This window comes from Coffea arabica, chromosome 3e (genome assembly GCF_036785885.1).
Source record: "Coffea arabica cultivar ET-39 chromosome 3e, Coffea Arabica ET-39 HiFi, whole genome shotgun sequence".
NCBI classification, from domain to species: Eukaryota; Viridiplantae; Streptophyta; class Magnoliopsida; order Gentianales; family Rubiaceae; genus Coffea; species Coffea arabica.
The window spans coordinates 7,404,213-7,456,815 of record NC_092315.1 but is presented as its reverse complement, the minus strand read 5'-3'; the positions used below and the strand labels follow the sequence as shown (position 1 = coordinate 7,456,815).

General features: G+C 34.5%; 6 protein-coding genes across 9 annotated transcripts; 2 read left to right on the top strand and 4 right to left on the bottom strand.

Moving 5' to 3' along the window:
• Positions 1-13,100: 13,100 nt before the first annotated feature.
• LOC140038946 (small ubiquitin-related modifier 2-like) lies at positions 13,101-17,395 on the top strand. 2 transcript variants are annotated; one of them, XM_072084623.1, is made up of 4 exons: positions 13,101-13,230; positions 14,779-14,895; positions 16,841-16,990; positions 17,155-17,395. In XM_072084623.1, exons 2-4 carry the CDS (start codon positions 14,806-14,808, stop codon positions 17,245-17,247), a joined length of 333 nt encoding a protein of 110 aa, XP_071940724.1. In that variant the 5' UTR covers positions 13,101-13,230; positions 14,779-14,805; the 3' UTR covers positions 17,248-17,395. The 2 variants fall into 2 exon arrangements, with proteins under 2 accessions (XP_071940724.1, XP_071940726.1); XM_072084625.1 differs by lacking the exon at positions 13,101-13,230 and adding an exon at positions 13,470-13,797.
• A 6,663-nt stretch (positions 17,396-24,058) lies between these two features.
• Positions 24,059-26,289, top strand: LOC113736956 (small ubiquitin-related modifier 1). 2 transcript variants are annotated; one of them, XM_027264183.2, is made up of 4 exons: positions 24,059-24,140; positions 24,261-24,357; positions 25,074-25,223; positions 26,001-26,289. In XM_027264183.2, exons 2-4 carry the CDS (start codon positions 24,265-24,267, stop codon positions 26,088-26,090), a joined length of 333 nt encoding a protein of 110 aa, XP_027119984.1. In that variant the 5' UTR covers positions 24,059-24,140; positions 24,261-24,264; the 3' UTR covers positions 26,091-26,289. The 2 variants fall into 2 exon arrangements, with proteins under 2 accessions (XP_027119984.1, XP_071940093.1); XM_072083992.1 differs by lacking the exon at positions 24,059-24,140 and adding an exon at positions 25,334-25,381 and having other exon boundaries at positions 24,147-24,357.
• A 1,303-nt stretch (positions 26,290-27,592) lies between these two features.
• On the bottom strand, positions 27,593-33,134 carry LOC113736318 (uncharacterized). Its single transcript, XM_027263226.2, has 5 exons — positions 32,994-33,134; positions 31,901-32,086; positions 30,176-30,735; positions 28,228-29,139; positions 27,593-27,985 (listed from the first exon to the last, which is right to left on the bottom strand). The coding sequence occupies exons 2-5, from the start codon at positions 32,078-32,080 to the stop codon at positions 27,718-27,720; spliced, it is 1,920 nt and encodes a 639-aa protein (XP_027119027.1). The 5' UTR covers positions 32,081-32,086; positions 32,994-33,134; the 3' UTR covers positions 27,593-27,717.
• Positions 33,135-33,825: 691 nt separating this feature from the next.
• On the bottom strand, positions 33,826-36,929 carry LOC113736317 (protein SICKLE). Of its 2 annotated transcripts, none has more exons than XM_027263223.2 (3): positions 36,734-36,929; positions 35,165-35,469; positions 33,826-34,906 (listed from the first exon to the last, which is right to left on the bottom strand). In XM_027263223.2, the coding sequence occupies exons 2-3, from the start codon at positions 35,445-35,447 to the stop codon at positions 34,131-34,133; spliced, it is 1,059 nt and encodes a 352-aa protein (XP_027119024.1). In that variant the 5' UTR covers positions 35,448-35,469; positions 36,734-36,929; the 3' UTR covers positions 33,826-34,130. The 2 variants fall into 2 exon arrangements, with proteins under 2 accessions (XP_027119024.1, XP_027119025.1); XM_027263224.2 differs by having other exon boundaries at positions 35,165-35,440; positions 36,734-36,916.
• Positions 36,930-39,220: 2,291 nt separating this feature from the next.
• On the bottom strand, positions 39,221-41,599 carry LOC113737252 (ATP-dependent Clp protease ATP-binding subunit ClpA homolog CD4B, chloroplastic-like). Its single transcript, XM_027264506.2, has 5 exons — positions 41,522-41,599; positions 41,231-41,416; positions 40,925-41,143; positions 40,618-40,835; positions 39,221-40,519 (listed from the first exon to the last, which is right to left on the bottom strand). The coding sequence occupies exons 1-5, from the start codon at positions 41,597-41,599 to the stop codon at positions 39,406-39,408; spliced, it is 1,815 nt and encodes a 604-aa protein (XP_027120307.2). The 3' UTR covers positions 39,221-39,405.
• Positions 41,600-44,041: 2,442 nt separating this feature from the next.
• Positions 44,042-46,414, bottom strand: LOC113736316 (small ribosomal subunit protein eS24z). The gene is made up of 5 exons (XM_027263222.2): positions 46,222-46,414; positions 46,066-46,107; positions 45,380-45,550; positions 44,689-44,775; positions 44,042-44,364 (listed from the first exon to the last, which is right to left on the bottom strand). Exons 1-5 carry the CDS (start codon positions 46,291-46,293, stop codon positions 44,323-44,325), a joined length of 414 nt encoding a protein of 137 aa, XP_027119023.1. The 5' UTR covers positions 46,294-46,414; the 3' UTR covers positions 44,042-44,322.
• Between the last annotated feature and the right edge of the window lie 6,189 nt (positions 46,415-52,603).

The following is a 52,603-nucleotide window of genomic DNA, read 5'->3' as shown; positions in this document are numbered from 1 at the left end:
GAGTGTTTTATCATTCATGAGTAGCTAATTTTCTTTATCTAGGGAGTAGATGAAGCTTATGGCCAAATGATATGAAGTGATTGTTATTCATTCTTGTTATGTCTTGTATTAACTTATCTACTTGTGTATGTTGGATTACTTGTTGTTGCTTGATCACCAATAGCAGGTTTATAGTTATTTTTATTCATTGAGAAATGGTAAAAATAATGGAATGACACAAGTAGAGCTTGAGTAGTATATTCATGAGAATAGAAATACATTCAAGTGGATGAAATCTGCATTTCATGTGTGAATAAGAACAGATTTAGTATTTACCAAGAGATTAGGACAAACTAATCTGTTTTAACCCATTATTATCATGAGAATGTGATTTTGGTATTTCTGGAAATGAATCCTTGGTTAAACAAGAGCAGTAACAAGTGTTGAATTAATTCATTTTAGATCTTTTGTGTCATAAGTGGAATCTACATCCCTAGATCTTAATATTTAGTGAATTCTACTCCCCTTGAGATATTGCATTTATCTATTTAAGAATTTTTGTAGTTGAATTAAAATCTGAAGTTTCTGCTCAAATTAATTGTGAGTCTAAATAATAGAGTAAATTAGTATCTAATAATTATTTTAAATTGCTCCTCGTGGGATCGACCCGATACACATCTCGTACTACAATTGCGACCTGTATACTTGCAGTCCAACGGGTGTAAATTCGGAATTAAACTTGCACTTAAAGTAAAAACCCGTCAAGAGGATGAAACAATAGGCATCATAGTCTTTACTTTTGCCTACATGAATTTGAAGTTATAGAGAAAAATTATCATAGCCCACAACTTTTGCATTTATTTGCCTGGGAGATTTTAAAAGTGATCACAGCCCAAGACCTAGAACCTCAATTTGGCATTGAATTAAATGCCAGACAAATGAAAGAGCACCTTCTCTTTTTTTTTTTTTTTCAGAAACGATAGAAATTTTATTGCAAATAAAAGGATAGTACAATATATGAGCAAGGGCTCAATTTGGACTTTACAAAAGTGTACTAAGACACAGAGGGTCTAGAATCTCCTCATCAAAGTGAAAGTGCATTGCTAGCTTACTTAATCTCTTACTTATGCTATTACCTTCAACAGGTAGGCTATCAAATGAGCATCTCCTAAACAAAGAACTGATGTGTCTTATGTCCTCCAGGTGGCCTGCCATACACATGTCCCTTGAAGCTTGACATTTTATCAATTGTAAAACCTGAGAGCATGATAGTAGAATCTTAATGTACTGCCAACCTTGTGCCATTATCTTGCATAGAGCTAGTTGTAGCGCCACAAAATAATCCAACGTAACAGAACCAGTGCTCCTCTCCTTCAATGCCCAGGCCGCACATATCTGGCTTTGAGTGTTTTGTACTGTGATGCCAATTCCCATATTCTGCCCTTCAGTATGTTGGCCAACTGCAATAGATATGGTCCGCATATTGTCACTCTCCCCCACCATTTCATCCTGGACTTCTGTTGTCTCTGTTTCTGAGATGCTCAGCTGCTGCTCTATCTGTTGGGCTTTTTGGAATTCCTCCCACTCCTTTACAGCTTTGGTAATTACTGTCATGGGATGCTTATGTTTCTCTTCAAATTCAACTTCATTCCTTGCTTTCCAGATTTGCCACAAAATTTCCACAGTCAATGCTATATGTTGCATTCCATCCTTACGGCTCTTCACCTCCATCAGCATGGTCCACCACCTTCTGAAATCACTTGTATATTCCGTCAGTCCATCCCACTGTAATGGAGCCATTTGCCATATCAGTGTTGCCTTTCTGCAATGGAAGAAAATGTGTTCTATTGTCTCACTGTTGTCCCCACATGTTTTGCATATCAGGTCACCTTTTCCAATTCTTCTAAAAATGGTTTCTCTTCCTGGTAATGTTTGGTGTAAGCACCTCCATAAAAACAACTTTTGCTTATGCTTAATCCTCATTTTCCATAGCTGGTTCCATACCTTTTCACAGCCACCTGCCCAACTTGTTTCTCCCCCTACCCGCACTTGAGGTATGCCCTGCAGATTCTCTCTTGCCAGATTCTCACAGCACCTTCTCACACATTGAAATTTTAATACTAAACAGATTTGCTGCTTTTCAAGAGATGGTCTGATCATGAAAGATATATGATATAGGATTATGGGTTAATGGATATTGTGCCCAATAAAAATTTAACTATGGGTAATGAACATTGGAATGTATTAGTGCAACAACTTGAGAATTCTTCATTTATCGATTTTGGACAACTAGTTGATATTGAAAGTGTGACACAAATAGTTTTTTTATCAATCAATAGATTTACCTAAACTATGTTTTGACCATAGGCTAATATGCAACTAGCAGAAATATTATTCTATAATGAATTATCTAATGAGTTGTATGAAAAAATTGTGAAATGTCTAAGTTCCTATTTTTATATTCATTTATTTGTCATGATACTGCTACTGAATGTTAACTAGAAAACCATAGATTTGCTTGAATCACAATATTCATAGTCAACATTATTATTAGCTTGAGCTTTTAAGAATTCTCATTGATTCTTCAAGTATTGTTACCATATGTGCTCTCTGGTGACAAAAAGCTTATTAATCTACTATAGTATAAATTGTCAATATTTGCTGCATGAAACAATTTGAGTTGTATTCGTTGTACTTTAGTTCATTGACCATCTACCTAGTAATGCAAAATTTTTTATCACTTACAAAAGATAGATATTCTTGTCCCAAATTTTATTAAGCAAAAAAAAAGTGACAACATATAGAATGGAATAGAAATGTTAACTTAGTCTACTTTTGAATTATTTCAAATATCATCATAATAATTTTTGTACAATATATTCTACTCAAAGTGCAAAAAAGAGGGTATCTATTGTAGAAAAGTAAAGCAAATGAATTTTAAAATGAATAATCCAAAATTATAATCTTTTCCTAAATTATATAGATATACACACATAGATATATATATATATATATATTCAAGAAAACCCAGTTCATAAATTTTTAAAACGAAGAACTATAATTTATAAATCGTAATGTTTTCTATCTATTATCTTTGATACTTGGAAAAAGACGACTAATTAGGAAATATGTCATGGATCCAGCACTATCTATCATATCCTGGCTTTTCAAAGAGATGACTCATTAGCAAAATTAAGTTAATATTTCAAAAAATTAGATGAACAAGATTTTGTTTTTCCCAATCTTATTTTCCTTGCAATTTAATTAAAGATGCACTGATGTAATCAATTTCAAATTCATATATTGAAAAATGGTTAGCTATGATGAAAAATCCTTGATTAATTGTTTTCCATTTCATACAAAGTTAGAAATGTAATGTATGTCCCCAGATGACACAAGCAAAAGGATGTCACAGTCAAAAGTAATATAACAATAAAATGAATAGCTCTTTATCTTTTTAGATTCCAAACTTATTTTCTTATCCATCTCTCTCTAGTATAAAACTCACTTCCAGTCTTCTTACTTGCATTTGTATAAATTCTAATTATTGGTTTAATTTTGGCCGTAGAGGATAAAGGTGTGGGAAATGGAGAACGAAAGGAGAAAAGGGAAGAACGCGGCGGGAAGTGTTATTAAACTTTGGACAGTTTGACTTATTTGACCAATTTAATCAACAATTGACAAGGCTACTATCTGAGTTAATACTAGAACAAGGCAAGGAATATGTTAATCTTTTGTATTGATCAAGGATAAGATATATAAGATCACATTCACATGATTTGATCAAAACCCTGGTTGAACGAAGAACTGATGAAAATAGCAAAAGATGGTTATATAGACTTTTCTTTTACTTTTTTTATGTTAATTATATATATATTTTTTGTGATTTTTACCACCTTGCCGACATAGGATTTGCATTATAGATGCACTTGTTTAAATGGAAAAAATTAAATTTATAGTAAATTAAATTTTCTTTATGTGTTTTCCAGTATTATATATAGTAAAAAATTGAATCATGTAATTAGATATTTTATTTTATTTATAATTTTAACACCTTTCATCATGCTTGTTTATTTAAGTTGTATCTTTGATTAAAAATTACTTCAAAACTTTTTTTGTAATATTACTTGTGAACTTATTCTAATGTAATATAAAAAATTAATTGAAAAATGTATTTAGGTTCTCAAATCAAATTGAAAGTTCAATTCTAATTAGCCCCTCCCTTTTTTTGCTTGTGCTTCTCTCTTTCTGGGCATTGCAAAACCAACAAAATTTATTATTACATTTCCATTAGTCATCAAAGTTGTTAAAATTTAGATAGCTGTTACAATGGTGTATTTTTGGAATTGCTTTAATCTAGAAATATGAACAATCTCTTTGTTTCACTTTAAAACTATAATGCATGACCAAGCGATATAGGGTTAATTTCAGAAAGCTCCCTTGAGGTTTATCCTAATATCACCTAGCATTTTAGAAATCTCACATGTCTCTCGTTGAATGACAATTTATGTAATATTGTCACCCTTTATATGTAAAAGTAATATTCAAAAATATATTCAAAGAAAGATATTATATTATCTTTCCATTGTTACCCTTGTACAATTTTATTTATTAATTTTAAAACAAGGAAAAAAAAGACAAATAAGGTGGAATATTAAATTTCTAATATGAGAAGGTGCAAGTGCAATAAGTAATAAATTTAGTCGTTTCATAATGTTGGAGAGGTAAAAAGAGTAGAAAGGAAATGGATAAATAGAAGGAGTTGAAATTCAAAATTCAGTTAACTATACAATAAATTGTTCTTTATCTTCCAAACTCTAAATTTTCGTCGTTAATTCTATTTGTCCTGGGATAAACATACAACCCATACCCTATCTCAACTATTATTCTCAATAACAATGTTAGTTCAAATAATAATTTTTACACATAAACACAAAAGCTTTTAGGGAGTTCTCATAATACTCTATGATACTTACAAGAGCATGACCTAGGTTTCGTTTGATAAAACTGAATCTGAATATTAAAACAATTAATTTGCTGAATTTTAAGCACTAAAATGAAATATATGAATGTCTGAATTTTAATACTAAACCTATTTATACTATTTGATAAACATTTATAACTGAATGCTTAATAAGCTAAATTGTACAATTTTGCCCTTCTATATTTTCATCCAAAAAAGAAATAGAACCTATGATTTAATTAGCTTAAAATTGCTAGGTATGAAAATGACAATATTTATTTTTAAATCAAATTATTATAAAAGATGAAATATATTATATGAGGAGTATAAAGTCGTTAGTTAGAGAATATCATATTGTTTAATTAGATAAGAACTTTGAACGTAATTAACAAACAAGGATAGCTTTGGTAGATAAGATAAGGTAGTTGAAGTAAAATCTATTTGTTCTTATCAAAATGAAGCATTTAGTTACGATTCTTGTGCCGAAAAAAATACACACAAATTCAGCAGATGAATCTTTATTTATCAAACACCCAAAACATTTGAATGTATGAAAAAATTCAGTTTCAACACTTTTTTTATGTTATCAAACAGACCCTAGTCTTGAAACAGCCAATAAATTCATATATGTTTTATTTGGAAACATGTTGGCTCACAAAAATTATGGCAAGATGACAACTAAGAAAAGGAAAAATAAATGGGATGTATTGGGATAAAATCTCATCAACCCTTCAATTTTCCATTTTCAATCATATCTGGTACTAAATTATATGATCAAGCTTTACTTTCTAGTTTGAGTTTTAATAGCTTCTATAATATATCAAGCATGCAAGTATACAATTTCATGATTTTTCTTTCATTTTTCCCGCTACTAGTGTGTCCAAGTAAACCTAGGACTATAGTCCAATAATGTAGATCAATTGTCTTCAATATATGGCAAAGAAATTAATCTAAATGCAAATAGTATTCTTATATGTCGTCACATTAAAGCATATTCATCTGACTAGGTAGATTGAACTTGAACAATTTGGGATATTATTACATAAAGTGATTACAGGCTTTGACAAAGGCAAGATTTCTCGTTTTTAGTCCGTTTAATAAAATGAATAGAAATAACTAAAATTTTTCATATGCAAGATTGGTAGACACTCCCAAATAGGGTTTTTTTTTTCTTTTTTTTTCAAGATTGGAGCATGGCTTAAGATCCTTTCAGTTATGTCAAGTTTAGCAAGTGTCATATGTAACTCGAAATATTAATTATTGATTTGGAAAAGTTAGTCAAATTTTGTTTGGATTATTCATTCGACAAATCCACGTATTAAAATTAGAAACTTTAAAGAGCAAGTATATTTAAAGCTTGTTTAGTAGATAAGCCGGAGAACTATAATTGGGGCATGTACAAGTGCAAGTGACCCAAAAAAGGAACCTACTTTAAGGTGTTCAAGTTTGGGTTTATTTTCCAATCAAGTTCATTATTGAGTTTTAGTTTTGGTAGATCAATTCTCAAGTCAATTCGAGCATTTTATCGAAAGATAATTTTATATTGAATTCAAACAGGTTAATTTATTAACTAGATGTATATTTCAAAATATTATGTTTGTAAAGTTAACTGGACTATGTCTTTTTCAGATTAATTTGATTTGATAAGTTGATAACTTAACTTTAAATGAATTTTGATCTAGCCAAACTTCGTTTATGTTTTGGCCAGCTATAATTAATTAGGATTAATCTTTTATACACTGACGGTGTATACACGGTCATACTTAGATGACTGTCACATATGCTAAATTTGAATTTTAAATCTAAATTTCACTTATATGGCATTCATCTAACGATGACAGTGTATGCACTGTCAGTGTATACAAGATTTACTTATAATTGTTTCCTAGAATATTTAAGATTCCTTTCCTAACCTCTTAATTCAGCAAAAAAGGTTTATCCATTTAGAGTGAATTTAAATATTTGCGTAATAATTTATTTCACTTTTAGAAATAAATCATACTACCACGAAGATTTCACCTTTATTAACAGCACTTGATATTAATCCAAGAACTTCATTATACTTATCGACTTTTGCTTGTTTCATAAGCTTTGCTTTTACGCACATTAATTGTTTATGCTAATATTACCAAATAACAAAATATTGGAAAAATAAAGAGAAACCAATGGTTATCATGATGGCCAAGAAAGAATAAACAAAGAAAAATTTTAGCAAAATATAGAAAAATTAGCAACAAAACAAACTATTATAGATCATTCACTTATCACTTTATTAATATCAACGTACTTGGGTGGTTGCATAATCTAATTATATGTTAGTTTTGAAATAATTTATTTCTAGAACTTCTTCTTGCTCATTTAAAATGGCTTTTTTCCCTCGCTTATCTGTCTTTGGATGCTCTTCAATAATTAAATGTTAATCTAACTTGTGGATCTAAAAGGACATCTTTGTTTACCTTTGTCATTTGTGTTATTTTAAATCTTTATGATGCTACTTGATCTCATATCATTGCTTGAGAATTTCTACAATTATTACCATGAGTAGGACCATGAAAATAATCAATTGTGGGTTGCACAATTAAACTTTTAATTTTTTTTTTTTTTTTGGCTAATCCCCATACCCGTGGTTGGGCTGCTAGTCCCTAATTTATTAAGGCCACAAAAACATTTAGAAAGATAAACCGAGAGCAAGCAAAAATTAAATGAGTACTACTCTCCTACAACCTTGGATCGCACATAAGGATAAGAAACGGACTCCAAGTGTAAGATTGCCCGCACCTCCGGCGGAAGTTGATGCATGGCAGTAAAAACCCTATCGCAGCCTAAGCCCAAACCCGCAATTTCATCCGCTGTAGCATTCGCCTCCCTATATACACGATGACAGGGACCGGGGGCTGCAACCGTTCTTGAAGGTTATGTGCATTTTGTACACGGCGTAATTCTATTTATACATGGTGTAATTTACTTTCAATAACGTATAATTTTAGAACAAAATTGTGTAGGTCCCACAAATATTGTTAAAAACAAGGTACAAGATGATATCTGAACCGTACAATTTTTTTTTGTCAAATCTTGGCTGTGAACTGCTCAGGACGACTGTCCCTGCCCCAAATCCATGATGACGGGTTGGGGCAGACACCCCTGCCAAAAGTCTACGAATAAGTCCGAGTATATTGCATAAAGGCCATTTCCCAATATCAGAACCCGTGATCAACTGATCTAAAGTAGCAGAATCCATTTCGACCACCAACGACGAAAGCTTGAAATCCATGCACTGCTGGAGACCCCTTAAAACGGATAACCCTTCAGCCATTAAAACATCAGACTCCCCAAATTCTTTATAGAATGCAAAAATGAGCTTACCAGTGTGATCCCTTACTACACCACCACCACAAGCTTTGCCGAAGGCTACACTTGCATCAGTGTTAAGCTTGAAACTTCCCATAATCGGTTTCTCCCAGCGAAGTACTAAACACTGAACTTGGGAAACTTTTAATGATTGAATATAAACATTTGTGTAGACTTAGAAAATTATATTAACATCTCTCTCACAAAGCAGCAATTCCTCAGCAAATTAAATTAATTATAATGGTTGTAGTTGTTTTTTTTTTTTCCCATAGGAAGGAATTCTTTCTACTTCTTCTTTATTAATTTTTTTAAAAAAGTAACAAATTAACATTAGAAAGGCCTATAAGATTGTGTGAAATGTATTTTCTGTTAAAGGAAAATGCTCAATATCCTAGCCTTTTACTCAAAATTCATCTTGTCAATTGTGAGTATTTTCAAATAGAATAATATTACCCAAAGTAATATTAGGATGACCCCAACTAACAACTTTAAATTAAATCCTTTACCAAACCACTCTCCTTATTTAGTTAAGTGCATTGTACTGTACAGATATTAGTATTATTCAATACCAAATAGGCAAATACCATCAATACTTTCCTATGTAAGTATCCAACCAAATAATAGAGCTTTAAAGGTCCTTGGACAAGATCTTGATATGTTCAATTGTCCAAACAATACTCATTAACATACTCACAAAATCATAGAAAATCCTAAATTTTCCAATTAAGTTTGAAGAAGAGGAACCCCCTTAGGATAGGTGACAAGGTAGGTTTTATTCGTTCTGCTTCTTGGTTTGTTTTTCTTTTTCTTTTCTTTTTTTTCTATGTTTTATGCGTAGATGGCTCTTTCAATTAGTCTGCTCAGATTTTAAAATCTAATATTTGTTTCAAGTGGACTGAGATATACAATCCAATTGCCCTGATACCATATAGAGTAAGATTCACCAATATTATATGCTTGGCATATGGAAAAAATGCTTGACTTTCACCTTGTTGATAAGTCCTAACAAAAGAATAGATAATTTTGATGTCTAAAATTTCATTTTCATTTATTACCATTTTCGTTTTCATGAAACTCAATGCTTATAAGTTACTACTAGTATTGCTTCCCGGTCGTGAATGTTATATTTTTTGTATAAAGGACTTTTAGGCATGCAATCTTCAAGATCTTAGTTAGTGTTTTTTTTACATTTACTTAGGATGGAATGGATGAGAAGATTGTTGTTATTCTAAGATTTTACATATTGTAAGTACTTTTCACTTGTCTTATACCTTTTAAAACAACATTTGATCCCCAAAAATTTGAAAGCATGTAAGCACTTTTTTTCTCTTGAAATATAGCAAGGTAGTATTGTTTATTCTTAAGCCAGACAGGATATGCCAATGAGAAAGGTCTTTTTGGCATATTCTGAGAACAAAATTTTGGAGTACCAGCTTATAAAATGACTCTTTACGAGCTTAGAAATTAATATAGTTATATGGAAGCTCCAATATGTAATTTTTGTGCATTGTCAACATCTTTTTGGATGTCAATTTATAGGATCTGATGATGTTCATCTTTCAATATTGATAGTTAATGTAGGGCCATTAATGGGGTTGAGCCTTCCAAGATAATAGATCAGGCAAAGTTTGGTCTTAGAATTAAGGTCTGATTAAAATGTGAGTTGAGTTTGGGCCTCTATAGACTCAATCCAATTAAAGTCCGGGTCATGACTACACACATACGTATAAAATATATTTATATTTTGATATACAATCACACCCTGCTGCTCATATACTGAATGTATTATTTTTATATGAAATGCATAATTAGTAATTATTATCAATTCTCAAACTTTCATAAAAAAAGAGACTACTTTTCATGTACCTTGAGAGAATTAGATAAAATTATTGTTGGAAAATTTTTTATTTATGTGCTTTTTGATGAACTTTTATTTGTTTATGTGTAGGTTTAATGTTGTAGACTTTGAATAAGTTTTACTACTTGATGGTTATAGGGATTATGATAAGGAAATTAAGGAGTGATAGGTGAGCTTAGGTTGAGTCTGAATTAGACCCAAAGTTCGAAATTATTTGTAAGCTATATATAAGCCTCATATTTATTAGCTCGAAACTCATGACCTCAAGCACAAAACTTGGGGACAGGAAGGGAGCCTTGTCCTCCCAAACTTCCAAATATTCATATTTTTCTCCTCTTAAAATTTTAAAAATTTTGAAAAACTCTTATGTATTAAACCTATTTGCCTCACCCCTTCCCCAAAAAATTTTCAAAAAACCTTTTGTTGATTCGAAAGTTTATATGCATATGTATTTCGCCTCCTCAAAAAAAGATTTCTGGTTTCGTCCCTAATTCAGTGCACAACTGAAAACCCAAATGTCTTACCATTTTGGTTAGTTGAATGTGAACTAACAAAATGTCTTTTACTCATTTTGTTATGCATGAAACTTGTTTTGTATCAAATATTAGAATGTCTTATAAGATTACATGGTGAATTTTTTTTTTTATTTAACATAAAAACGTCAAACTTTACAAAAAGAAAATGGAAAGAGAATAAGAATGTTTGAAGGTCGAACCAAGAATTCCACTATTACCTAACTAGTATCCTAACTAATGTCTTCAATAGGAAAATAAACTGAGTTACGTACTTTTTTGTTTCCAATAGAATGGAGACCATGGGCTCATGGCTAGATATTAACCATGGGCCAATTACACCTCGGCTGGTTTTTCTCTTTGGAACAATTGGGGAAGCTTGATTCGTAGAAAAAAAAAATCCAAAGCAGACTTCAAGCCCACATTTGCCAAATCATCCACAGACATATTTCCTTGCCACCAGCAAACCATCAACTTTATGACTAAAGATTCTCCATTAATTTTTATTGGGGCTAAAAAAAGATTTTCCTTTAACTTGTCTTTGTATTTGGAGTTTTGGACTAAATGGAAATCTTTGTTGTGTTTTGTTACTCAATTTACCAAATTTTGGTGTATCATCTTTCTTCATATTATGATGCTCCTTTCTACCCGAGAGGAAGAAGAAAAAATCGATAATTGGAATTTGTGTTTACATGCATCTTATATATACCTTAACTTTTTCATTTTTTTACTTTAATAATTTTATTGTCAATTCTTACTCAATGAATCACTAGTTGATAGAGGATTTCTGACTTTAACATGAAAAAGACTATAAGTAGTACTCTGTAGATGAGTTAATCCATAGTTGTGCACTTATGCTCTTACAATCATTTTTGAAAAATATATTAAGAATTATCTTAGCCCCTACTCCTAACTAAAGTTTCCAAAAAAGACTCAATCCAATTCTGGAACAAATTAAATTTGATTTTATTTGACTAATAATCCATGGCTTACTCAATCCAATTCTGGAACAAATTAAATTTGATTTTATTTGACTAATAATCCATGGCTTACTTTCTTTCAGTATTTGAATACAAAGAAAGAAAATCGAGCATCCAACCTTTTTTTTTTTGGTCGATAACGATAATATTTGCAAGTCTAATATTGGGAAATGGCTTTAATTTAAACCCTCGACCAACAACCCTCGTACTACAATTTTATTGCCAAAAAATTAAAATAAAAAGGAATAAGAAGGAAAAAGGATGAAAAAATAAGTTTAAAGTCATTTTAAGTATAAGCATACCAAAAAAGGGAATTTCATTAAAATATTTAAGGGTAGTATTGTCATTTTAAATGGCAAGGGAAGCATGTATAATTTTTCAAATTTCAGGGAAGCTCAATGAAATTGTTAGAAACCTCAAGGGAGGTTTCTGAAATTATCCCTAGTTATAAAAACATTTGTTGACATTATTACTTTCCTTTTTCAGCTACGTGCATTTAAGGATAAATATCAAATAATATCTCCCATCAATAGATTCTTTCACAGCGGGATAATAGATGAAATCAGGTTGGATGGTTTTGGTACATTTACTTGTCCAAATGATTTTAGCACCTTTTGGGAATCCTTGCAGGAAATTAGATTCTGAGATCCCTTAAGCTGGCATTGAAATGACAGTTTTAACGGGTCTCGTGAAAATACAAGGAGAAACTTTATCCGGTCTAAACTAATTATAATCAATCAATTGATGAGTTGATAGTTGATTTTGGACTAATAAAAAAACTTTAATTGGACAAATAAAGTCCCACAATCTTATTTTGATTGTATGTAATGTAAAATTAATTAGTTCCGTTATTTTATGTGGAGCATTTTTCATTAGTCCAAGACCAACTACTAGAATTGCTAAATAGTTGGTCTTGGACTAACAAGCTTTTCCCAACTAGGAGTATGAAGAAATTCGAAAATAGTTAGTCCACACTAAGGTACCAAAACTAGTGAGTAAATACTATAATTTGTAGCAATTAATTTCATGGCTACACGATTAATATTTTTTCAACCTGCACTGTGATTCCATGTTATTTATTCCCGTTTTCGACCTCAAAAATTTGGAAGGTACTTATTCCTATTAACTTGTAAAATTTATAGGTTTAAATTCAGGATGGCGAATTTCTTCAATCATAACAAAAAAAAAAAAAAAAACAAGAAAGAGCATTGGCCAAAAGGGAAGAATCTTTGGACTATCTAGCAACAATAAGGATAGTATTCCAAAATGAGATCATTAAAATGATCATATTTCACCCATATAACCTCCTTTTTTCATGTAAAAAATAAAAATTTTAAGTTTGACGTGGTCACATTCCTGCTTAAAGATAATGTTCTAACTAATAATAATAATCGCCTAAAAGGACCACATTTTGAGAACACGCGGTGAATTTAAATATAAAAAAATAAAAAAAAACTTCAGTTTAAATATAAATATGTTTTCTTATCATGAACTTTGCATCGAGAAACTTAGAATCGCCGCTCATCCTACCTCACAACCCTCTCTTTGCACCAGTGGTTCCACCACCAGCAACGCCGCCTCCAACACCAAGTTAGTCTATAACTCCTCTAGTTTTCTATCTCTTTATTGGTAGATTTGAATGAGTAATTTTGATTGCATATGGTTGAATAAAAAATAATGATTCACACACATAAATGTATGGATGAAGTTTTTTTTTTTTTTTTGATTGTTTTGTCTAAAATTGCTCTAGATTACTATAGTTATTTTATGGCATTTTTTGATATTTAAAAGTGTTTTAAAAATATTTTTTAGGGTGCTTTTGCATTATGGTGGTAAAACTTCTTCGTTCCGCCGCCAAACCCTACAATCACCTCCCTTCTCTTCTTCCCACTCCGCTCTATCTTCATTCCCTCTCCTCCTACTCTCTCCCCGCCCCACCACCTGCCAATCTCCTCTTGTCCCATCTTTCCACCCCTCATCCCTTCCTTTTTCCACGAACTTGCGACCCCTTATCTATCTATACCACGAACTTGCGACCCCTTCCTTTCTTATCCTTCTCCCACTTACTCCTTTCCCATCTAGACCAAATTGAGCAAGGGCGATGGCCTCAGAGAAAAGATAAGAGATATAGAGGAATAGATGATAAAAAGAAAAAAGGTAGCAAGAAGCGTTGTTAAATTTTGAACGGTCTAACTGATTCGATCGATTTAATAAAAAATCAACAAGATCACTGTCTGAGTTAATACTAGAATAAGGCGGGGAAAAAATAAATCTTTTATATTCATCAAGGATAAAATATATAAGACTGCATTATGTGATTCCATCACAACCCTAGCTGAACCAAGTTTCAATGAAAACCCTAGCTAGTTTTATAAACTTTTTTATTTTTTATTAGTTTTATCTCTTTTTTTTGTGATTTCCACCACCTTGCCAACATATGATATGCATTTTAGACGTGTTTGTTTAAATGGAAAAAATATAATTTCTACTAAATTAAATTTACTTTATGTGTTTTCCAGTATTATATATAGTAAAAATTGAATCATGTCATTGGACACTTTAGTTTATTTATAATTTTGACATTCTTTCATCATGCTAATTTATCCAAGTTGTATCCTTGATTAAAAATTGTTTGAAATTTTTCTTTGAAATATTACTTGCACACTTATTATGATGTAATATGGGTAAAATAAAAAAATTAATTGAAAAATGTATTTAAATCTATTCACCTTCCTTTCATCACGTGATATGATTTACATGAGATAAAATTTAAAAAATAAAACAAAAATATTTATGGTACAATTAGAATAATTTTTGTAAAAAAAATCACTATCCAAATAAGGTAAGTTGAAAACATAATAAATTAATTGCTTTTCCAATTCCTCTTTTCTTATGGTACTAGAGACTACTGCTATACAACCGTGTCAGCGTCACTATTGATCATGAACAGAGGAACTATAATTACTTGGCCTCAGTTCGGACTACAGGCTTTACATATCTAACTTAGACAACCAGACCTATCTTGCCATGCTTAAAACTTTTGCAGTTGGTACTTTATACTTGCAGGTAATATTTAAATACTCTCTCCTATCAGTATTAGATACTCTTTTTATTGCTCTGCTATTTTTGTTTGTTCAGGAGCAACTGGAATTCTGCTAGCTGAAAATGGCAAGACGTTGCAGCGGCAGGAAGAGGCCACTGGAAATGAGTTATGAGCCATGCGATGAGAGGGTCCTCCTTAGGATGCTTGGCCAGGTTGGTTTCCATCAATTTGTTAGCTATGGTTCAATTACTTTTTCTAACTCTGGGGCAAGATTGCAGGGATGGGTTGTGGGAGGGATTTTTTTTTGGGGTTAATGCAATATTTCTTTCTTTAGGTTTTTTTTTTGGCCTAGCACTGATCTATAATGCATCGCTGTGTCAAAATTTGTGACAATAATGGCTGGTGGTTGCTTTTATTTGCTTGAAAATTTTGCATTTTGAAAGGGTTAATGTCGTTATTGGAAATAGAAAATATTGTTTTCAGGTGATTAATTTTGGTTTATACAAATATTTTCTGGAGTAGTTGTAAAATCTTGACAAAGAATCCTAAGATTTAAGAAAGAATTGAGCTATTTGGTACTGTACAGTTTACATGGATATTTGGTTTTCCATTGGACAAATGTGTCCATGTCAATGATGTAATTTCGTTTTAACTTAATCCATGGAAGTCTCGCAAACTTTAGGTTCCCCTAATTATCCACCGCTGAGGATAATACCTGAAATCTTTTTAATAGGTCACCTATGCTATTTTATTTTTAGCTTCATTCCCTCTCAATTGCAAACTTTTAGCATTGTGCCCACTAATATACTTCAAAAAGAATATTTTCTGTGACTGGTGCAAGTTGCTTCTATTTCTTCTTCTTCTTCTTCTTCTTTTTTTTTTTTGGGTGGGGTTGGGGGAGGGAGGTTTCTCTTCCTTCCTCATATGATCATTACTGGTAACTCAAAAATGTTCATGATTAGTAGGAAGTATATGCTTGTTACTTGTCTCATTTATCAAATATTTCACATTAGCTGCTGTATGTGATCTTACAAGATAGCACTACCAATGGTCTATTTTTTGCTACCTTTTACATACAACATACCGAACATCATATTCTTATCATCTTTGATAAGTGATTAGACCAGAGTGTGAAGTGAAGCCCATTATCTTGTGATAAATTGAAACTAAGGGGAAAATCAGAGGATTCTCAAGCAGAACACAATGATCTTGAGCACATAGAACACCAAGGAACTAGAGGGTTCCTTTCAAAATTAAAGTAATTAAGAAAGACTTAATCTTGAAAACAATATTATTCAATTTGCTAATATGATAACTGTTGGCATTATCAAAATGTTTAGTGATTAAGACTTGTTGACTAACTACAAGCATTGCACAACACAGTGTATGCAAGTTTATATTATGAATAGAAAGTAATTGAAAATTAAATTGGAACTTTGTCTCTGAGTTCAGAAAATTTGTACGAATATAGTAGCTTTCATGCAAAATAATCGAAGATCCAACCAAGTAGTGTAATAAACAGATTCAAGTTCTTGATTACGAACATCCAGTCATGATCCGTATACATGTAGTTGTATGACATACTTTCTGATCAGCACTCGACAAAATAACTAATTACTATTGTTGGAAACTTGCAATAGATCAGAAATGCTTCGCAATTATGATATAAACCTTGACAATTTCACAATATCTCCATTCCATTGACACCGACCACATGAAAATTTGGGGGAGAGGGTGGGGTGGGGAATTGGTTGGGTGGTAAGGTGGGAAAAAATTGTAAGTAGAAGATCCTGAATTCAAGACCTCCGACTTAAAAAAAAATGTTCACGTGAAATCTTAAACGATTTAACATTACTAGTTCGAATTTGTTTATCCTTGTTTTTTCTCTATACTATTTCAATTCTTGAGACTGTGCAATTTTATTTTTTTTGGGGTCCAAAATTCTTCCTTTATGCAATCGTCATTTTTTCGAATAATCAAACATTCTTTTTAGTTATTATTGAATTTTCCTTGAAAGTTTACATCTGCAGTGGTATAAAGGTTACTAGTGTTAGTTTTGCAAAAATATTTAGGAGAGAATGGATGAGAAAATCGTTGTTCTTATGCATTCTGTCTTTTCTCCATGACCTCTGAGACTGCTTTTCTATTGCAATATAGGATGGTAAGATGATGCTTTTCAAAGTCAAACGAAACAAACCATTGAAGACCCTTTTGATGAAGTACTGTGACTACAAAAAATTCGATTACAGTACTGTGAACTTCTTGCACCTTGGACGCAGAGTTCTTGTGAGAAGCACCCCAGAGGAGGTAATGGCTCTGAACATAGATTTAGTAACTATGGTAATATGGAATAACAGATAGGATATGCATTTTCATTGTGAAGTTCTTTAGCTGGAAATTGTTTGCGTTTTCGATTTTAAAAATCTCGTTGCAGTTACAAACTGGCTTTGATTTTTGCTAACTATGTGTAGCTTGGCATGCGAGATGGAGATATTATTGAAGCTATGGTGCATGTGGACGGAGGAGGTGATGTTAAGGATATCCAAAAGATGTGGCCTGCTTAGATCATGAAAGAAACCAGGACATTGTTCTGGAAAATTTGCATTTTGAGTTGTAAACAGGAGACTGGTTCAGGGTTCATCCAACAGATTTATTTAAATTAAGACCATTTCTGAATATTTCATCTTCAAGTCAAAAGTTCTTTTAGACTTATTCTCTAGCTTTTTTCTTGTCTCGTTATGAGTTTACCTTGGTTTTGATTACCTTTGCTTGTCTTCCGATATCAAAAAGCTTGAATTTTTGCTGAAAATTTGGAGCAGCATGCCAAGTTTCTTCATGAAAGTTAGGCGAAAGCTTAGTTCTTTTCATCATGGATTTCTATTTGTTTGTGGCATTATCACATGAATTTTCTTGGCTATATTTGTCAGGATACTCTGCTTTTTTAATAGATTTCAAGAGTGCTTTTACTAATTGCTTTAGCTTTTATTTTGACTATGTTTTTTCAGGATGTTTTGCTTTTCAATAGATTTCAAAAGCGCTTTGAGTCTTGCACATTATTAAACTTTCTTCAGGCTGCATGGTGCCCCCTGATTATTAATTTCAGTCTTACACATTCTTGAATTATCAACTTTTTACAAAATGCTCCAATCAACTCCCGGTCAAAAGAATTTACTGAGTAAAAAGTTATAAGGGAAAATACCAGTTTTCATCTCTAAATTTTGATCCATGGACATATTCCATCTTCAAACTTTCTGGTATAACACATTTAGTATTTGAATTATCAATTTTTTATCAATTTCATCCTCAAATGGGAAATGAATCAATTTGAACGGAAATTAAAGGTGGGAAGAAAGGTATTGGAGTCGAGAGAGTGAAGATAATTATTCTATTTTGTTGATTTTAAGTTGTGTAAGACTTTTTACTTAACGAACTCATGCTCATTAGGTGTCCAATTTCTATTCAAATTAATTAATTTATCATTTGAGGATAAAATTAGTCAAAAATTTATAGTTTAGATACTAAATGTATTATATCAGAAAGTCTGAGAACAAAATGTGTCCATAACTCAAAGTTTAGTGATGGAAATTGGCATATTCCCAAAGTTCTAATTGTCCTTGAATTTAGTTCAACAGTCAAAATGTCTTCTTTCTCTACGAGTAACATACCATATATGGATCTCTCTTACTCTTTCCTTCTCTCTTTCTTTCGTACATATAAGAAGGAAATCCTCGATCTGCATATATAAGCCAGTTATAAAGAAAGAAAGAAGGATATTTGGGCCTCTTAAATAAGTCTAGGGGTAAACTTTTTATTGATTAAATTACCCGGCAGTGAGTAAATTGGAGTATATCACCAAAAATTGATAATTTGAGTGTGTTTCGTGGTGGAATTGATAGCTCAAGAGGTACTTTACAACTTGAAGAAAGTTTATGATATATTTCCAATTAACCCGTATGAGGTATGTAGTGAGAGATTCACTTAATGAACAGGGGTTAAAATGTTTATCTGTTTGATGAAATAATTCCTTTAATTAAAAAAAAAAATTCTTATAAGAGTTGCGAGCTGACTTGTTTGGATTGCTTGTTTTCGTCGGAAAATATTGTCGTTTTCCGTGATCACATTTCCCTATCACCTTGTTCCCTCACATATATCAAATCGCTACAGTAATTTTTCCATGAAAAATGACAGAAAATGCAATCCAAACACTAGTGTTTTTCACTTTCTAATGTAAATTTATTAACTAAGTCCAGTGTGTTAAATTTTTCATCCCTAAATAAGAAATGGAAGGCACATTTTGGTAATAGTAATATCAGTTACTTTTTCAACAGCTAATTGAATTTTAGAAGATTAGCTGTTTGTAATACTGAATCTTGATTTAGTTATGTTGGTTTCTAACTATATGTCAATACATACAATTATATGTAAATCGATCCAAGTATTTAGATCTAGGGGTGCCTACAACCAAATATGTCTATCCACGGTGTTGTTATTACTTATTATTCGTCGATGTAATTAGCTTCAATCTTCATTCCCAACATAAGATGCATGTGCCTTTTGATTTTTCATGGTTTGATTTTGTCCTTTTTGTGGAAATTTTTGAACAAAAAAAAAAAAAGAAAAAAACACTTGGACTAAGGCAAACTTAGCCTCACAAAAATAGGGGCAAAGGAGCCAGGCAAAAGTCAAAAAAAAAAAAAAGAATTTCTAATCTGCTATAGAAAAAAAAAAAACACTTAGACAATATAGTATTTTTTTTGTATTCATAGTTTTGGATGTATGCCACATGTGCATGATTTGAATTTCAAATTTGAATTCATGTTATGTGATATAATCTAAATCTGCTCGTGTAAAAAAAAATTATACACTAACAAAATATTAAAATGTTATCCTTATTGCTTATGACCTGTTTGGAAATTTCTTCAAAAAATTTCTACATTTTTCGTCAACATATTTTTCAGTTATCTTTTTACCTCTCACATATATCAAATCGCTATGGTACATTTTTTACAAAAAAATTGCAATCTAAACAAAAAAATATTTTTGAAAAATTGCATGGCATACCTTCCAAGTTCCAATTCCAAAGCCTTTTACTCGCATAGTATATTTTCTATTACGCTGTGAAAAAGACAAATCTTTTACTTTTTAATATGTACTTTCTTCTTAGCAAAATTAAAATGCACTTCAGTCTATACAGCACAAGTAACACAGCCCGAACAGAGGGTTCTTGAAGGACTTCTCATGAAAATTATTCATGGTTATTCAAGACAGTTAAGAAACCAAACTCTGCAAAGAAAAAGTTGAAAACAAAAAAGAAAAGGAATAAAACTTTGGGTATTGATTCCAATCGCTTTCCAGTTTCCAGTTATCATTTTCAGAAAGATTTCCAATTTGGTACAAAGACAGGTCAAAAGCTTTGCCAGACCAAAAACCTTCACAAACTGATGAAAGGGTCAGAAGCCCTTTCCCGAGGATGACTAAATCTATCGCGTGTCAAAGACGAAAATGGTTATTATAATTACTGTCTCGATCGCTGTTACATCATATTTCATTAACACTGAAAATCTTTTAGATTATACGGATGATATCTTTTTGCTTTAAGGAAAGAGAGCGTACATTGCCAGGCTGAAATTGTACGATACTGTGAGACATAAAATCAAGAGCCAACATTTAAGTTTTTAATCAATCTTACATACTGACAGTATATTTATAATCCGGCACGAATGCATGACAACTAATCACTCGATTTGAATTTGAATATTAAGTTTAACACATTATCTAAATCCATTTATATATAACACTTTCAGTGTATGAAAAATTAAGTCAATAATTATTAATGTCTTTAATCCCCATAATGAGCTAGAATGTAAGTTTTAAAATTCTTACATTTTTTTTGATTTGGATAGTACTATAATACGTTACATTTCAAAAGTGCAATTCTTTATACGTTGTCATACTATTTAAACAATTTCAAGGCCATGTATAAAGACAATTAAAGCTAAAAAAAAACATTTTAGTATTAATCAATCCTACATATTGACAATGTATTTATAGCCGGATACGAATGCGTGACAACTAATCACTCGGTTTGAATTTGATTGTCAAGTTTAACACATTATCTAAATCCACTTATATATAACACCTTCAATGCATGAAATATTAATTCAATAATTATTAATGTATTTAGTCCCATAACGATCTAGAATGTAAGTTTGAAAATTCTTACATTTTTTTATTTGGATAGTATTATAACACGTTACATTTCCAAAGTGCAATTCTTTATACATTGTCTTACTATTTAAAGAATTTTACTCGTATTGAATTATTTCGATAATAATTATTGCCATCTGTTTGCCACACAAGGCCATGTATAAAGACAATTAAAGCTAAAAAGACAATTAAGTATTAATCAATCTTACATATTGACAGTGGATTTATAACTCGATACTAATGCGTGATAACTGATCACTCAATTTGAATTTGAATGTCAAGTCTAACACATTATCTAAATCCACTTATATATAACACTTTCAGTGCATGAAAAATTAAATCAATAATTATTAATGTATTTAATCCCCATAACGAGCTAGAATGTAAGTTTGAAAAATTTTACATTTTTTTATTTGGATAGTACTATAATACGTTACATTTCAAAAGTGCAATTCTTTATACATTGTCATACTATTTAAAGAATTTTACTTGTACAACTGTTAACAAATTGTTTTGAACTATTTCGATAGTAATTATTGCCATCTAGTTGTCATGCAAGGCCATGTATAAAGACAATTAAAGCTAAAACGACATTTAAGTGTTAATCAATCTTACATATTGATAGTGTATTTATAACCTGATGAATTTGAATGTCAAATTTAACACATTATCTAAACCACTTATATATAACACTTTCAGTGCACGAAAAATTAATTCAATAATTATTAATGTATTTAATCCCCATAACAAGCTAGAATGTAAGTTTGAAAGTTCTTACATTTTTTTTTATTTGGATAGTACTACAATACGTAACATTTCAAAAGTGCAATTCTTTATACATTGTCTAACTATTTAAACAATTTTTACTTGTACAACTGTTTACAGTTGTTTTGAACTATTTGGATAATAATTATTGCCATCTGTTTGCCACGCAAGGCCATGGATAAAGACAATTAAAGCTAAAAAGACATTTTAGTATTATTCAATCCTACATATTGACAGTGTATTTATAGCCGGATACGAATGCGTGACAACTAATCACTCGATTTGAATTTGATTGTCAAGTTTAACACATTATCTAAATTCACTTATATATAACACCTTCAATGCACGAAATATTAATTCAATAATTATTAATGTATTTAGTCCCCATAATGATCTAGAATGTAAGTTTGAAAATTCTTACATTTTTTTATTTGGATAGTACTATAACACGTTACATTTCCAAAGTGCAATTCTTTATACATTGTCTTACTATTTAAAGAATTTTACTTGTACAACTGATTACAGTTATTGTGAACTATTTCGATAATAATTATTGCCATCTGTTTGCCACACGAGGCCATGTATCATGACAATTAAAGCTAAAAAGACATTTTAGTATTAATCAGTCTTACATATTGACAGTGTATCTATAACCCGATATGAATGCGTGACAATTAATCACTCGATTTGAATTTGAATGTCAAGTTTAACACATTATCTAAATCCACTAATATATAACACATTCAGTGCACGAAAAATTAATTCAATAATTATTAATGTATTTAATCCCCATAGCGAGGTAGAATATAACTTTGAAAAATCTTACATTTTTTTTATTTGGATAGCACTATAATACGTTACATTTCAAAAGTGTAATTCTTTATGCATTGTCTTACTATTTAAATAATTTTACTTGTACAACTGTTTACAGCATGTTTTGAACTATTTCAATAATAATTATTGCCATCTGTTTGCCACACAAGGCCATGTATAAAAGACAATTAAAGCTAAAAAGACATTTTAGTATTAATCAATCTTATATATTGACAGTGGGTTTATAACTCGATATGAATGCATGACAACTAATTATTCAATTTGAATTTAAATATCAAGTTGAGCACATTATCTAAATCCACTTATATATAACACTTTCAATGCACGAAAAATTAATTTAATAATTATTAATGTATTTAATCCCCATAACGAGCTAGAATGTAAGTTTGAAAAGTCTTACATTTTTTATTTGGATAGTACTATAATACATTACATTTCAAAAATGCAATTATTTATACATTGTCTTACTATTTAAAGAATTTTACTTGTACAACTGTTTACAACTGTTTTGAACTATTTCGATAATAATTATTGCCACTTGTTTGTCACGCAAGGCCATGTATAAATACAATTAAAGCTAAAAAGACATTTAAGTATTAATCAATATTACATATTGACAGTGTATTTACAGCCCGATGAATTTGAATGCCAAGTTTAACACATTATCTAAATCCACTTATATATAACACTTTTAGTGCACGAAAAATTAATTCAATAATTATTAATGCATTTAATCCCAATAATGTAGAATGCAAGTTAGAAAAATCTTACTTTTTTTTTATTTGGATAGTACTACAATACGCTATATTTCAAAAGTGCAATTTATTATGCATTGTCTTACTATTTTAAACAATTTTACTTGTACAACTCTTTATAACTGTTTTGAACTATTTCGAAAATAATTATTGCCATCTGTTTGCCCATGCAAGCCCATGCATAAAGACAATTAAAGCTAAAAATGGGGTTAGTTTAAATTAAACGGATGAAATTTATTATGGAACACAGCTTTCAAAAATTTGTCTTAATATTTCACCAGTTGTCATTGGACTATATTTGATATTTAACTATACACATTATAAACAATAAATTATAACATTGTGTCATGTAGGTGTGATTAATTGTTGCCTATGATCTATATTTCTTATCTTATTATCTACATTTGTTTTATTAATAACATATTGTATTGTGCCTAGATGTTATTAATAATTGCGAAAACTTACTCATTTCGAACCTATGATTGTCGTATAACACGTTGTGAGGCATCAAGGCTAACGCGATCTGAGCTTGAAAAATTGTGGAGCTATTGAGATTATCTATTTCTTACACTTGCAGAAAACTATCATGAATTATTTATTGATGAAGAAACTTAATAAATCTTTTTAATCGTAGACGCTTTGCATGTGCATCAGTGCCCCTGTATACAATTCAATTTCACCCAACAAAAAAATAGACAAAACTGTTGCAAGATTCACCTGTGGAAGTCTGCAAACAGATGCCACGTGTAGGGAAGCTAGCGAATAGCAGAACTGCTGCAGCTTTTTTATGGCAGTAGCTTTTAGTCTTGGACTCTTGGTCTTCTTAGTTATCAGTCTCCTTCAGTTTTTGTTTCTGAAGAATCAACCGTTGTGCTTTTAGTACATTGAGACCTCATGTACATTAGAAAACTCTCTTGTACCTCGCTTTCCAATTCTGCCACATAATATTAACAGTTAGTGTAATAAGTTCATGCCCCTGATCTCTACTTTTTGCTTTGTCTTTGCTTGGTGATTAGAAAGATGTCTGCAAACGGAGGAGAGAGCACTGCCAGTATAGAAATGGAGAAGTCCAAAGTTACTGAGAGCACTGTTGCCATCAAGGTGACAAGCCAGGTATCAATGTCAAAAGTGGTTTGATTTATTTTTCTACATCTTTTGCATCCGTGGATACAAAATTTGCAATAATAGAGATGAATGCAAGATGAAGTGAGGAAAAGAATAAAAGAAAATAAATTTCTGAAACTTTTTTTTTTTTTTTTTTTAAATTTTGGATGCAGGCTCTTTTCATACATGGTCAAGTACCTAACTTTTTTCAATTATGGAATTTTAATGTCTGATGGAACATTGGAGTAATGGAGGCTCCTCTGGTCTTTTGTGTGTGTGTGTGTGTTGATGAAGGATATAAACATCTTTGAAAAGGAAAGATGCATGAGGTTCAAATAAAAGAAGGGGCAAAAATGAAAAATTTCCATCAAAAGTTCATGTCTTGGTAATGAAATGGAAATTTATGTGATCTTTTCAAAGATTACATCTTTAGTATGAGTAATTTGGTTACAAAACCATGTTCTTTGAATTGAAGATGATTGTGATTCTTTCTATTCCAAGTCTACTCTTACCAAAATGAGATCTGAAAGCTAAATGGAGTGTTAATAAAAAATATTGTGTGAATGTCTGCAGTTTTGCTAAATGTTCAGAACTTGATCCCAAAAGGGGCAATGATGGAAAAAAAAGGACCGACCTTGTAATGTCCCTATTTTCTTGGACAACCCCCCTGTTTTTTTGTCTAATTTTTCTTCTTCTCTTTGGGGGTCTGTTTAATTGATATAAAGGATGGAAAGGAGACCTTTTTCAGGATTAGACGTGAGAGCCAAATGAAGAAACTTCTGATTGCTTACTGCCAGAAGTTTTTTCTGAACTACCAAGCAACCCGCTTCTTTTATGAAGGAGATTACTTCAATCATAACAAAACTCCTAATGAGGTAATTTCTTTCTTGTCTTCATGACTTTTTTTTTTTTTTGGTGATATTTTCCTAAATAAAGTAAGTGGATTTAATGTGAATTATTTGCCGTTTGTTCTGTTTTTTCATAGTTATTAAAGGATGCATGATAAAGGGCTAGTCACGGGACTGCATTTCTGGTAAATCCTTGCACAACATTTCATATGTTGAGGTTAATAACTACATCTGTGAATAAATGAGGGAAAAAGAGCAACAACATTTGGCCCATTGCAGGATAAAAGGGGTAATGTTCTTTTGGGGACTGACTTGAATTGATCAATGCTAAACAAATTGTAGAACACCCAAGGCAAGCTTTTAGCTTAACTTTTACCCTTTCTTTTCTGTGATATATCTGTGAGTTGGTTTAGCTATTCTTCTCTAAAATTTTAACTTCGTAGAAATTCTTATCTGTAGGCCAGGACCATTAATTATTCTGCATTTTCAAGGTGTAATTTCTAAACGTTAACATGTTATAGGGATTTACTACAGCTGCTATGCTTCGATGGTTTGTAAAAATTATATTTGGTCTGTCCTTAATCTGATTTCTATGCAAGAAAACATGATGCCTAATGAAACATATGATGTTACTCAGAAGCAGTTGCATATATCAGACAATGGACATTCTTCTTAGGGAAATCTATACTTGCATTGCTGCACTGTACCTGTCTGCTCTATCTTGTGTCAGTTCTGAACGATTCAAAATGCATGATGACCCCCTTGATCTGGAATTCTTGTTTACCTACTTTTCTGAATTTGTAGCTCGGAATGGAAGATGATGTTGTGATTGAGTGCTTGGTCGAACAACTTGGAGGTGGTGGTATGAGTTCTTCATCAAAGATGGCAGATTAACCCAGTGTTTAGACACTAACATCTATCTTATACTGGCAGTTACCATGGACCTAGCTAGATCTGTACCTGATCTAATCAAATTTCACAAACTCATGTGGAAATCGAAAAAGATTAATTGGGTTTTCAAATTTCTGGTACTTATCTTATGGAGAAATGTACTGATTACCGCATTGACATCAAGTTCACTGTTTGGATCTTTTGTCTAAAATGTTGAATCTTGATATGCTTTTAGCCTTCCTGAAATACATGCCACCTTAAGTAATTAATGAGTAAAGAAAAGTAACTTGGGGTTAATGAACTCTTTTTCTTTAAGTTCAAACCACGCTATCAAGTTAGCTTCCAAAGGGCAGATGCGGAGGATAACTCATCTTATTGGCCTTCTTGGTTCTTTGAACAAATGCTTTAGTGAATGTTTGTTTAGCAACTGAGCTGATTATGTATAGCTTAGCCCTGTGTGCTTTGGCTTTAGCTTTCCAGATTATCCTTTGCGTTAGTATCGTGTTCTTCCACAATCACACCTTATTTTATCAATTTAATCGCACCAATTCTTGGTGGATACCATTCCAAGTTATGTGCCTGCAGCTCTGTGCATCTAGCTGCTACATTCAGCATCTAAACTTGCATCTTCTTTGACTGGAGCAAAGTAATTGTCATAGTAACGTTTTGATCTAGCTTGATGACAAATAAATTGGACTGTCTTTTACACTGCTCTTTCATGTCCTGATCAGCTAAAACATGCAATGTTGAAGCAATCTTGTCTAAAAACCTGCTTAGAACAGTTCAGGCTTTCCTGTTTTAATGCAGCCTGAACCTAGCACTCTGCTTCCTTTGTTAACCTGCATGTGGTCTTATGGAGAAGTTGTCGTTAATGAACCCTTTTGACCAGATTGTTTGCTTTGATCAATGTTGCAATTTCGGGGACATTTTTCAGTTCCACAAAAGGAGATAGAACATTTGTATGTGTGATTTCCTCACTCATCTGAGTTCTGATGCAACTCGAAGAAGTGGCATCTTTTTAGTGTACCCTTTTCAACTGGCTTTTAGTTGGATGTCTCACCCCCATTCCCAAATACCAGGATTAGGTGCTTATGTGCTCATATGGTCCACAACTCTAAAAGAAAGAGTGTAATCGACAGTTCCATATCCATTAATTTGGATCAATAATGAGTAAAACTTGACCTTGAAAGCAATAACTTGCAAGTTACTGTATGCTTGCTCCAATTTCTTTTACACCATAGTCAGAGTTTTGAGCAATAGCCACTCTCAGGGTTATCTAGAACTCGTAGCTGCAACTTAAAAAGTTATTGATCATATATTTCCCAGAGATTGAAGACAGATTAACTGAGGCATCCAACTTTCCTCTGCAGCATATACTAGAAGCCATATGAGCGAGAAAAGACACTGTACAGTAAAATCACACCAGCATTGAAGAAATGACGCAAACAAAAGAAAATTGCCGAAAAAGAAGATTAAATTCCACAGCCCATCAACAAGAATATGAATGATGATAATGCAAACAAACCTTTTATTATTATCGAAAGAATGCTCGTATTGATATATCTTTCCTAGATCTGTTATCCCTGCTTTAAAAACCCATTTCTCTACAACCGAACATCTTAGTCTAATCTTAATTGGCCTGGTCATGATGATCATTCTCGTTGTGCTCGCCTTCTCCTTGTCCGTAGTCAAACCAAGGTAGCATAGACTCGAGTAGGACAGCTAGTGCATTTCGGTTTGTTAAATCCCGGGGAGCACGAGCGGGAAAAGGACGCCCCCCAACTTGTTCAGCATTCTGGACCTCTCTCATCCTTGGATCAACCATGAAGTTTTGCAAATTATCAGGTGGCATAGTTGGCACAGAATCAGAGAAATCTGATATCAGGAGATGCCGGTACCTGTCAAGCCAGATAAATTAGTAAATAACCAACTATTATAATAACATGCAACTTATTAAAGGCAATCTCCAATAATATTAGATTGCAAGAGATGCCAATTTTTGTGGGATATCATGTTTCTCCACAATTGTACCAATAACCTACAGGTCATTGGGCACTCCCCTGCACCTCAAACTCGGAAAGGATGAAATGAAGTCTTTATTGCATAAAGTATTTAAAAAAAATCCAGCAGAAATACTCACTCATTTTTCTCGGATGAAAAGGCCTCTTTCCTCACGCAAGCCCAATCATTTGCATCAGTTCCTTTGTCTTTCAGAGTTGCAATGACTGAATGAGCAGAGTCACGAAGAAACTTTTGCAGATCAGGAAGCCTCCATACAAGATAACTCCTTTCAACATACATGCTGATCAAGTGATCCAACGTTGGGCTTCCTGATTGCTCAGATTTAAAGAAACTATACTGAAGTATGCTTGTCCACACCTGCTCTTTCAAAGGCACCTTATTCACTAATTTCTTCAATACTGATGGATGCAGCATCAAGGCCTGTTTCATGAGATCATTTGATGAAGCCTTTCCATCTGTCTTATCCACATCTCCTGTGTCTTCCTTTTTTTCAAGGTAAAACCGACAAACGGCAAGGGAAAAAGAAAAATTTGGAAATAACCAAAGGGAGTTGTCACTTCCATACTCTTCAGAAAATCTTTCCAGCCACAAATATTCCTCTGCCCTAAGAGCAAAATAATCGATGCAGAACAGGCCTCCGACTGGATCATCTGAATCTAGAGAAAGCAATAATTTGCAAATTTCAAGAGCAGAACGGTGGCAGCCACGCCTATCCATGTTTTTCATGTGAGTAAAAAGTGTAGAGAAGAGGGGCTTGTTGGTCTCATGGCTATATTTCAATTGGCAGTTGCCCTGCAAAGGAGTGAACATTGGGTGCCATGCACATTCCAAACCATAAAGGCACTTAGCTGTTGCATCAGCTGACATTTGATGTTCCCCCGAAAATTTAAAATACTCTGCCAACGTTATGAGGGAATCTATATGATAAGGGTGGTGCAACAAAATGCTTGCAATTCCATTAAGGTCGTGGATTGCCTTGGCAGCTTCGAATGCTCTCTGGGCTTGGCTGTAAGATGGTGAATGTACATACCTAAATGACAAAAAGAATACCAAATTAGGCCTTGCATTTTTTTTTTTTTAAAATTTCATTCTATATTAAGTGACACACATATGCACAAAAAGAACCAGTAACAGGGGATATAAAAACCAGCAACCGATCTATGAAATGAAGTTGCACTTGGCCACATCAGTTAAATATGAGACCTTGATCATTTGGACTAAAATATTGTTATGTAATCCTAACTGAAAGCTCTTTCAGTTTTATCAACTAACTGAAACTGATTTAGATTCAAAAAACAGGCAACTCATATATAAGAATTCATTGTGATTCCGTGTACTAAAAAGATGGTTATCTATCATGAATTTACATACTTTTTCTCACTAATTATTTCAAATCTAGCTCGCTTTTCTCTTAAATAAACACAGAACTCATGCTTCCAGAGGTAAAAGTTTATCCAGAACATCTGATTTTAAAGTCACAGCCACCATGCCAGCATGTAACTATCTACTCATCTAATTCTAGGATTCTGATTAACCATTAAGACAAGATTTCATTTTTGACTATGTTCTGTTCTGTTCTCTTATCTAAATCTATACCACTAAAAAAGCAAACCATAGTATACAGAACGAATCCATACAGTGGCAACTCATTTTATGTCACTTTCTTGACTGTGAACTCAATCCAATTACTATTAATAAGTTGCTTCTTCAAGTGACAATCAAATACCAGGATTTCTTGCACTTGTGTGTCATATTAGGAAGAAATCAGACGGCTAGACTTGCTGCAGCAGTCAAATTTGAGACTGGGTGCTAGAATGGATGGTTAAGATATTTGTCATAAATTATAGTAAACTATAAACCAGACAAATAGTGTCATATTTCAGTTAAACATAAAAGCATGCACAGCGTGTCTAGGTCTAGAATAGTATTCCACAGTGCCTTTTAACGTAAAGTGCACCAAATGGCTAATTACACATGTATTTTCACCATGTCATAGGATTAAAGAAAATCAGATCAGGATAGCAACGAAGCCCATTGATAGGGGTAAAAAAAGGATAAAGTGTTACCGGAAATAATTGACCCCATTGCTGCTCTCTAAAAGCTCCATAGACAAAGACCCATCCCATCGAGGCCAGTGTTCAGACGGAGAAACAAGAATAGTCCTTCTATGACTGTAACTCCCTCGCCGACCAGTAAGTGACTGCCTGGAATTTCCAGCTTGATGCCCTTTTTCAAATGAATTCACTACCTTAGAACCAAATATCCTTCGTAACTCATTTTCTGCACTGAGAAATTTGGGATCAACTTGTAGAATAGAGGGTTTCAACTGCTTCACGATACTGTCTTTGCCACTTATATTTGCAGACTTGGCTTTTCTGCTATATGAAGCAATACGCTGTTGGCTAGAAGAATCGACTTCAAGAGATAGATTTTCCAATGTCACATTACAGGATCTTTCATGATCTTCAACATTTGATGATAAATCTGCCTTCGACTTCTTCTTTTTCTTTTTCTTTGATTTTTGGTTTGCCAACGAAATCGAGGTTACAGAAGCTTTTACCATTGAAGGATGTTTTTCATTTACATTTTGATATCGAGATGCATGAGCAGCTTCCACTTCATCTCCCTGCAACAACATCAATCGTGATGTAGAGAGAACAAATGAGAAAAAGATATTATACAGCCCTTCTTTCATCACCATACACCCTTGGAATCAAAAAACTATGAAGAACATTATCTATGACTAAACACTAGATGGGTACAAACAAATAGGGAAAAAATTTTCGCTAAAATAAAAGAAAAATCTCACATTGACTTGTACAAGTTAAATTCAAACTACTGCCACAAGGCCCACTGTTTCTTCATAGTAGTTTGCTAATCTGTTATTGGTATATGTTTTAACTTAGAACAATTTAGAACGCCCTTTCAGCTCCTTAGCTTTGGTTTATGCCATTAAAACACCATGTGAGAAAGAATGAAGGCTGCAATTCATACTTTTTTTCTAACACATTATTGCAGACCAGCGGGGTAAGTGCTACTGAGAACACACATTCCAAGCAACTGCCAATGATAAAAATCAAACCCAATATCTAATGTTAGCTTGATAAAGAGTTACAACCTTCAAATATGCTATCCTCAAATGGCTGGAAAAATTAATTTGATCAGAGCTATTAGGAAAATTTTCCAACCATTCTTTTCCCATTCCTCCAACTGGAATTGAATCATCAGTATTTACCTCACTTCATTCCTATGGCAGCTTCATATACGTAAAATATGTTTAAAAAAAGATCCTTGCTACGAATAAAATATCTTTCTTAGCATACATTACAATCATATTCAAGACTGAGCTTATCCCCATATGTCTTACCAACTAATTGCACGTGACATATTAGTAAAGTCATATGCAGCAAAAATACAGCATATGTCAGAATAATGAATCAACTCTTATATCTGCCTGTCTTATTCAAACTGGTGCTTACTACATAAACAGGAAGATCCTAACTGCTAACACAGAATCACCTTTTAATGGATTAGTGAGGATTGCCCAGTAGAAAATAATAACTACAAGTCCATCAATGAGATTTTTTTATTAGCAGCCATATGTGCATATAAGCAAGCATATATTAAGAAGTCTAATTCATCTAAAAAAGTACATCAAAGAAACTAAGGGAGCATAAGGCTGAATCAAAATTCAAGTAAAAGAATAACGAAACACAACCACACAACTGGACAGAATTTGCACTACTTATATTTGTAAAGAAATAAATAAGATGACATTCAGGAAATTAAACCTTGTCTGAGTCGTGGTGATCATCGCTGTCATTGTCATCCATGAGAAGATCAAAGGGATTCTGTGCTGGGACAGATGACTCAGGGGATTCAGACTCATCGTTCCGGTTCAGCAGCTCCTCCTGTTGCTGCTGTGTAGCTTCTTGTTCTTCCAGAACTTTCTTCAACTGGCGAGCTGACATCCTCTTCTGCAGTTCAAATTGGATACGACTGTATTTGATATGTTTGCATAACTAATTTCAAAAGATTGCTTTTTTAGAACACCTGCACCTACTACCCTGTACTAAGAGAACTTTTTCTCTAGTTTCTTTTTTCCTTTACCCTCTTCCCTTTCATTTTCAACACTTTATTGAATACTGTCCGCCCCAGTAAGTACATTACTAGTATAATACCTTGAACAAGTAATATCCACACACATTAATATATGATATCCCTACATATGTAAGCTATTAAAATCCAATATTTAAACAGCGAATTGTTCTTTTCGCACAAATTTATTCACGTATGTGATACTCCTAACTGATATTAGCTCAACAAAGTACTGACAAATCTAAAAATTCATAATTGAAACACCATCACATGTGTTGTGTTGTACCACTATTTTAACCCTCATAGTTTGTTCAAATAAATATGTGGCTTAATTGATAGCTCAATTGACTAACAACCACCTTGAAAAAAAAAAAAAAGAAGAGGTCCATGCTGGCCTTTCAATCAGTGAAGCAATCGACTTTGTGAAAATTCGACCTACTATAAACATCGAAAGTTTCAAACGCATTGAATAAGCTTAAAAATAACCAATACCCTTTAATCAAATTGGATTCGTGCAATACTCGGCCCTATCATAATTTGAAAGATTCATGGTTAAGTGCAGCAAATTTGGGATCTTCAACCTCAAATTCTAAACCTAAATCGAAAATCTATATCTGAAAATAGAAACTACAATTTCACTAAAAACCTTAACTTTTCAAAAAAATTCCAATTTCCTATCATAAATTTCTTACAAGTTTTTTTTCTTTCACTTGGGCAACTTCTTAAAAGCATATTTAACTACGTCAATTCGGAGAATTTAGGGATTAAAGGGTGAGGTGAACTAACCGGCGGCTTGCGAAGCTACTTTTTTCGGCGGTGAAGAAGAAATTCCGGCAGGCGTTGGAGGATTGGAGTTAGGGAAAGAAAGTATTCTCAGATGGGAATAAAAATGCTTACTTGCCAACGTGTCACGGGCCGCAGCCCGTTAAATGGCACGGAAAACCGACCCGTAACACTTGTGTGTATCAAGATTGAATTTTTTTTTTTTTTTTAATTTGAATCTGACAAAAATATATTTTCATTATTTCCTCATTGTTGTAATTTTTATAGATTTTAATTGTTTCCTTATTGCTATAAATTTTTTTTTTCATTTTGACATGGCTAAGAAAGGGCAGTTAGGGTTGAATAGAGATTTGATTATGCTAAACCTGATTAGTTAAGGATAAGAAGGATGTAAAGAGCGATGAAAATATTAAAAAAAAAGCTCAAATAGCGATTTGATTATGCTAAACTTGATTTAGGTGTGAGTATTGATCAATTTATGAACCAATACTGAACAAACAACAATAAAATCAAACTAGTTTTGCAATGCGGTTTTTCAGGATTTTAATATTTTTTTATTTTCAATAAAACATATTATGCAATTCGATTTTTCCGGACTGTGTCATTTTGATTTTCAATAAAACTCATTATCGTGGTAAAAGTAACAAAAAGGAGCCTTTTTGTAAATTGGCCCTGTTTCTTTCTAAATAAACTCCCAAATTCTCAAGAAAACATTAAACTGTTGAAAATATGCTTTTAAATTCTGCAGCATATGTAGATCAGAAATCCCTACAAGGGCTTAAAAATCCAAACAAGAAAATAACACAGAAATTAGAAAAAGAAAAAGGACAAGAAATGGTTAAATATGTATCATGTCTTTGCATAAAAGGTGAAGGATATATAGCAGCCTATTTCCCAGTCAAATCAAAACCCAGAACCACACAGTAGAGAGACTCTCAATTCTTTCAAGAATGCAAACATGGCTAAACGTAATTATGTAACAATAAACAAGTCCCTCTAAAACTGCTCATCCATCTACCAGGTCTGAAATTTGGCTGCCTATAGTAAAATAGTTCAAACCAGAAAAAAAAATTATAAATAAAAACAATGCAGAGGCCTTTCTGGAAACTATTCATACAAATTACAAACAGTTCACAATTTCTATTCCACATAGTCATCGCCATCATCATTGTTGTCAGCAGATTCATAATTTGTTGCTGCATGAAATGATGCAGCAAGGTCTTCTGCAAAGCTTCTCCCAGAAGTATACTTGTGCGATACTTCGGAAACTTGAGCCTTTTTTCCTCCAATGGATTCTGGAAGCCAGGATTTTTTTGAGTTATGGGTACCCAAAGTTGGAGCATCTTTTCTCATCCAAATGACAGGTTTTAGCGTTGCCCATGGATCTTCTACCATTGATTTATTGTAAAACCTACCCGGATTATGCTCAGCTGACAAGAAATCATGTGAACCTACTCTTCTACCACTATTAGCTGAAACTGGAGCGTTGTATCCTTGCCCTCGACCTCTACCTCTTCCTGAATCCTGGGGGCTGTTGTTACCAAGCCACCGACTTTGGCCTCTCCCTGAATTAGGATAAGGGCTACCAAAATTACCATACCCACTCTCAGGACTGTTGATGCAACCATAGCCTCTGCTATGGCCATCATTAAAACTCGGACTACCTCCTGGTGCAAAGCCTGGACTAGCAACGCTACCTCCTCTTGAAAAGTTTGATGAAACGTAGGTAGGTGTTCCGGTTGATCCGCCGCCTTCTGGTGTGCCAAAAGGACTTGGTGTTCCCCTTGGACTCCTGAAAGGGCCAGGTCTGTGGTATGGTCCTGGAGATTGAAACATCCTCTGATCTGCACAGTAGGTGGCTTGGGCTTGATAAGCTGGATGGCCCCAAGGGTTGGTCATATCTGGTCTAACTGGTCCTGTTAATGGAAATTATTAGAAAGCACAGAGATAAGACCATGAGCATAGAACTTTCACAAAAAAAAAAAAAAAAAGACTTGCTACCTTTCATTGATCATTTATACACCACCAGTAGCCAGATAGGTAAAGCATTTTAGAGAATTGGGAGATGATGACAGATGAAAACACACATGTTGCAGAAGCAAATGGTGGACAAATAAAATCAAAGCTATCCAAACTGAAAAGGATAGTCAAAAGGTCGAGAATATGCTATTTACTTGGAGGCGTGAAATAGTCTGGTGAAATTTGATGGCTGACCTTGCCCCTCTTGTTTGCTGAAAATGCTGACATCGGATCTGTGTAATAATCAAATCTAGGAGCTGCCTGTGGCTCTGGATGCACAGATGGAGGGACCGAGGCTTCAATCAATGGGTTGGCAAGAGTATAAGATGCACCCATACAATTCTCAGAATCGCCGTGCACTCCAGCCTGATCAGCTTCCCTACGCAATGCATTCAGCCTTTCTCTCCTCTTTTCTGACTCTTCCATTGCAGCTGACATAAATACACGGCATAACAAAAGACTGTAAAATTACAGCACAAACAAGAATAAAAACAAGGAATAATCTAGCATTCATTGCTGCAACAGAAACGTATATAAATGGCCAAGAACAATGTATATTGAACAGCTTGATAGAGGGAAGAGAAAATTAACAATGATGGAAAAAGAAGCCAGCCTACCATGAACTGTGTCTTTTAACATTAAAGGAGGAAAATTCAATTTCATGTACTGTCATTCGTCAAAACCATTTAGAAAGTTGAAAACAATTCTAGTGTATAAAAGTGAAATGCACCATACAACAGCAATATTGTGCTTGATACCTACAACAAAACCCCCATTAAGCATGATATATGACTATAAACATTCATACTGAAATATAAAAATCAAGTCTTTCATAATATATAGTTAACTGGCAACAAACTAAACTGCATTACATGCAAAACAAACCCAAGAAAATCTCTAATTTAACGAACTTGAATTTGCGTTCATATTAAACACAAAGTTTCCTACTCCATAAACATCAACCTCAAAATATTTATCTTCCAACCCAACTAAAACATACTGGTCAACGTCCCTTAACGACGAAATACACTTGCACAATTCAGAAGCCAAAGAGTTTGAAAGTTAAAAAATAATGGAACGCAAGACATTAGACACCTTAGTTAAGTTTGGTTAGCAGGATTTGGCAGGACTGAACTACTAGCCTGCCTTATCCATGGTTCAATTCAATGACGCATCCGACTCCGAGTTGACCCGGCTGAGTCTTCACCAGAACTTCACCCTCCGGTCCGCCATATCCCGGAGACAGTACTCGTTCAAACTCGGAAGATTCAGGCCAAGTCAACTCCAGACTCAAAAGAGCGGCCGAGTGAGCCAACCCGAATTGACTCATCAGACATCCATGAACGGAGGCTTTCACCATGAGAAAGCCGCATCCAATTTATGAGAAATTGCACAGAAAGGCAGAAATAACAAATCAATCTTTAACCCAAAATTCTCTCTTTGAAGACTCTTCACTAAACAGCAAGTGGGTGGCAGAGATTCAAGAGAAGGAGAAGAAAAAATAAAGGTCGAAGAAGACGAGCAGGCTTTCACATCATATGCAGGGGTTGTGGTGACCAAATCTAAATACGGTAACCAATAATTTCAGCAAAAAGCTTAAAATACAAATTTTCGTCGCGTTTTCCTTACAAGTATGCTTAATACATAAATTCAGCCGGGTTCTTACATGTATGCTTAATACATAAATTCGAAAACATGAGGAGATAAGGAGATTCTGAACTTACCGGCGGATTCAAAAGCTACAGGCGATGGATAAGAAAATCCGGCGGCCGTCGGAGGATTGAAAAATTAGGGAAGGAAGGGACTTCAATAGCTTCAGTATCTCCTCCCCTCTGCGTTTTTTTGGGTGTTCCTGATTTTGCCTATAATTTTGCCATTTTAACATTTTTTTTTTCTTTAAAAAAAAAAATTTTAGTTGTCGCCCGTTAGATGCCTTGTGAACCGACCCATTGTATGACTTGGCTTATTTGGCCAAGGCCACGCCTTCAAGTGTGATTAGTTCTTTGAGCCAAAAAGGCGCAACTGTTTTTTTTTTTTTTTTTAATTTATACAAAAAAGTTTTAAGTGATTCAGTTCCGATCGTCCTGCGGACCAAAACTTGCCTAAAGAACATAGATTATTTATAGAAATTCTTAGAAACGCTCATCAATATAGTTCTCGTAACCTGAAAAAAATGTTCTAAATGGAGTTGTGACAGGCGCTAATCCAACTACTGTTGTTAAAGATATGGTAGATAAAATTTCAAGAACCGCTAATGAACCAATTGAAATTGAGCCAAATGGCTTCGTGATTTGGTTGCTCTAACTCTCCGAGGATTATATACATGATTATGTATATGATTATACAAGCCAAAGGGTGAATTTCTCTGGATATTGTCTATACAAGAAAACATCACAAAAATAGTATTTGTTGAGGTGGGGTACTAATATAGGAGTCGACGCAGTTGGCAAGTGAGGCGTCATTGAAAAATTGATTTAAATTTTCTTTTTTTTTTTTGTTGCTGGAGGAACTAAAAAGAATGATTTTTTTTAAAGGCTTCTCAACATGCCATATGACATGCAACGAAGCTTTAAAAAAAAATTTGTCATCGCTGCATCTGAGCTAGATGTGGCAACCCTTTTTTTTTTAATTTTAAGTATAAATTTCTAATTTTATATCCCTAATCTCTAAACCGTAACACTAAACCTTAAACCGTAAACCGTAAACCCTAAAATCTAACATTACATAAAACAAAAATTACATTAAAAATTGTGCTATTTTTCTCTTATAACCGGTGATTAATCATCGATGAATGATAAGAAACGAGCTTTAGGTTCCAATTTAAAATAAAAAATTAAATTAAATTGAAATATGCCCAAGTCATCCTTTTTTGAATTTTTTGGTTTTAAAATTAATTTAAACTATGAGAAATAATGCAGCATCCAACGATAAATGTGTAAAATAACAAAATAAAAGTTTTGTGATAATTAAACGGGAGTTTTGATAAAAAAAAAATCTTGATGTCTGATTATCACCCACGAATGCGCCTCTTGCGCTTATCGCATAGTGTGGTAAAGCAACCACATTTTCAACGTACCTCCCGTGTGATTGATCTTGCTGCAGTTGTAACCTTTCATACCTTTGAGATAGTGCCTACACTCCTTCAGGCATAAAGTTCAGAAACCGGATAACTTTCCAGGTACTCGCTCGCTCGTGGCGATCCCTAAGTTCCTAACCATGGCTTCATTTTCCTGTTTTCATTGCATGTTTACTAAAGAAAACCAACATCAAAAGTTAGCACTAATATTTTGTAAACTCTGGATGCCCAAATTGATTAAACGCAATGGGATCATTTCAATGATTGTTGTCATAGATTTTATGACAACATTATATTGAATGAATAATTCAATAAGAGAGGTTGGATTGAATAGCCAAATCAACATTTCACAAATTTTCCAACATCTTTAGAAGTCAAAAAGAGGGAGGAAAAAACCTCAATTTTGTCTTGCAATTTATTCAACATATTTTGAGGTAATTAATAATTCTGAAGAAGTGGATGGATATTACCTGTGCAGCCAATTTGGTTAAGTCCGTAGAGAACTTGTTGAGTGTCAGATACTTGAGAGTAGAACTCCGCTGCAGATTCTCCTGCATGCCCATTGCATCAACAGAAAAAATGGAAGTCAAAATACAGGAAAACTCAAAATCTCGTGCTAAAGAGCTAGAGGTTGGCAGTTCGAGTCGTATCTAGGGCATACTATTTATTGAACTTGTTCATTCAATGAGCAATTCATTAAGAGAACTACAATCAATATATCAATATAGGTCTTAGTTTTCTTGGAGAGAGTATTAATACTTTGAAAAAGTGTTTAAATTTCAAGGTGCAATAAACATACATGAGTGCATGTATCTATATGGTAAAGTTGGTGGTTAAGATTAGTGGTTGGTGTAGATTAGGTGAATTGACCAGTGCTCAGTGAGTAGTCATTTTTTTTTTTTTTAAATGTATAGTCCTTTAGGAACTATCCCCTCAATTTGTATCTATCTCTCAGTGATAATAGTGATTTTTTTTAAAAAAAATGTAGGCTTTTGAGAAAATTTTAAAATTTTTTATTAATCTTGACGTTGTCTATGGTACAAACAAAAGAAAAATCTATTCATGGTTGTATTAAGCTTTGAACAAAGTTAACATAATGGCTTTGGCAAAATCTATTCATGTTCTTCCAAAAAGATGGAACAAAATATATACTACTAGTAAGATCAAATTTATAAGAATAGTTAACCACATTTCTCAAGGAACAAAAAGGCAAATTCCTATTCCAATATCTAAACAGGGCCTTAATAAAAACTTTTCAATTCATGCTTTTCAGAGATTCTGCATCCAAATCCAGAAATCCTTACTGCAACCTCAACACCTTTACTTTTTCTCATTCTTGGTCTTTTTGGTTGAAAAATGGACCTCATTCTGATTAACATCAACAATAAGAGATTCATTTTCTTTGGCTTCACCATTCAAGATACTTTCTGCCAATTTGTCTTCCAGGAGCCTAGTGATGGCTCTCCTCAGTGGCCTAGCACCATAGTTATTGGAGCTGCCGCAGCTCTCCAAAATCAGCATTCCCTTAAATTTCTCAGTGATTTCAAGATTTATGTGCTTCATTCGAACTACTCTTTTGCAAACTTCTTCAAGCATTATGTCCAAGATTTGCATCAGCTCAGTTGTTCCAAGCTTCTTGAATATAACGATCTCATCCAATCGGTTTAAAAATTCAGGCCTGAATGTCTTTTTCAGGTGCATGGTTACACCACCTTCTTTTCCTCTCTCATCATCCAATGTTGATCCAAAACCAATATTAGATGTCATTATTATGATTGTGTGCTTGAAGTCAACAGCTCTTCCTTTACCATCCGTCAATCTTCCATCATCAAGAATTTGCAGCAAGGCATTGAAGACATCCCTATGAGCCTTCTCAATTTCATCAAACAGAATCAGATTATGAGGCCTGTTACGAATTGCTTCAGTTAAAACTCCACCATCTTCATGGCCAATGTAGCCAGGGGGTGAACCATAGAATTTAGAAACCGAATGGCTTTCCATGTACTCGCTCATGTCGACCCTGACCATTGCTTCTTTTGATCCAAAATATTCGTCTGCTAATAGCTTCGCAACTTCAGTTTTCCCAACCCCAGTTGGACCAGTGAAGAGAAATGTTGCCACAGGACGGTCAGGATTATTTAGGCCAACTCTTGCTCTCCTAATAGCACGACTCACTGCTTCAATAGCCTCATCCTGTCCTATTATGTGCTTTTGAAGAATGTTCGCCAGGTTCAGGAGACGAATAGATTCTTCCTCAGAAACTTTTTCAATGGGAATCTCAGTCCGCGAAGAGATTACATGCTTGATATCTTCTCTAGTCACCACAGGAGCAACATGCTTGTTACTGTCTACACTTGCATTGCTTCTATACAGCTGAACTCGCGACCCTGCTTCATCCATCACATCTATTGCCTTATCAGGCAGAAAACCGTCACTGAAATTGATCAACAGCCAAACTATTATTCAGTTTTTGCCAATTGAAAAGTATTCAAGTATTAACAGGAGAGTTACTCATGAATTTGATCAATTGACCTAATGTATTGTTTTGACAACTTAACCGAAGCAATCAAAGCCTCCTCCTCGTACTTGACAGAATGGTGCAACCCGAACTTTTCCTGTAGGCCTTTTAGAATCTCTATTGCCTCATCAATGGACGGTTCAGGGACTTGAACAACTTGGAATCTCCGTTTGAGGGCAGGATCTCTTTCAATGTACTTCTTGTATTCATCCAGTGTGGTTGCTCCAATGCACTAAATAAAGAATACATGTCCAAATACAATATAATTACATAAAATCTGAACAGTGCTTCGCCTTCGAACAGAAGAATATATATACATACTTTTAACTCCCCTCGAGCAAGCGGGGGCTTTAAAATGTTAGCAGCATCTAGGGCCTGTCCGCCAGATCCAGCTCCGATAAGAGTGTGTAACTCATCAATGAAAAGAAGAATTTCACCTTTGCTCTGCTTAACTTCATCAATTACCATTATCAACCTTTCTTCAAATTCTCCACGGTTTGATGATCCAGCGATAAGACGTCCCATATGTATGGAGAATAGCTGATCCATATAAATTGACCAGGTTACCAGTTATTGTAATCATTATCAAAACTAGTAGGAAGCAACATTAGCGGGAACTGATTTAACCTTCTTTTTCTGGAGTTTCTCTGGGACAGTTGCATTAGCAATGCGCTGCGCCAGCCCTTCTGCAATGACAGTTTTGCCAACACCAGGATCTCCAATAAGGCATGCATTGTTCTTTTTTCTCTTGCACAAAATTTGCGTTACACACTCTATTTGCTGTTGCCTTCCAATTACAGGATCCAACTTGTTCTAGCAGCAAACAAAGAAAATCAACAATTTGTACTTTTATATAACAAGGATCAAGAAATCAAGTTCAATAGGACTTATGAAGGCCAAAAACTCTGCAGATTTTACCTCTGCTGCCAATTTAGTCAGGTTTGTACCATATTTATTTAGTGCTTGGAGAGAACAATCTTGCTCCAGCTTCTCCATGGTCTGGTATCTAGCAAATGCAAGATTATAGCAGTTGATTACAGTTTCTGGTGAATTGTAATCTTGTTAAACACCACGAGAGCTTGAGTTTATGCAGACCTTGAGTCCCGTTTTATCCTGTGAACTTCAGCTAGCTAGCCTTGAGGATTCACTAACAGTTGCCTTAGTCATTAATGGTACAATGAATGCATGATCTATTGATAGATGAATCCTGCTCCTGCTAAATAGTGTTTCAATTCCCAAGAACAATAGATGTTTAGGATTCCCTTGAACCTCTGATCCCATAACAGGCAAAATCTCTAGTCTAATCGTTGATCAATCAGTGATTTCATGATGTTTCAGTGGTATTCTTCCCCTCAAAATCTCGGGGTTTGTACAGAAGGGATTCTGTTTTCCAATCATTTCCACCTTTCAAACCTTGTTATTGTGAATTCCGATGGTTCATTGAGGAGTTTATGGAGTACGAGGCAGTAATCAATGCGTTGTTAATTGGAAATTTACAGATATTAACATGGTTTGCTGATAATCTTTTAGTTTCTCAAGTATAATTTATACATAACCAAAAGAAATCAAGAGAATATTACAACAACAACAACAAGAATTCTATAAAACAAAATAAGAAATATTAATTCAACATTATAAATATTTATATGGTTCTGGATCAGCTTGTGTATGTCCATGGCATTGTGAAAAAGATTGTTATGGCTGTTAGAGAGAGAAAAAAATGTACCTCAATATTTTTAAAATATTAGATTAAATTAGCTTGGTTCACTCATTTGATTAATTGTTTACCATAATCCTTACTTTTGTACACTACTTATGTATTGGACGTTAGATTAACTTTAGCTGTATGCACAGATAATTATTGATTGAATATAATTGGGAACCGTGAAATCTATAACCACACGTCACCAAAACCTGGGAAAGAGGGTGTTAGGAATTAGGAAACGAACGTTATATTGACTACTGCCTAGTCCTAATCTTAAAATTCATCAAACTTTCTCCTGATCGGATAAGGAAATCAATACAACCCCTTCCCTCAATGTATATACACAAAACTAAGAAAAGGGCAAGTTAAACCACATATCTTGCCATCTCCGTTATTTAATTTCGGCAATACTTCCTAAAAGAAACTAGTACAGTATTAGATTAGTAGTCTCTAGCAAGAACCATGGGGGAGGAACAAGAGCTTCGAATAGCTATTGCTTTGGCTGGAGTTCTAAATGGTGATGATTACTCAACAATTTTAGACGTTGATCATGAGGAAGAAAATCAATGGGGTGGATCAGGTTCATGCCAATTATGTGCTAGTGAACGTCTGTACGCAAAGTTGAGTGGCATGACTGCTGAATTGGCCATGTCAAGGGCTAAAGAAACTGATAGAGATTTTCATGCTGTTTATGAAGAAACTCAGCACAGTATTCGAGTAAAAGTCGCGAAAATTCTTGCCAGAACTGTTCATCCAGCTCTTAAAGTTTCGACACAGGTTGTGGTTTCTGGTGATGATGATCAAGAAGATGGGGAGCATGTTTGTGGGATTTGTCAAGATGAGATGAAAAGTGAGGATGATGTGAGAGCCTTGGGTTGCAAGCATTCTTTTCACTGCGAGTGTATCTTCAAGTGGCTGAATAAAAAGATGGTATGCCCTTTGTGTAGGTATTCTCCCCTGGCAGAAGAAGATCACAACTAAGCTTACTCCTGAAGACATTAGCTTACTGATCACTGGGTTGCAGTTTAGTGTTCTGTATTAGTCTTTTTGATCACTGGGTCCTGTAAATAATTAGATTTTCATGGATTACTTCAGTTGTATAATATTGTATATTCGTTCTAGTGGGGATAATATAAGACAAAATTCCACCTTTTGATACTACACTCTTTAGCACTTAACCATTTCATCTGGTGTATGCACCAATGCAGATCATGGTTTACTACTTTGAATGATGACTATATACATTTTTTTGATTGTCTGTGTTACAAGTTGCGTTTCACCGGAATCGTCTCATCTTTGTGAATTGCTCTTAGTTGTAATTTTATCCTCAATTTTGAGTGGCGTGTCCCATAAATTATCACGCAGGTGAGTAAACAGATCAATTTCCTTAATTAATCATCATGGAGGGAAAAACAGGAAGCTGTCTACAAGGCTCATGGACGTAGCTGAAAGGGGCAGATTTCAGATTGAAATGCTATCTTATCAAGTAAAAGATACAAATAACAGCTTCACAAACAAACATCGAGCAAAGGATACAAATTTCACAAACAAACTTGCCTAGAGACTCCGACTGCAAAGGTGTTGCCGTTCAACTCAGGAAAAAGCAATCAACTATCAAAACATTTGCTCAAAAATGGAGGGTTTCGGGTGCATGGGTATTGCCAGAGATTGAACATTTCGACAGGTACAACGTCCAATTCCACCTTGTAACATTAGTACAAACACCCAAAATATAAGGCACAAACCACAGCTTCAACCTATTTGCATAAGCCCTGAAATTCATAGCAAGAGTCACAATAATTGATCAAACTATCTATCTGTCTGTCTCCCTCAAGAGTCAAAAGGGTACTGGCTATTCATAGAGTGCAAGATTTGAACTGTAAACATCTTCATCTCATAGTTTCAAAGGAACAAAGACACAATTCAAAGTAACAAATGAGAAAATAACTCTGCTGCAAAAACATTTTTGGTTTTCTCTATAAAAACTTGACAAGGCCTAAAACTCTCAGGAAAATTATTTCTTCTTTCCACCCTTGGCAGCATCTCCAGCCTTTGTCTGCAAAGAGCAGAGTAGAAAGAATTGTCAAATCAACCAGAAGACATGAGCATCAACCAGACGACATGAAAGCAAAACACTAGTGGACATATATTTATGGCAAAGCATAATCAGGGGAAGGTAAGAACAGAAGGCAGGAAGAACAAATTTTCCAGACCGCTTTATGGTCTTCCTGGATGAAGTGGCTTATATTTTGTTGATTAAAAGATGCCATACAGTTTAAAAGACTAACTGCCAAATCCATCAACATCCAAAATTCATAAATCCATATTATTAGTGTCTCCCCCACCCAGAACCAGCAATTCACAGATTCAAAGAACTTACCTTCTTTACACCACGGATCTTCTTGGCCCTGTTCTTCCTTTCCTTGAGCTGTTTCCTAGACTTCTCTACCTTAGTATCCAGGCCATTCTGCATTTCAAAAACAAAAACCAGCAGTTAGAGACACATGCTTCATGATGCAAAGTGAAAAATTGGAAGAAAGCAAAAACATAGACATGCGAAGTCCCATTTACACAAAGACAATAGAAAATGGAAAATGGAAACTATGAACTCATCGAATGCAAAAGAAACTACCCCTAAAGCATAATCAAGAGATACTCTCAACACTCAACTTTAACCAAAGCTGGACATGGTGGTCTGGAATGGGAATGGGAGAAAAACCCCCCATTACAATGGAGCTGTTTGCATTCTCCCATGTCTAACATTAGCGGATGGGGACTTGGGTATGAAATGATACGTCCCCTGCTAGTAAAGTAAGTACCCTACAGGAAGTTTGCAAAATTTCCACCAAATAACAAGCCTGACAACCCAACCCAATTCAGTCGAATTGAATAGTTATTTCAATTTAAGCCAAATTAGGACTCACCCTCAATAACACGAATATGTTATAAAGGTCACCAAAAGGTCATTAATCTCAAAGAAGCACACATGGTCAACATAATAAGTCAGGAGAAGGAAAACAGCCAAGCACTTAACTACAATAACTTCAAGCAAACAGAGGAACTTAAATTACCCTGATAAGCCGATATTTGGGCTCATATTTCTTAGCATTCTCTACAGAATCATAGATCAATCCAAACCCAGTTGATTTGCCACCTCCAAAATGCGTCCTGAACTTGAAAACAAAAATGGCATTTGGGTCCTTGACATCATACATCCTGGCCAATTTCTCCTTCAACTCAGCCTTTAATCATCAAATAACAAAAAAGTTAATAAATCAATAACTATTTATGCAAACAGAATTTGCAAACACTAAACCCACTCAACAACACAACCAGAAATCAAGACTAATCGACTAAAATAAATTGAGTCAGAAAACAAAAGAATTAAAAAAATTACTATCATGAGCTCCAACTAGCCATAATAAGGCCTCAAACAAGATTCCGCAACAACCAGCAATATTACAATTAATAACCTAGTTCCTTTATCATTGAACAACATTAACTCCAATTTCACAGGCACCCCCGAGAATCAAACCTAAGCAAATGCTGGAAAAAGCTAGCTTTTCAGTACTCAAGCTAACCTAGCTCTAATGTATTCCCTAATTGTTTTTACAATTACGGCTTGCTGCACAATAAAGAACTAGAGTAATATACAAGAATACCAAGATCTAAATATTTTTGCAGGGAAATACAGCAGGTAACACGGAAAAAACTGACTATGGAAACCAAAAACGAAACTAAAAAAGACATGACAAACCTTGGAAACATTAGGCCTTCCAGGATGCAGAACATCAATGACCTGCATCCCCAAACCAAAAAACAGAAAAAAATTCAAAATAGTGCAAAAATCAGAAAATATCAACACATATTAGGAAATCAAATTAACTAAATTTACTAGAATTTAGAGACTGACGAATTGTTTTCTGGAAAGAAGACGATTGGTCATGAACTTCCTAGTACGAATAGTCACCGCCTTGTCTGCCATTTTTTCTTGCCGCCGGCGCCGCCGCTGCTTCCGTTCTTTCTCCTCTGAATGGGCTGTTGGTTGGGGAAGCGACAGAAGGGGGACGTAAAAGGCTAGGGTTTTAGAAATATAAAAGAAGAAGACAAATGTTCTGTGAAACCTTTAAGGGTTATATGATGGGCCGACATAATTAACCCTAGGGCCAAAAGTTTCAGATTGGGCTGTTTAATTGCATCTCGTATTACAAGGGGCTTCCTCGGATTGGGCCTTTCAAGTCTGAACTTAGCATATTGGGCTTCATTTGTTCACGTGGAGTTGATCTGCGAGTTGGACTCGGGGTTTCAACTCAAAGCTAGTAGGACAGGTTCCAGAGGCCTGCTGTTTGTTGATCAATTATAAAAGAAAATCGTGATAATGGTGGCCACATTTGTGAGGTTTGTCAAGAGGAAATGGTGCACAGACAAGATGTTAGAGCTATGGGTTGCATGCATTGTTTTCATGTTGAATCGTGACAGTGGTGACCATTTTTGTGAGGTTTGTCAGAACAAATTATGTTGATCGAATTCGAATCGAATTTTGATCGAGTCAACTCATGAGCACTTGTAAGCTGCTTGATTTATTTGTAACTCATGAGAAAAATATGATTTTTCCTCTGTGTAGATTCTCAGTTATTGAAGGCAGTAAGAAGAATGGTTAAGATTAATATTATTCGTGGAAGAAAGACTTCACATAAGCTACATCATGAATCTTTGGAGAAGAAGAAAAATTAACTAGTAGTTCAAAGTTGAAGTATCATTATGTGATGGTTCTGTAGTTGTTTTAATTATCTGTATTTGGTCTCTAAGTTTTATAGAATTATTATAGATTATGTGTTGTGCAAATGTTAAAGGGAATGGTGAATTATTATAGATTATGTGTTGTGACAAGGAGGAAGAAGGGGCGGACTCGGAGTACAGGGAAAGAAGGTAGGCAAGAGGGTCGGGATGAACAAAGAGGTATAGGAGAAGGGTCATCCAAGGATAAAGAACCTATAGATAGTGTTAGTGGCTCCAAATTCAAATTGTTGGACATAGAGAAGGAAGCACCGGAGGAATCAAAAAAAGAGAACACAATAGAAGTAATGAAGGGAAAACTGTTGGCTATACCGAGGACTATGGTAGACATGGTGTTCAAAGGAGACGGAGGTAACAGAGGACAGGGCTTAAGGAAAAGGGCTACTAAGGGAAAGAGCAGCACTACAGGGAGCTTGGTAAAACTGGGGTTTCAGAAGAGCAAGGGTGTGAAGAAGTCAGAGGATAAGGGGGTTAATGGTTTTGGAGTCTGCAAGGCAACTTAGACTACAGATACCTATTGAAGCTAGGTAGGTGCATATAGCTGAGAATAGAGGACAAAAGCAGGCTAGAGGGGTTAACCCAGCAAGTGAGTATGAGATGTTGAACTGGGGTAACCCTTTGCTACAAATTGAGGAAGGACGGAGAGATAACCCCACTACAACCCCACTATATCTAAGTCAGGATTTGAAGGAATGGAATCAGAAGAGAATAAGCGGGGTAGCAGAGAGGGAGGAAAACTAGAGAAAGGTGATGAGGACCAAGAGATTGGAGGTCAAATCAGTATAAAGGAATCCATTGATTTGCGCGAGAGAATAAAGGACCCAGAATGGCCCCGAAGACACAGTTGGGTGAGGAGGCAATGGTTATAGGGCATTAATGCCAAAACACCTACATACGTAATGATGAAGATAATCTGTTGGAATGGAAGAGGCACGGCAAATAGGAGATTTAGATGTAATCTAAAAGAGATACTAAAAGACCATAAACTAGATATGCTGATTTTGATAGAAAATCGCAGTCATAATGATCAAGCTGAGAAAATCCATAAATGTTGGAAGTTTGATCAGAAAGAGTGCATAGACGCCAACGGATACTCGGGGGGAATATGGATGTTCTGGAATAAAGAAGAAACTAGAGTGGAAGTGATAATTAAAGATAAGCAAATCTTAAATGTGTTAGTGAGGAGAGGTGATGATTCAAGTTGGCTATTGTCAGCAATCTATGTATCTCCTAAGGAGACTGAAAGGCTTAGATTATGGGACTATATGCAAAGAATAAGTTCCACTATAAAGTTTCCATGGTTGGTGATTGGAGATATGAATGAGACAACATCGAGCCAAGAGAAAAAAAGAGAAACTTCTTTCTAGAAGAGAACAAGACATGAACTTTTGGATTGCATACATGCTTGTAACTTGATTGACTTGGATTTTTTCGGCCCAACAATCACTTGGACAAATTCAAGGAAAGGAGGAGCTAACATTAGGGAGAGGTTAGACCATGCATTTTGTAATGATATATGTAGGCAAAAGTTTCTAGAGGCCCATGTAAGGCATCTAGCTAGAGCTCACTCAGATCACCATTCTATTATGCTGGAATTAGACAAGGAAAAACTTGCAAGGAGGAAGAATGTGTTTAGGATGGAAATGGCCTAGCTAACGCATGGGGGATTTTGGGATAAGGTTAGGAAAGCTTGGAATGGGCAGAACAATTTCAAGGGATAGTTTTCAATGTTTAGGAGAATACTCAAACATGGAATAGGGAGTTTTTTGGTAATATATTCAGAAGGAAAAGAAGGTGTATTGCCCGATTGAAAGGATTACAGAGAGAGTTGGCGTAAGGATATAGTAGAGCCATAGAGAAATTGGAGAACAAATTGATCAAAGAGTATAATCTCATATTGGAGCAAGAGGAGTTATTCTGGTATCAAAAGGCCAGGGCTAATTGGACTTTGTATGGGGAGACAAACACAAAATATTTTCATACCACAGCAATTGTTAGAAGGAGAAAGAATACAGTGGCATGTCTAAAAGATGAGTCTGGAAAGTAGCAGGCAGATAGTGAGACTCTAAAACAAATGGTGGTTCAATTCTGTACTACTTTATACATAGGGGAAGGAGTTAAAAGAAAGGCAAATCCATGCACTAAGCAATTCCCAAAAATAAACAAGAAAAAGATCGAGCTAGTGGGAACAAAGGTGCCTAATGAAGTGAAAGAGGCAGTGTTCAGTATGAGGAAGTCAAAGGCACCGGAGCCAGACGGTATAAATGTATTTTTCTCCCGGAAGGGTTGGGGGATAGTGGGAGAATCAGTAGTTAGGTTCGTGAAGCAAGTGTTTATGAAAAGAAGAGTACCTGAGGGCATTAATGGTACACTTATAGCACTAATACCTAAAGTGAAGTCTCCGGAGAAAATTTCTCAGTTTAGGCATATTTCTTTGTGTAACGTAACATACAAATTCATAACAAAAGTGCTTGTTTAGATAATAAGACCACTTATAGGGAAGCTAGTAGGTCCAGTGTAAGGGAGCTTTATACCTGACAGGCAAACTGGAGACAATATCACTATAGTGTAGGAGATCCTCCACACAACAAGAAAACTAAGAGGACGAAAGGGCATAATGGTGGTAAAAGTGGATCTTGAGAAGGCGTACGATCGAATTGAATGGGATTTTCTAGAAGATACTTTGCAGAGGGCAGGGCCTCCCCCAAATATCATCCATCTGATAATGAGCTGTGTGAGAGTGCCCAAAACCGAGGTGTTATAGAATGGGCAAAGGACAAAAGCCATCCAACCTACTCAGGGTTTGAGGCAAGGGGATCTATTATCCCCATATTTGTTTGTATTATGCATGGAAAAGTTGTGTCATTAGATTGAGGAGGCAATAGAGAAAGGGAGCTGGAAACCAGTCAAGGCATCAAGATCTGGACCTAAAATCTCCCATCTATTGTTTGCTGATGACTTATTATTATTGGCAGAAGCCTCGATAAAACAAGCAGTTGTGGTGGAAAGGATAATGAGGATCTTCTGTGAGATATCAGGCCAAAAAGTGAATGCCGCTAAATCGAAATTGTTCTGCTTTGAGAATGTACCAAGGAGTGAGGCGCGAAAAATTAGTTAGACCACAGGGGTGCCATGGACCAAGAATCTTGGGAAGTACCTTCGAGTCCCAATTATTCATGGAAGAATTAAGAAGGATACATATTCTAAGCTGTTGGACAATGTGCACGAGAAATTGGTTAGATGGAAGAGTAAGTGTTTGTCATATGCTGTAAGACTAGTGTTGGCTAAAGTTGTACTAACCGCCATCCCAAATTATCTAATGCAAACAGCAGTAGTACCACTAGCGATGGTGGAGGAAACAAAAAAAAAATGTGTAAGGAGATTCCTATGGGGAGACAGTGAAGGAAAAAAAAATGCATCATGTTGGATGGGAAACGGTGACGAAATGGAAAAGGGATGGTGGTCTAGGTATAAGGAGTCTGGAGAAGATAAACAGAGCTTTGCTGGCGAAATTGAACTGGAGGTATCAGACCAATCCAGAGGAACTTTGGAGTAGAGTACTCAGGAGTAAGTACTAATCGGGCCAGGAGGAAGTCAACATTCAGATGGCATACATGCAGGGTGCATCAAGGATCTAGAAGGACCAGTGTATGGGAAATGAAGTTATAAGTAAAAGGATAAAATGGAGAATTGGAAATGGGGAGAGTATTAAGTTCTAGGAGGACAAATGGTTAGAAGATGTCAGTCTAGTAGAAGCTGCATAGATATCAATACCTGAGGAGGAGAAAAAGAAGAAGGTAATAGATTACTGGGTAGATGATGAAGGATGGAATTTAGGGAAGTTAAGACAAATACTGCCTGAGGAATACTTGAAGAAACTAAATCCCCTTTGTATAGTTCCAAGAAACAACCGGATGTAATGTCTTGGAGTCTAGATAATAGATAGTGTTTTACTACTTCATCAGCCTACAGTCTAGTATGCCATACGTAAGAATAGGAGCACCAAGAGGATAAAGGGTGGACAAATGTTTGGAAACGGAAGGGGCTAGGTCGTTGGCAGTTTCTACTTTGGCTAGCAAGGCATGGAAGATTACTTACTAATGAAGAGAAATGGAGAAGACATCTTCATCGTGATGGCACATGTTCAATATGCCGGAATCAGAAAGAGGACATCTTGCATGCATTGCAAGACTGTCAATGGATCCAAAATACATAGAGAAGTATAGTAGATAAGGACAAATGGGAAACTTTTGTATCTCTGCCATTGGTAAAATGGATAGATTGGAACCTCAAGTCCAAAACTCTGGGAAAAAGGGAAGATATTTGCTAGCAAGTTGCATTTTAACATATAGTGTATTATGCCTGGTCAGCCAGGAATAAAGTCAATGCAGAAGGAGATTACCAACAACTTAGAATGCCATAGAATAAGCTAATGAACATGATTAAGGAGGAACAAGAGGTACTCAAGATAGGGAGAAACAGGAACCCATTTGAATAGAGAGGAATATGCTTGGAGAAACCAATGACAGGATGGATAAAGGTGCATCCACCGGTCGATCTAGAGTTGCAGGAGCAGGAGGTGTCATAAGGGATGAAATGGGGGTGTGGAAACAGGGCTTTTGCATCAACTTGGGAATTGCAAGCAACATAATTGCTGAGTTATGGGGCATTGTCTGAGGGTTGGAATTGGCCTGCGAAGAAGGGATAAGGAGCGTGCACGTGGAAACTGACTCCCTTACAAGTGTGATGCTGGCTAAAGAGGACTGCAAAAAAGGGCTACATTCAAACTTAGTCAGGAAAATTATAGAAGTTGGGAGTGTAAACTGACACACACATAAAGAAGAGGAACTAGAGTTGCAGATTATCTGGCCAAGTGCGGTCTTGAGGGAGAGATGAGGTTTACAATTTTGTAGGACCCACCTGATGGGATTAGGAATATTTTGGCAAAGGACATTGTTGAGGTAGTTACCCTGAGACTTGTCCTAAGCTAATGGGCCGCCAGCCCTCCATTGTACGGAAAAAAAAGAAAAGAAAAGAAAAGAAATCTCTATTGAGAAGAGGATGGTTAACAACAAAACTGTTTTCTTGTTTCATAACGAAAAAAAAAAAATACAGTTATGAGTTTCAAACTGCTGCAAATACTCTTGCAAACCCTTCAAAAAAGGCATTACTCTTTTTTCTTTTGGTTAATAGAATGAATGCGTAAGGATTATTTCGTATAGATTTTCAATCGATCCATTGAAAATATGAGTTGCTTAATGCTCAAATGATTTTAAGATATATTGAGTTGATTACTCAATCATCCATTGTGAATATGAGCTACTTAGTGCTCGACTTGTTTTAAGATAAATCGGTTTAATTATAATTGAGTTTGAGTTCAAGTTCAAATAATAAAGTAAGGAGTGCAATACGAAGCTTGAAGCCAACTGAACATTTATTGTTTGATAAACATGTATTCAAGTGCACTTATGCCCACTTGTACAATGTTTAAGAATTAT

What these genes read in the sequence shown, in the direction of transcription:
- LOC113736318 (XM_027263226.2), bottom strand. Translation starts at nt 32,080, where the DNA reads ATGTCAGCTCGCCAGTTGAAGAAAGTTCTGGAAGAACAAGAAGCTACA. An exon ending in ATCACCACGACTCAGACAAG is followed by an intron (nt 30,736 to 31,900) that starts GTTTAATTTCCT and finishes ATGTTGTTGCAG; the next exon opens with GGAGATGAAGTGGAAGCTGC. An exon ending in TTTTCATCCGAGAAAAATGA is followed by an intron (nt 27,986 to 28,227) that starts GTGAGTATTTCT and finishes CTGGCTTGACAG; the next exon opens with GTACCGGCATCTCCTGATAT.
- LOC113736956 (XM_027264183.2), top strand. Translation starts at nt 24,265, where the DNA reads ATGTCTGCAAACGGAGGAGAGAGCACTGCCAGTATAGAAATGGAGAAG. An exon ending in CCATCAAGGTGACAAGCCAG is followed by an intron (nt 24,358 to 25,073) that starts GTATCAATGTCA and finishes ATTGATATAAAG; the next exon opens with GATGGAAAGGAGACCTTTTT. An exon ending in ATAACAAAACTCCTAATGAG is followed by an intron (nt 25,224 to 26,000) that starts GTAATTTCTTTC and finishes CTGAATTTGTAG; the next exon opens with CTCGGAATGGAAGATGATGT.
- LOC113736316 (XM_027263222.2), bottom strand. Translation starts at nt 46,293, where the DNA reads ATGGCAGACAAGGCGGTGACTATTCGTACTAGGAAGTTCATGACCAAT. An exon ending in TTCTTTCCAGAAAACAATTC is followed by an intron (nt 46,108 to 46,221) that starts GTCAGTCTCTAA and finishes TTGGGGATGCAG; the next exon opens with GTCATTGATGTTCTGCATCC. An exon ending in GAAGGCCTAATGTTTCCAAG is followed by an intron (nt 45,551 to 46,065) that starts GTTTGTCATGTC and finishes TGATGATTAAAG; the next exon opens with GCTGAGTTGAAGGAGAAATT.
- LOC140038946 (XM_072084623.1), top strand. Translation starts at nt 14,806, where the DNA reads ATGGCAAGACGTTGCAGCGGCAGGAAGAGGCCACTGGAAATGAGTTAT. An exon ending in TCCTTAGGATGCTTGGCCAG is followed by an intron (nt 14,896 to 16,840) that starts GTTGGTTTCCAT and finishes ATTGCAATATAG; the next exon opens with GATGGTAAGATGATGCTTTT. An exon ending in TGAGAAGCACCCCAGAGGAG is followed by an intron (nt 16,991 to 17,154) that starts GTAATGGCTCTG and finishes AACTATGTGTAG; the next exon opens with CTTGGCATGCGAGATGGAGA.
- LOC113736317 (XM_027263223.2), bottom strand. Translation starts at nt 35,447, where the DNA reads ATGTCAGCTGCAATGGAAGAGTCAGAAAAGAGGAGAGAAAGGCTGAAT. An exon ending in AGACTATTTCACGCCTCCAA is followed by an intron (nt 34,907 to 35,164) that starts GTAAATAGCATA and finishes TTCCATTAACAG; the next exon opens with GACCAGTTAGACCAGATATG.
- LOC113737252 (XM_027264506.2), bottom strand. Translation starts at nt 41,599, where the DNA reads ATGGAGAAGCTGGAGCAAGATTGTTCTCTCCAAGCACTAAATAAATAT. An exon ending in AGAAACTCCAGAAAAAGAAG is followed by an intron (nt 41,144 to 41,230) that starts GTTAAATCAGTT and finishes TATATGGATCAG; the next exon opens with CTATTCTCCATACATATGGG. An exon ending in TTGTCAAAACAATACATTAG is followed by an intron (nt 40,520 to 40,617) that starts GTCAATTGATCA and finishes GATCAATTTCAG; the next exon opens with TGACGGTTTTCTGCCTGATA.